The sequence below is a fragment of the Carassius carassius genome, chromosome 31, assembly GCF_963082965.1.
Source record: "Carassius carassius chromosome 31, fCarCar2.1, whole genome shotgun sequence".
NCBI classification, from domain to species: Eukaryota; Metazoa; Chordata; class Actinopteri; order Cypriniformes; family Cyprinidae; genus Carassius; species Carassius carassius.
In genome coordinates this window covers 20,726,878-20,798,966 of record NC_081785.1, presented here as the reverse complement: position 1 = coordinate 20,798,966, position 72,089 = coordinate 20,726,878, and the positions used below count along the sequence as shown (strand labels likewise).

The following is a 72,089-nucleotide window of genomic DNA, read 5'->3' as shown; positions in this document are numbered from 1 at the left end:
CCATATTCAAAAAAAAAAAAAAAAAAACCCCATTAAATATTAGAACAATTTGACTCCAAAGATTACACTTGACACATTCTAAACTATATATATATTAAAAATGTTTTTGCTTTTCTTTATTGCTTTTATCATTTCTTCAAAGCACTTTCTGTAAGCAGTGTTCCCATTACAGTGCATAATCCATACCAGGACAGTTCTGTGTAATAAAAATGCATCTTTATTTAAGCCATTATAATATCTGTCACCCACTGAAGGACTGCCCTTATTGTTTGTTATCCCCAATAAACACATCTGATGGTCACATCTGGTAGTTTCTGGTGTGACCCTTCGTCCTTTTTGAAAACAAATCTGTGTTTTCCACACAATCACACACTCAAAAAATCTTTACAGTTCAGACTATGTGAGTTTAAACCTTCAATCAGATTAGCAGAATTTTACAGTTTATCTAAACCGGCTCTTCCTGTAATGTTCATTTTATTGTATTCTTTGTCAGCTTTCTAGTCCTTTATGACTGCTAGCCAGAGTTTAAGAGGGTGTCTAAAAATTAACATAGTGAGAGACAGAATGGTTAGAAATGCTTTATTATATTAATCACACTAGATTAATTGTGACTTTGTTTTAAAGTCTATCATAAATGTTTGCCTTCATCTGCATTCAAAGTAATTAAACAAAAAGATTTAATTCACAGAAAAATGAAATTTAAATTCTGGTTGTGGTCCTGGTCTCAAAATGAGCATTCTGCCACTAGAGTCATGTTTATGTAGTCGTCATTGAGGCGCTGGAGTTCCACGTCTTTTCTGTTTGCCGTACAAGCCCAAACATGTCCCCCCTTTCAAAAACAATGACAGGTTCTACTGACCTGGGAGCAGCTTTCAGTCTCGCTTTGAATTGTAAGAGCCTGATGGAAAACACTTTTCTTTAAATATACAGTGACACAGGGAAACATTTCCTGGCGGGATTTCTGGGTGTTCAAAAATTGCTTGGATCGGTGGCTCAAAATGAATAGGGGAACAAGAGAAAATAATTAATTAATGATTAAATGGGGACAAGAGAAAAGAAAGGTGTGTTTTCTAAACCAGCCTTACCTGATTCAAGTTTCATGTCTAGCAGATACTCTGACTATTGAAGAGAAACAGAACAAACTGGAAGGGTGACTGCCACCAGATTTGTCAGAGGTCGGTTGGGTAGGGCCAAACTCAGGTCGGAAGTATCTGAAATAGATAAGTGAACAACTACACCCAGATACTACGTAAAACTGCTGCATTATTTCTTATTAGTACAAATTATGTACCACTCCTCTTAGGTATACTACTAAGATTAATAGGACTCCTAAGAAGGTTTAATTAGTGGTCCTTGTTAATACATTTTCAAATTTACTAAGTGATTAGACTTTCAGCCGGTGGACAATAAAACGAAATCCCATAGACTTACATTGAAAGAGGGACCCAAACCATTTTACACATTTGACATGCATATTATTTTTAAAATGTAAAAACCTAGTTGTATTGTATTAAATTCGCTATAATGCTCTAATAAACAAGGCCCATAATAATTTACAAGCCATGCTTTAATATTCTCTTAAATGCCGTACCCTTATCCTATGGCTGGTATTAAAATGATGCTTAAATGCAATTAAATTGAGTTAACAATGATTTCTCAGGGGTCCTTGCTTGTCTCTGCATGTCTAGACTTCTGCTGACGGTGTGCTATGGTTAGTGATTTATTAAACCTGAGCAGTGACCTGCTTTAGCAATGATTATTAGATTTCTAGCATTTTAGTATATTAAAAAAGCTAAATAAATACATAAAGATGATTGTCATTTATCCCTGTGTTAATTATGATGACCAAATCATCAGACATTAACCAGTCAAAAGTATAATTGCACCCCTCATTGCATGCATATTTCTGTATTTATTTGTTGGATGAGGGGAATTTAAAAAAATGGCAGAGGATGTTAACTTTTTTTGATTTTGCTGTTTTCTCTGTCTTTAAATAAAACACTTAAAGTGAGCCACTGTTGACTGCTCCACCTGTTGTTCTTTACATACTAGCATGTGAAATACATTCTCAGCTATATCACTGGTAATCCAGATTAGTTAATCTAAAAATGTTTGTATCTGCAGTGACACCATGTCATACAAATCTGAAATGTCTCAAATGTGTCTACAAGTCATTAATACTCAACACAGAAAATAAATTAAAAGAAACAATTAGTTTGGACTTGACACCGGAGTGCTGCTGTGCAGAACACATACTGGCTTGACTGAGTGCAGAAATTATTGTGGAATATTCTTTTTAGTACATAACAGAAAATATGATGCATATTTTTAAAAGACATCCCAATAAACATAAAAGTTGTTCAAGATAGATAGATAGATCTGTTTTTTCTTTTCTTCCAGTGTGGATCAGGGTGATTCAATCCAGTCTTGATTTTAAAAACCTGATCATGGATAGCAAAACAAGGGATTTTTGAATAACTGGGCCCTGGAAACTAAAGAGAGAGCCAGATTCTCCAAATTCACCCAGTGCCATGATAGCAACTGTTGCATGATCAAGCACCACTCACATTCTCTGAATAATGTAAGAATGTAGTTAGTTTTACACAGATTCAATGGTAGAGGACCACAGGTGACTCGTAAGACTTCATATAATTTATCTGTCTTTCTGTATGTCACTTTTCGATGTCTGTAGGTGTAAGAATGTTGTGGAGGTGCTGAGGAAGTCTGGAGCTCACCTCTCCTGTGATGAGCTGCGGGATACTGGAATGGAGCTGCGTTGATCTCTCTTTCTCTATCACACACAAAAACACACACATTTAATCTTGCCCTCTTCTGTAGTGTTTACTCAGGTTTGACCAGTCATTCAGGGAATTTCATGAACTTTTAAAATGCTCCCATACAACATTACATTGAAACAGCAAAACTATTCCTGGAATTTGGACCTAATCATAGCAAACTAACTAACTAAAGTGTCTTTTAGTTAGTCAGCCGTAATGTGTCACCAATGATCAAATGACAATATGATAAAAAGCAAGAATGCTTGAAGGGTATTATTAATAATAATCATAATCAGTTCTTCCACCAAATAGTATAGTAGCATTCTTTGACGGGATGACTTCAACTGATTTAATTGTTATTTCATTCATGAAGTGTCTGAGTGGAGTTACCGACATCAGATAAATATGTTTGTGCTATGCTCATCTGTAAGTCACTTAAAAGTCAAATAAAAGTGTTCACTAAGCGATTCATTGTAAATGTAAATGTGTATTCTGTGTGTGCAAAGCAAATGTCAAATGTGTATGTTAAGATACAGTATTTTAAAAATGCTGTCATGCTCCCTTTCATAGTCTTTTTATTTGTATTTTGCTTTTTTTTCAGGCAAAATACTAAAGGTAAATGACAAAATGAGTCTGTGGACTTCCTGAAAGAAGCTTAGTGACAAACTGAGATTTGAATTTACCATCACACGAGCATGAATCAGACCATTTAGATAAACATTCAGAATTCAGACTTCTTGTTTGCATATAAAGCAAATTATAATTAGGGTTGGAAATTTAAAGTAAATGCATTGCATTTTTAAGAAAGAAAAAAGTTCAATTATTTTAGTGTTTTTTCTTAGTATTACAAAAGAAAAAAAGAAAAAGAAAAATATTTATTGAACACACATTTGTTACCTTTTTTATTATTAATGTTTTTTTTGTGACATATGCTAGTTTCTATTAAAAAGAACAGTAACCAGTAAATGAACAAATAATTAACCCTTAAACTGCAGTCATGCTGACCTTAAAAGTTCAGAAGTGTGATTATAATGTTCTTTTTCTGTCTTTTCTCTAGAATGGCAAGTTAATCAAGTTCACTTCTTGTCCAACAAGATCTTGAGGAGGCTGTCATGCTTACTGTCTCTTCCTGTCATTATTGTCTGACCAGTTTCAAATTTTTAGCAGAACTAGCTTACTTTTTTTTTTTATTATTAAAAAGTAAAAAACCACAATCTATATTGTTTTTCCCATCTCTCTGCAACAATAGCTGGATTTTAACGCACTGTGATGTTCACTGTAAAGAAATAATAAAAACATAGATTTTTTTTAATAAAAAGCATATCTTTCAGGGAATTTTATATAGTATTGTAACTGCAGATTTAAAAAACCTGATCACTTTAAAAATAATATGAAAAATGTATTGTTTTTTCTAAGGTAGTGTGATTAGTACTTTCTGCTTTATGCTTACAGCATGTACAGTAATAATTACAGTTAATAAATATATAATAATCAGTTTTAATTAGTATCAAAAACATTGTGTTTGTTAACCAAAATTAATATTAATCTAGTGAGATGTCAGTTGTTTTAAATATGCTTTGCTCTTTGCGGTTCGTGAAGTACAAAATTATTTACTAGAGAAAATTCAGTTTCTAATTTCAACATTATTTGCATCTACTAAAGTCAGAGCACACATACCACATACATATTTTTTAAAAATATATGTATATAGCACAGAGACAAAAGTACATTTTCAGAGTTGTTTACTTAAATTATATTTTGGAATTTAAATCGAATTATATTTTAAAATTTTCTCAGTACAATCAGCACAGCAAAGTTAAATTTTGTTTCCTCAAATCTCAGTTATGGAGAAAAACTATGATGTCTCAGATCCCTAAATGACTCAATTTGATTTAAATATTCCATCCTTTGATCACAGCATCATGAGCATCATGGAATATATATTTCGAGTGTATATCATAATTTGGGCTTTACATGATATAACCCATAGCACACTTGTCAAGATGAATATTTTACAAAAATATATAGGCCCACTGCTTTTAGGATTAAAATTATATAACAATAGAAACATATTTGAACAAATCCTGGTTGTCAAGGGGTAGTGTGATATGTTTGCTGCTACTTGGTTTGATATTTAGTTTTCTGACTCTTGGTTTTGGATTTTGTTATTTAATAATACTCTAACATTCAAATGATGCTTACGTTTCCCAAATACCTTATGGGGCCACTAAAGAGTGAGGATTTATGTATCGACTAAAATTAAGTTTTAAAAGAACATTCATGCATGAGGTAAAACGGACGTGGAAGATGCGGCGCTGATTGCTCTTTTTGCCCAAGAACCCAGAAAAGCCGGTCGGACCTGAAGAGTCGTCATTCCAGTCTGAATGAAAAGTGTGAATTGTACACGCACCTTAGGTATAAAAAGCTTACAGCACACCCAAGTTGTCTATCGACGAGCTGAGACCGTTCCAGAAGAACTGTTTGCTCTTTTGAATCCGTCTTGTATCGTCTTGGAACGCCTATTTCGGATTGGTGACGTGAACCAGGTGCTCCACTTGATATTTTGAATTAAGAAATTGCTTTTTAAAGAGGAAATACATTTTCGAAGTTATGACGCAAGTTAAGTTAAGATGTTAAGAAGTTTATTTTTATTTTTTACGTTAAACACAATTTAGCTCCTAGAATCACTTGTTAAAAGTTTCCGTTCCACCCCGTGGTGATGTTTTTACACGCAAGGAACTCGTCCTGTGTGGACAGCCTCGCTGTAGCTGAAGAGGAGGTCCTTGACAGCTTCAGATGTGGATGCCGTCGGGTCTCTTCTGGTCTCTCTGGTGAAGTGGTTCTTAACAGTTCAACAGTTCTATCTCAAAATTGTGAAATGTTTAGGACCACTTGATCAGGGAGATACTAGAACAAAGATGACAAGACACCATGCTTTGTGAAGATTCCTTAAATCTATAAATGTTTAACATATTTTCAAATGTTTTAACAGGTGCAATTCAAACGCTTGATATATAATTATGTGACATTGTGACGTCATTTACATCACTAAAACAGTTTGAACTGTTATAAAGAGTAAAATATTTTTATTTAAGCATTGGTTTTCGCTGACATTGTGTGTTTTTAAGTTCGATGAAGTATATGCTTTTGACCCACTCACTCTCTTTAGCATAAATGTTGGACTTTATTTATTTAATTGTTTATTTATTTATTGTCGTAGTTTTGAGGTGCATGTTCTAACCTACAGTTAAACGTGTGACAAATTACTTGACAATGTGACTGACCACCAATGCATTACTTGCTGTTTGTTTGAAACTGTTTGTGAAATTTACTAGCAATGGGTTTGGGATAGTTACAGTTTATTACAGTTTGTTTCCTTTTAAGATTTATTTCTGCATTTTTACTCATTTATCTGTTTTGTCACAATTATTATATTTTTACATCACGTGTATTAGCCCGTCTGACACATTAAATATATTTAAAAACCTAAAAAAAAAAACTCTCTTTTAAAGTCTTTATCTCTTGTGCCCTCTTGTGTTTCCCTGCATTACTTGTAATACTTCTAACACTGACTTATCAGCTGCTTAACACGTATTTTAATTTTGCCTATTCATTCTTACACATCAGCACCATGCCCCCTCAAACCCTCTTCCCATCTAAAGGGTGACAGGACAATAACACCAAACTGACCGGTAGCTGCAGTGTGTGGCGTCACTGGTGTGCTGTCCGTGGTGCTGAAGCTCTTAAGTCTCTTCGACCATTTTCAGTCTTTGCAAAACTATTAAATTATATTTGATAATGCTGCAGATGATACACCTGCGTTTATTATGTCATTAAAACTTAAATACAAGGATTATTTATTTTATTATAATTTCCCAGCTAAAAAAAAAACCTGCATCCAGCATAAGCTCGTTGACTAGTTTTGGATGGTCTTCTTGCAGCCTGGTCTTACCTGGTTTTAGAGGAGATTTGATGACTTTAGCTGGTCATGGGTCAGGAGAAGAGACCAGCTGACTAACCAGCGGAACTCCAGAAGAACGTCGTCCTTTGGCGCCCCTAGCGTACAGCTAAACATCAAATTGATTTTTTTTAACAAATTGCTACATATAAAAATGTTTATATATATATATATTTTTTTTTTTCTTTTTCTTTCCAGAATCTAATATTTAATTTATGTGTTACTTGCCATTTCAGTTATTCTGTTTATCCGACTCTTCTCCGGCGTTAGTCGCTTTCTTTCCTTTTTATCTCAGACGCGTCTTAAATAGCCAACCTCTTACAACTGCGTATCTATACCACGAGATTTCTACTGATGGAAAAAGCGTATGCATTGCACGCAGAAATGTATTATAGTGAAACGTCATCGTCCCGCCCCTTAATGCTCGTTAGTTAATAGTTAATTGTTTTAACAATCCATTACCAGGAAACAAAATGTTTGCAGAATTTTCAATAACTCAATGTGAATAGTTTATGCTAGTTATAGTAGTCATCTGTAGTAGTAGTCATACAATCATCTTTGTGATTGCATTTGGAATAGTATAATAATAAATAATATAATAATAAAATAAAATAAAATGAAATAATAATAATAAAACGAATAAATTAAAAGTCCTTCACTGCTCCAGAAAACACCCACTTTCGCTCGGAAACCAATCAAGTTTTAAACATTTTCAGCGCCCTCATCACTTTTTCCGTCCCTCAATAGTGCTCATTGCTCAAGTTCGCCTCGTCCATTGATTCAATCTTCAGAATTAACAAGTACGTATTTAGCAAAATAATAAAACACTTAAGTTCTTGTTAACCCAAATTATTGTAAAGGCAAGTGCTAATAGCTTCGAAATGCACAGTACCGCCGTTCCCTATACACAGAGTACGCAGTCTGCGTAGGGCACCAACTCGCATGGTGGCACCATACCAGTTAATCAAAACTTTCGCAAATTTAGGGACCGTCTGTAAAGTTACATGCGATATTGGTTTACACTTTTCTAACTTCAGTAGCATATGAGGAGAATGACAAAAACAACTATAATTGTTAATCTAGGTTTCAACTATAACGCACAATTTTACATCTTTGATATTTCTTAAAATAAACTGTAAAACAAATCTAAATTATGCTACTTTTTCACATGGTCTCAAACGCTTTTTAGGGACTCAAATTTAGGGACCACCTCTAAAGTTACATGCGATATACATTTTTCTAACATCAATAGCATTTGAGGAGAAAGACTTACAGTCATAAAAACAACTGTATTGTGTTCATTTAGGTGTCAACTACAATGCACACCTTATACATTTTTAACATACATTAGAATAAATTGTAAATAATTTAGGTAAAAACGATGCCCATGTATCAATTTCAGGCACATTGCTGTGAAATGTTTTATTTTTTATTTATTTGGCTGTTGACGTTAATAAATTCCCAGTTTCCCTTATAAAAATGACCAATAACTCAAATTAACAATAACACCAAAAAAATAATTGTTCTTGTCGCCATATTAACTGCAAATTAATCATGGTTTTGTTACTTCAAATACTAATTTACAAAGAAGTATTAATATACTGTAATATTTTTGCCATCATAGCCTTTAAAATGACTTAAAATGCATTATATAAAAAAACAATGAGGCAATAATGATTAGTTAATACATAATGTAGGCTAATATAAAATAAACAATTTATGTAGATAACATGTTATTACAAATGCCTGCAAATGGATCTAAAGCCCTGGTAATTGCTGCTTGTTTAGGATCTGGCCAAATATTGAATTCAAATAATCACTTAATCTTTCATTTTTGGACGGCTTTTGTAATTGACGACAACACAGCCTTTATAATTTCCTCAACAAAAACATGTGGAGATCACAACACTTACAAAAATATACCATGGTTTTATCATAGTAAAACTACTTAATTTTCTTTTGCATCATTTCTGAATGCTTGAGAAAATGTTTAGGACCACTTGATCAGGGAGATACTAGAACAAAGATGACAAGACACCATGCTTTGTGAAGATTCCTTAAATCTATAAATGTTTAACATATTTTCAAATGTTTAAACAGGTGCAATTCAAACGCTTGATATATAATTATGTGACATTGTGACGTCATTTACATCACTAAAACAGTTTGAACTGTTATAAAGAGTAAAATATTTTTTATTTAAGCATTATATATGCTTTTGACCCACTCACTCTCTTTAGCATAAATGTTGGACTTTATTTATTTAATTGTTTATTTATTTATTGTCGTAGTTTTGAGGTGCATGTTCTAACCTACAGTTAAACGTGTGACAAATTACTTGACAATGTGACTGACCACCAATGCATTACTTGCTGTTTGTTTGAAACTGTTTGTGAAATTTACTAGCAATGGGTTTGGGATAGTTACAGTTTATTACAGTTTGTTTCCTTTTAAGATTTATTTCTGCATTTTTACTCATTTATCTGTTTTGTCACAATTATTATATTTTTACATCACGTGTATTAGCCCGTCTGACACATTAAATATATTTAAAAACCTAAAAAAAAACTCTCTTTTAAAGTCTTTATCTCTTGTGCCCTCTTGTGTTTCCCTGCATTACTTGTAATACTTCTAACACTGACTTATCAGCTGCTTAACACGTATTTTAATTTTGCCTATTCATTCTTACACATCAGCACCATGCCCCCTCAAACCCTCTTCCCATCTAAAGGGTGACAGGAAAATAACACCAAACTGACCGGTAGCTGCAGTGTGTGGCGTCACTGGTGTGCTGTCCGTGGTGCTGAAGCTCTTAAGTCTCTTCGACCATTTTCAGTCTTTGCAAAACTATTAAATTATATTTGATAATGCTGCAGATGATACACCTGCTTTTATTATGTCATTAAAACTTAAATACAAGGATTATTTATTTTATTATAATTTCCCAGCTAAAAAAAAAAAAAAAAAACCTGCATCCAGCATAAGCTCGTTGACTAGTTTTGGATGGTCTTCTTGCAGCCTGGTCTTACCTGGTTTTAGAGGAGTTTTGATGACTTTAGCTGGTCATGGGTCAGGAGAAGAGACCAGCTGACTAACCAGCGGAACTCCAGAAGAACGTCGTCCTTTGGCGCCCCTAGCGTACAGCTAAACATCAAATTGATTTTTTTTAACAAATTGCTACATATAAAAATGTTTATATATATATATATATATATATATATATATTTTTTTTTTTCTTTTTCTTTTTCTTTCCAGAATCTAATATTTAATTTATGTGTTACTTGCCATTTCAGTTATTCTGTTTATCCGACTCTTCTCCGGCGTTAGTCGCTTTCTTTTTTTTTTTTATCTCAGACGCGTCTTAAATAGCCAACCTCTTACAACTGCGTATCTATACCACGAGATTTCTACTGATGGAAAAAGCGTATGCATTACACGCAGAAATGTATTATAGTGAAACGTCATCGTCCTGCCCCTTAATGCTCGTTAGTTTATAGTTAATTGTTTTAACAATCCATTACCAGGAAACAAAATGTTTGCAGAATTTTCAATAACTCAATGTGAATAGTTTATGCTAGTTATAGTAGTCATCTGTAGTAGTAGTCATACAATCATCTTTGTGATTGTATTTGGAATAGTATAATAATAAATAATATAATAATAAAATAAAATAAAATGAAATAATAATAATAAAACGAATAAATTAAAAGTCCTTCACTGCTCCAGAAAACACCCACTTTCGCTCGGAAACCAATCAAGTTTTAAACATTTTCAGCGCCCTCATCACTTTTTCCGTCCCTCAATAGTGCTCATTGCTCAAGTTCGCCTCGTCCATTGATTCAATCTTCAGAATTAACAAGTACGTATTTAGCAAAATAATAAAACACTTAAGTTCTTGTTAACCCAAATTATTGTAAAGGCAAGTGCTAATAGCTTCGAAATGCACAGTACCGCCGTTCCCTATACACAGAGTACGCAGTCTGCGTAGGGCACCAACTCGCATGGTGGCACCATACCAGTTAATCAAAACTTTCGCAAATTTAGGGACCGTCTGTAAAGTTACATGCGATATTGGTTTACACTTTTCTAACTTCAGTAGCATATGAGGAGAATGACAAAAACAACTATAATTGTTAATCTAGGTTTCAACTATAACGCACAATTTTACATCTTTGATATTTCTTAAAATAAACTGTAAAACAAATCTAAATTATGCTACTTTTTCACATGGTCTCAAACGCTTTTTAGGGACTCAAATTTAGGGACCACCTCTAAAGTTACATGCGATATACATTTTTCTAACATCAATAGCATTTGAGGAGAAAGACTTACAGTCATAAAAACAACTGTATTGTGTTCATTTAGGTGTCAACTACAATGCACACCTTATACATTTTTAACATACATTAGAATAAATTGTAAATAATTTAGGTAAAAACGATGCCCATGTATCAATTTCAGGCACATTGCTGTGAAATGTTTTATTTTTTATTTATTTGGCTGTTGACGTTAATAAATTCCCAGTTTCCCTTATAAAAATGACCAATAACTCAAATTAACAATAACACCAAAAAAATAATTGTTCTTGTCGCCATATTAACTGCAAATTAATCATGGTTTTGTTACTTCAAATACTAATTTACAAAGAAGTATTAATATACTGTAATATTTTTGCCATCATAGCCTTTAAAATGACTTAAAATGCATTATATAAAAAAACAATGAGGCAATAATGATTAGTTAATACATAATGTAGGCTAATATAAAATAAACAATTTATGTAGATAACATGTTATTGCAAATGCCTGCAAATGGATCTAAAGCCCTGGTAATTGCTGCTTGTTTAGGATCTGGCCAAATATTGAATTCAAATAATCACTTAATCTTTCATTTTTGGACGGCTTTTGTAATTGACGACAACACAGCCTTTATAATTTCCTCAACAAAAACATGTGGAGATCACAACACTTACAAAAATATACCATGGTTTTATCATAGTAAAACTACTTAATTTTCTTTTGCATCATTTCTGAATGCTTGAGACTATAAAATAAGTCATAATGAAGTTATAGCCATAGGTAAATGTCAAGAGCTACAACTGTAATTTGTAGATAATACACTTTATTCATTTACTTTTTTATTTTATTAAAGTTCTATTTTTACCCCTATAGTGGGTGTTTTTTTTTTCATCATCATATTTGAGTAAGGTGGGCACAACAATACAATCCTGCTTAGAGCACCCATTTGGCCAGTCTGGCTTTGCAGTCTGTACAGAAAATAGAAAAGATTAGTTTATTGAGTCTTCAGCTCTGATCTATTTATTCTTTTGCCATGTCGCAACCATCACTACTAAGAAACAGATTTACTGAAGAACAAACTAAGGGAAAACACGGACATATTTCTCTATTTTAATACGCATTTTGGTTTACTAAGAGTCATTTTATAGTTACATGCAGCCAGGATAATTGGCTATTTTACATTTTTGTTTTGCATCTCTGTGAATATGGTACATAAAACCAACCTTATGCTTTAAAAAAAAAATCATTTAAAGGCAACAGCACAGGTGATACAGCAGATTCAGTATGTGTACACATGAAGAACACTGGATTGAAGGAACAACAGCTAGTAGTCCTGAAACAAATACATCATATTGTAATTATAACATATTATCTGACATTAGCAGATATAACATCCTCTACTTTAATATAGTCTGAATAACATGCTTGTACATAAATAGTATGCGTCAACATCACAGTACATTCATATCTTATTGTTGACTGCTTAGAGGGACAACCTTAAAAAGTATACAGTAGCTTGAATTATTTATGTTTCAAGAGGATCATTGTCCAAAGAAAATAATAGCATGAAGTAACGAAGTAGTACTTGATATATTTGCCATTCTAGAGAAGAGACAGAAAGACAATAATGTCAGCACACTTCTGTACTTTTTTAATGCAAATAAAAGCAGTAATGAAATGGTCAGTTTGCAAAATGCAGAATGCAGTGTTAATATTTATTATTCTATGGAATTATTTGTATACACATGCTAATGTTTAACAATTGTAACATCTCTTTTTGGAAATGTTTGTGCAATTTTCAACACTATTCTCTGTTTTGTCCAGACCAATGTCTCCATCTGCATCATGAATGCAGCTTATTGACAACCCAGTTGATTTATTTATTTTACAATTTATGAACAAAGAATTGGTCAAACAGTGTAAGATCACAGCACAACTCAATGTAAACTACAACTGCACCTGAACAGTTAAACATGAAGTGTTCTGATACAGCTAATCACACAATTTACCTCTTCATTAATTTCAAATACTGGCTGCAATGAAAAGATTAGGTATTTTTTGTTAAGTTAAAGCTACTGATTTTGGTAACTTCAGCTATACATCAATCATACCACAAAGACTGAATATTTCATGTCACATTACCTGATGTGTCTTTATCACAGCGGCCTATGACATTTTGCAGCATATGTCATTTCTAATACGTGTTTGCTGTGTTGGTATATATATATATATATATATATATATATAGAGAGAGAGAGAGAGAGAGAGAGAGAGAGAGAGAGAGATTTCACATGAAATATGAAATATGTTTTCATTTTACTTAATTTGAGTAAAATAAATTAAAAATTTTACATCATTACACTCCATTTGTTGCTGAAAAATATATATATAAAAAATAACAAAAATAATAATACTTAGTAACTCTAAAATGTCTCTAAAATTTAGTATTTTAAATAAATAAATAGATATGGGGATATGTCAGTGTCCCATATATTAGTTAACTTTCCCTACCCGAGTTTGGAACGGAGCATCCTGCTTTAAGAACTCAACAACCTCTTCATGTCTTGCGGCTCTTGCCTAAAGGTGAGAGAAACCCATTCATGAAAGATTACAGGAATGTATGACATTTATTAACATTAGCAGTGGCGGAGCTAGAGTTTTATACATGGGGTGGCCAAGGCTAATTCAGGAGGTCCATGACCGAAAATCAGTCTATAACTCCAACCTTGTATAAAAAATGTGAATTATATAAATTAATACTTTTATTTAACAAATATGTTTTAAATTGATGATGATAAAGACATTTATAATGTTACAGATTTTATAAATTACAATTTCTATTTCATGAAAAATGCTGCTATTCTGAACTTTCTATTCATCAAAGAAACCAGAAACAATTCTACTAGCTGTTTTCAACATGATAATAATAATAACTTTTTTAAAGGAGAAAATCTGAATATTAGCATGATTTCTGAAGGATCATGTGATTTGAGTAATGATGCTAAAATTTCACTCTTAAAATCGCAGGAAAAAATTAAATTTTAAAATATATTCAAATAGAAAGCAGTTATTTTAAAAAGTAAAATTATTTCACAATATTACTGCTTTTGCTGTATTTTGGATCAAATAAATGCAGCCTTGGTGAGCAGAAGAGAATTCTTATAACGTACACTTTCTTTTTTCAAAATTTTTCTAAACTAACCTATACAAGAAACCCATAAAAATTATAGGGGTGGCACCCAGAGGGGCCGATCAGATGTCAGGGATCTGGCTCTGCCACTGAACATTAGGTAATTCCTTTGACAACACAGGTTATGTTTTTTTTTTGTTTATTTTTTTTTATACCTAATTCAGGAGTGTCTAGTAACTCATTTCATTCAGCAATATGAATGAAATGTCACTAACGGCATCAGTTGTTTGTTTACAGTTCTGTATTGCACACACACATAACTGCATTAACTAACCACGTAAAGGGGCGTTTTTCCATCATAACTGGCCTTGTTTAGATTAACCCCAGCTAATTGCCAAATCTTCAATCCTTCCAAGTCACCACTCGCTGCAAGACTGTAAAACACACATTAGAACCTCTCAATGTGCAATCATCAATCATAACTAGGAAGTTCATAAACTGCAGATTCATTTCTTTTGTGTTCAATACATCAGATTTGTTGTTCACATATCTGCTGAACTTTATATTAATGTGTTAAAGTAATAAGCTATACTACTTTGTGGGAGAAAAAATAAAATGTTATTATAAATAAATTATTACTACTACTACTACTACTAATGAATAATAAGAATATAAACATTTGTGATATTAATCAAAATGCAGTGTCCTCAGGTTTATAAAAGCAATAAGAGAAGGAGGGATTGTGAAGAAATGAGTATAGGTAACTGAGACCTGCACAACTCTATTCCAGCACCCTCCATTTCATCCAGGGAAAAGTGAGCCCCACAATTCATCAGTAGTTTCACAACATCGTTTTTCCTTCAGACATAGAAAAGTGTCACATAGAGAAACATGAGACTATTTAAATAGGGGCTATTAAAATACTAATTTCACCTTTCAATTAACCTTTGTGTATCAATATTACTTACACAGAAATCTTAAGTCATATTGTTTTGGTGACTTAATGCTTTCCAAACTATAATCAACTATGGCGAGCTGCATTTAGCATTGCTTTTTCCCTGCTGTCTACAACACTATCAGAATAAACTTATGACAAATTTTTACATCAGATCAGTTATATATTTTGTCTTGAATATCTGAATAAATTATGCAACAAATAATTCAGTCAAAACATAGAAATTATGGCAATTACTTTAAAAAAATATGTGAACACTTAAAGGGATAATTCATCCAAAAATAAAAATTCTACCATCGTTTACTCTCCAAATTTCCCATTATGCACAAAAAAATACAATAAATCAATGGGACCAGAAACTGGTTACCAACATTTTTCAAAATATCTTCTTTTGTGATCAGCAGAAGAAAGAAATGAATGAAATGAGGGTGAGTAAAAATAATGACAAAATTTTCATTTTGGGAGGTCTATGTATTTAAATCAGTCTTACCTCAAACGAACAGCATTGCAAAGAGGTGTATCACCAAAGCGATCCTTGGCATGGATGGCAGCCCCTTTATCCAGCAGATACTTCATCACATTCAGATGCCCTTCACATGCGGCGATGTGAAGGGGAGTACGGTCATCATAATCTGCAATGCTCAAGTCAGTGCCCTATATAGAACGACATAAATCGTGTTTTACTAGACTAATTTGATACTGTAAACCAGCACAGCTTATTTTAGGGTGAACAAATGTCCTGTTTTTACCAGGACTGTCCATTATTTCAGCTCTATTTTTAGTGTCCTGACTTACTAAGATGACTTACTAAGAAAAAAAAATAAAACATTTTTGGACAGCCTAATCAAAGTTAGCCAAGCTCGTTGTAGAACAAAATTACCATCCAATCACAATTCATTATCAATAAACTTGCAGTTAGCGAAGGGGGGTGTGCAGAATCATGCTGAATGACACACCAGCTCATGTGACTCCAGTTCTCACAGACAGCGCATGATCAGTTCCTTTTGCACCTGGATTATACACAAAGTCGTCAAAAAGTCCAACGTGTGGAGTATCTCACGTAAATACAGTTGGTTGTGGCTTAAGTGTACATAAACGGGAGGTTGAAAATGGATGTGTCAATATATAACATGTCACAGTGTCTGGTTTGTGTTCCCTGGGTAACCACTAGATGTCCTCCTTCCCCACGGTGTCTGTCACTTTCTGAACCACATTCCCCATGATCTCTGTCTTCGCATTGCACTCAGCTGTCACTAATCATTGATCATTGCACTCAGTCTATTCCCAATTAGCGTTTGTCATCTCCCTGTGTATTTATACCCTGTGTGTCTTAGTATTGTCACGGAGTCCTTGTAGAGTTATCCCGTCAAAGTCTAGTCTTGTTCTTGCCCGTGTGTTTGTGTCTGTCTAGTATTGTTTGGATTGCTTCTTTGGTTTTGACCCCTGCATGGACTGTTTACGAATTGGATTACCCCTAATAAAAGACATACCCACATTTGGATCTCTCACCGTGTTTCCTGTATCCAGGTCATGACAGAAGGACTCCGTCAACACGAGAGCCAGTGGTAAGTCGGTTGATGTTTCTTCCCCAGCCACCGAGCGGGAGAGAAGCAAGCAGTTTGAGGGAACCAGCCTGGTCGTGTTTCGCGGGACCAGGGGAGGTCGCCGAGGAGGGAGTGGTCGAGAGGAGGCTCAGCATCACTCTCCACCATGGCCCCCCTTCGACCCGGGGCTCGTGTGGGACGGATCAGAGCCGCCGTCTCACCATGGCGGACGGAGAAGGGAGAGGAAGCGCACGTCCGCCGAGCCTGCGCCACTGCCCATGATGGCCGCCAGCCCAGCGCCACAACACAAGATGACAGCCACAGCTGACCTTCCAGAGTTGAGTCAGATTCCCGTGGACCCTCCAGAGTCGAGTCAGGTTCCAGTTGACCCTCCAGAGTCGAGTCAGGTTCCAGTTGACCCTCTAGAGTCAGGGCTAGTCACCGCTGACCTTCCAGAGTCAGGGCTAGTCACCGCTGACCTTCCAGAGTCAGGGCTAGTCACCGCTGACCTTCCAGAGTCAGGGCTAGTCACCAATGACCTTCCAGAGTCAAGTCAAGTCACTGGTGATCTTCAAGGACAGAGCCAAGTCACTGGGGATCTTCAAGGACAAAGTCAAGTCACCGGTGTTCTTCATGGGCAAAGGCAAGTCACCATTGATCTTCATGAACAAATGCAAGTCACCAATGATCTCCATGAACAAATGCAAGTCACCAATGATCTTAATGAGCAGAGTCAGGCCACCAATGATCTTCAGGAGCAGAGTCAAGTCAGCATTGATCTTCCGGAATCCAGTCTAAACACCATGGGATTACCAGAGCCTCTCCATGTCTCTGCTGTACTACTGGAGCCTCCCCACGTCTCGGCTGATCTACCAGAGTCTTTCCTCGCCTCTACGGAACTTCCAGAGCCTCGTCACGTCTCAGTCGAACTCTCTGAGCGCCCGACTGATCCTGTCGTGGCCACGGAGGCTACCCTTAACTTGATCATGTTCTATGTTTCAGACTTCAGAGTTCTATGTTACCCAACCAGACTTGCCCTCCTGCCAATCCGATCCCACTGTGGTGGTCTTCGGCGCCACCCTGGTGGGCTTCGGTTTCGACCACACGGAAGTGGTGGTCTTCTGATCCACCCTGGGGGGCTTCCGTCCTGACCACACGGTTGTGGTGGTCTTCTGCTCCACCCTGGGGGGTTTCCGTCCCGACCACACAGTTGTGGGTGCCTTCTGCTCCGCCCTGGGGGGCTCCGGTCTCGACCACACGGACGTGGTGGTCTTCTGGTCCGCCTTGGAGTCCTGCCCGGTCTGCACTGTCCTGGGTCCCTGAACGCCTTGACCCACCCAGATCGTCTGTTGTGTTGTTGTTGTTGTTTTTTTTGGTTATTTGTTCACTTCCTGTCCCTGTTCCCCTCTGTGAGCCTGGCCCTCTGTCCCTCCCCCTGATCCTCCGCCGATCCACCTCTCTCCTGGTCTCCTTGAATTGTGTTGCAATTCTGGTCTCTGTTCCCCGCTTTACATGTTCCTCTGGTCTCTGGTTTCCCCATTTTATTTTATTTTTATCTGGCCCTCCGTCCCTCCCCCTGAGCCTCCACCTGTCCACCTCCCTCCTGGCCTTGTTTTGTTAGTCTTGTCTTGGAGCGTCTGGTAGCCGCTCCGTAGTGAGGGGGTATTGTCACAGTGTCTGGTTTGTGTTCCCTGGGTAACCACTAGATGTCCTCCTTCCCCACGGTGTCTGTCACTTCCTGAACCACATTCCCCACGATTTCTGTCTTCGCATTGCACTCAGCTGTCACTAATCATTGATCATTGCACTCAGTCTATTCCCATTAGCGTTTATCATCTCCAGGTGTATTTATACCCTGTCTGTCTTAGTATTGTCACGGAGTCCTTGTAGAGTTATCCCGTCAAAGTCTAGTCTTGTTCTTGCCCATGTGTTTGTGTCTGTCTAGTATTGTTTGGATTGCTTCTTTGGTTTTGACCCCTGCATGGACTGTTTACGATTTGGATTACCCCTAATAAAAGACATACCCGCATTTGGATCTCTCACCGTGTTTCCTGTATCCCGGTCGTGACATAACATCCACGCATTTTGTCTTAAAGGGACAGCAGCCAAATTAAATATAGCAGTCTTTGCCATTAATGTAAATCAAACAAAAAAATATGTTAAATGTATACATGTTAAATAAACCAACTGTTTTTAAAAATTTGTTTATTTAATATGTATCTAATATTAATATTAATATCTATTGTATTTGTCTTATGTAATAGGTATCTCTATTCTATTTGCCTTATGGCAGGGATCCTCAAATCTGGCCCACAAGATCCACTTTCCTGCAGCGTTTAGCTCTAAAACTAATCAAACACACCTGAGCATGCTAATCAATGTCTTCAGGATCAATAGAAAATCACAGGTAGGTGAGTTTGATCAAGGATGGAGCTAAACTCTGAGGAACCCTGCCTCATGGGTTGTAATTTGTTCATTGTTCTTCTTTATATATAACACACACACACACACACACACACACACACAGACACACATATATATATATATATATATATATATATATATATATATACACACACAGTCCAGACAAAAAGTTTGGACACACCTTCTCATTCAAAGAGTTTTCTTTATTTTCATGACTATGAAAATTATAGATTCACACTGAAGGCATCAAGGGTTATTTGACCAAGAAGGAGAGTGATGGGGTGCTGCGCCAGATGACCTGGCCTCCACAGTCACCGGACCTGAACCCAATCGAGATGGTTTAGGGGTGAGCTGGACCGCAGACAGAAGGCAAAAGGGCCAACAAGTGCTAAGCATCTCTCGGGGAACTCCTTCAAGACTGTTGGAAGACCATTTCAGGTGATTACCTCTTGAAGCTCATCAAGAGAATGCCAAGTGTGTGCAAAGCAGTAATCAAAGCAAAAGGTGGCTACTTTGAAGAACCTAGAATATGACATATTTTCAGTTGTTTCATACATTTTTGTTATGTATATAATTCCATATATAATTCCACATGTGTTAATTCATAGTTTTGATGCTTTCAGTGTGAATCTACAATTTTCATAGTCATGAAAATAAAGAAAACTCTTTGAATGCGAAGGTGTGTCCAAACTTTTGGTCTGTATTGTATATAAATCAGTCAGTATTGTAACTTGCCAGTATTGAAAAGTTGATTTTTAATTTTACACGAAATGTGATATCCGGAGAGTCACTAGGTCATGTTTTCTCCTTTTTTTCCCAAACCACAACAAACGCCGGTCTCCCTTTCCGCTCATTCAATCACAACGCACCATTCCACACACTGTAGACAGTAATGGCGGTGCTTTGAATACACCCAGCATCCTAGGCATCCTCATTTACTTTGTACTTTTTGATCAACAAACAAGGGCTGCACGATAATAGCATGTGATTGCCATGTGCATCTCATCAGAAGAACCGGTTCTGTGATTAATAAATCTCCATCACGTGCTTTCTGATGGAAATTATTCAGATGCATTTAATACACAGAGGTGTAGATAACTGATCTAGTCCAGTGCTTATACGATTAGTATTTACCAAGTTCAGAGGGTGTCATATGTGGTTCAACTTACTATGTTGTGTATTTTCATCAGTTCACAGGGGCAAAGCCTCCACTCAACTTGGAGCGTGACCTGCCATGAGAGGGAGTACCCTACACATTTGATTTCGCCTGGAATGAGACCTGAGTCTCTGCTGGCTCCACAGTAAGAGATGATGGACGAGGTGTGTGACTCAGTGCCAAATTTCATGAATCAATTTGATTCTCATTCACAAGCTTGTGATTCGATTCGATTACCAATTCGATTAATATCGGTTATTCACAGTCCTACTCTGCACAGGGAAGAGTTTGCTCTTTTCTTAGTTGACCCGGAGTCCCAATCGGACAAGGTGGTCGAGGACCAACATATGGAGGCTGCTGCTTCAGGGTTAGGACCTGAGCCACACTGAGGCAGGATCTGTATAATGGCCTCCGTTTGTTTTTATTTTTATCTGTGGAGAATTGCTGCGCAAATTCTACCACAATGTCACCAACGACACCAACCTGAGAAATGGAGGAGTCGAGAAAGCACACTCTCTCAACATCCTGCATCTATGCCAGGTTGAACCACAGGCAGTGCTTCTGGTCCACTAATGTGGTCATCGTCTTCACCAAAGCCTGTGCCATAACCTTGGTAGCCCAGAGGGCATAGTCAGTCACCTAACACAGTTCCTGCATGCTCCAGGTTGGGACCAACCTTGTACAGACCCTTGCCTGACACTTGGTGTGCAGAGCAGATGCAGATTGTCCAGTAGCAGTATAGGCTCTCACAACAAAGCATAAGGTAATTTTTATGCTCTGGACGGCCCCTCCAGGTGGCGTTGTTCTGCACACAAAAGCACCACAATTGCTCTCCCCACCCGAGGGGACCCCCATATATTCCCTTGCTGGAATGCTGTCAAGTGTAATGAGAACAGGAGAACCGGTGTATAATGTTATGTCACAAAGGTGCCTTTCATGATTTCATCAGCTCCTCTAGCACTTCCAGGAAGAAAGGAATTGGAGTAGACTGTGGCCGAGCGTTGCGCTTGGTCCCCAAGAACCATTAATTCAAGCGAGAATGCTCAGAACAGGGTGGAAAAAAGTCCACTTACCCTGCCCAGGTAAGCTTGGTTGTTATCTCAGCATCAGGCTCAGACTGACACACCCGGAAGTTCCGGTTCAGTTGAGTCATCTGCTTCTGATCGATCAGACCCACCCTCCGATGCTGCGATAAAGACTCTTTCTTAAAAAAATTAATAAAAAATACCCCAGAGTCATGAGCACAACATGCTGAGCCTTATCCTCACAAGAAGGACATACACCATCCACAAGCTGCTTCAGCATAGGTGTGGCCCAAACACCGAGAAGAGCAATTGTGCCTGTCAGAAGGTGAGATGTACAAACCGCAACCAGAACGATACGGATGGAAAGGCATGTTGTAAACACACGCAAACCCATCTGTGAAGCTCTTTTAAAGAAAGTCCCCAGATCTCAATCCAATTGAGCACTCGCAACTTACATGACTTAAAGGATCTGCTGCTAATATCTTGGTGCCAGATACCACAGCACACATTCAGGGGTCAAGTGGAGTCCATGCATCAGTGTGTCAGGGCTGTTTTGGCAGCAAAAGGGGGACCAACACAATATTAGGAATGTGTTCATAATGTTATGCCTGGTATATGCTATTTGTGCTGCAGCATTATGTCTTAGACACCCACAGCACTGTATCGGTATATGTATTGTCAGTAGCAAGTCCTATACTTGCAGTTGCAGCTGGAGCAGCAGCAGCAGCAATAATCAACAACAACGGTAATAACCAACAGCAGAAGCAATTCAGCAGCAGCAGTGTAGCAGATCTATTCTGTCAAGACCAAATACATTAACATTGCCATATCCACTACCATGTTAAAATCTTCAGAGAGTTGTCATGATAGGAACTTATTTAATTAAATCAAAACTGTGCAGCCCCATTTACAGGGCCGTAGCTGGGGTTCGCGGGGCCCCGGTGCCGGTTGTACCAGTAGGCCCTGTTTGAAATTGTTTAATTAGCACATTCATTCTATGTATTTATTTGTACTATTTACACAATGTTTAATCTTGTTTAAGTTTGTAGGTGTAAGTGTAAGTACAGAAACCGAATAATCAAATGTAAAATAGCACTGCATAGTCTTCAGTGTAAAATAAATTATACAGGTAGACCAAAATGTATTAAGATACCTTTAACATTTCTCACATTATCATAGTTTATTTGCTATAGTTTAGAACATGGTAATACAATAGAACAAGAAATCCTAGTCAGAACATAGTTAAACTGTCAGAACAAATTAATCTTGATAATGCCAGAAAACTTTGATAAAAAGGTGTGTAATGGATTAGAATCAAACAAAACTTTAGTATGCCAATATTTACACAACTATCAATACTTTGTTGACCAATTACCAAGCAATGGTTAATTTTGTTCACTCTGTGGTTAATTAGCAATTAAAGAAGAAACACTTAAGCAAAACATGGTCAGGTCAAAGTGTCTAAATAATTTTTGGTCCCAAATAGTTTATCAATTTCACTGGTAGTCTACAGTATGAAGAATTTTTGGGTACACTATTTCACAGTTCGTTTTATTTTGCTGTAGGTTTCATAAATGAATAGTGCCCTGCACCTACAAATAAAAAATGTTAAAAAAATTAAATCTTGTGTCTGAATAATTTTCGGTTTGGCTGTGGATTAATTCTTGTTTAAGCTACAAAGTTCATTAATTCATTCAAGAGCAGTAAGTGATTTTCTGCCTTTCATTTTCTTGGATTAACGTGAAAATTAAAATTAGACGTGGTCACTTTAAGAGACAATGCATCCATTCGAATAATACACATCCAAATTTTTCTGCACTGTTTACTTTCACTTAAGACATAACCGACAGTTTTTTCGAACATACTTTCCAAGACAGGTATTTTGACATCATTTTGTAGGTATTAGTCATTACAAAGCAAGAAGAGGCAAATTCCGGTTCAATGGCTTTGAAAAGCATCTCTCTGCATGTGCCCTGTGCGCAAAGAACACTGCATATTTGTCCTATGCGGTCAGATTTTCCTACCTCCCACTAAAACAGTTGGTAGTACAATTCGACAACAAAAAAATGCTACTGTAAAGTTATGGTTTATTAACGTCTACACCTACCACAACCCTAATCCTACCCTTACAGTACTGCAAATAGAGTAATTATGTGTTATATTCGCGGTTGTAGCTAGAAGGGATACAACTACAGGAAACCAGTAATAAATATTATTTTCTACCAATTAGATGGCGTTTTTATTAAAGTCTACACCTACCCCAACCCTAAACCTACCCTTACAGTAATGCAGATACATAAAATATTTTTGTTTAGCATGAGAAAAAGGACGCAACATTGATGTGCGCATGCGCAGTAAACCCGGGTAGGAAAATCTGACGGGTAGGATAAAATGTCATGACACCGGTGCTGAATTGGGCTCCTTCACATCTTTTTCTGTTTGCATGTTTAAACTGCGATTTGTATTAGTTTGTTCAGGTGCAGAAGGATGCGAAGGAGAGCTCGGGTTCGGTGTTGCTGTTCATGAGACGTGGCTCTCTGATTGACGACGCACAACAGTGGCCCATCAACTGTCTTAAACGTCTTTTTAGGCTGGCCTCAGCCAGTCGGTTGAGATCGTTGGGGGCCCCTCTTCAGCCGTGGGCCCCTATTATCATCACCACCTTTCACCCCACTAGCGACGGCCCTGCCCATTTATGTAGTTTATTTCACATTTTATTTAATTATCAGCTTTTCAATAACTCACAAACCTTCTGCAGTTCTCTTCTAAAACCCCATTTATCAAATGCTGGTCTATGGACTGTGTGCATGTATCCTTTCAAAGGTGTCCAAACAGGTATCAGTATCTTACCATTTCCCTTAAGGCCTCTAAAGCCTCAATGTCTCCGATCTTAGCAGCAGCACAGGCCAAAATGGGCGTTATTGCATCTTCAAGCTCCTGTGGACATCAATAACAATATAGTTTATCACAACTGTTCATCATTCTCTTCTCCTTCTTACAGTTTTTCTGAATGGGTAAAAACAAAATTATTGGAACCATAATTGTCTTAAAACCTTAAACACAAATCCAAATACTCAAACTAAATTCAAGAAACTTCAGACTCTTCCATTAAAATAAAAATAAAATTCACTGTAAAACCATTTCAATTTCACCAAAAAATCAAACGTTGCTCTCAGATCACACACATGAGTCAATATAATTTGAAACAGAGCATCCAGAACATTACAGAAAAAACGTTTAATGTACTGAGTAAACAATTTTGCAATGCTGTAAAAAAGTATAGTATTTTGCAGCTGAGCAAGGTGAATATATGGTATAGAAATACTGTATGTACTACAAGAATAGCATTGTAATGAATATCGAATAGTACTGAATGTTTGTATAGATTCAGCACTTGGATACTGCAAAAATACTGCAGTCCAACTTGAGTACACTTAAATACTGTAAGTTGTGCAATTGTAAAATCAGAGTCAATAAAAGAGATTAATTCTGTCCTACTGTATGCCTTTATCAAGTCTAACCTGAGGACTTCACAAGTAATGTTGTCTTTTTTGCTATACAAAGAGAAAAAAAAACCTCTGGTCTGACAGATCGCGCGATAACGTGCGTCATCACTATGACATTGCATTAGTTCTGGCTTTTGTTCACACATCGCTCATTCTGGGACTGAACCCGGCAATGTTACTAGGTCCCTGACCCGGGATCAGTCCCGGAATCAATCCCTGGACGTGTTTGCTTTCACACAGAAGGCGACCCGGCAATGTTCCGGGCTTTGGTAAATTCTATCCCCAAGGTGACATAATGCAATGCATTGTGGGGGAAAGGAGCATCGTTTCAAACCGCTGTAAGATAGTACCTACTTTTTCATATTATATTCTGTTTTGTGACACCCAACAACATAAAATACAATGGATAACAGTTTAAATGTTTATAACCAACAAGCAAATTGCACAAATTCGTTGAAAAATTAACCCTGCAACACGGCCTTTAAGTCTGTGTGCATTGCATTTATTCAATACATGAGTTTCACAATTTTTGTTGAATTACTGAAATAAATGAATAAACTATTAATTAATAAACAACTGAATAAACTATTCCACGACATTCTAATTTATTGAAATGTATCTTTATGTTGTAGGTTGTGTGTTTCTGAGGGCTTGGTGTGTCATGTCTGAGGGCAAAGGTTTTTTTTTTTCTCAACAAGATTGAATAGCTTTGAGTGGAGAGCTTCATTTTGACCTGAAAACAGAAAGTATGGACAATTGGGTGAGAAGTTGTGGATTTGTGTTTAAGGCAAGAGAAAAGGAGTCACAATTTCAAGAAATGTGTTTAAGTAATGAGAAAAACTGTAAAAACTTGAACAGTTGGACCACTTGTTATAATGACATTAGACTTCTGAAAGTAATGTTATTTTTAAAAGTTGTAATGTTTTTGTCCCCTTTCCTTTCCTTTCCTTTGCTTTGCTTTGCTTTGCTTTGCTTTCCTTAAATAAAAAATTCTATCTTTTTGTCATTGATTGTGTTATAATAAACTGTAAAATAAATGGACTCATCTACTGGAAAGGTTTATGTCTCTAAAGGTTTTCACCAAACTTTTAAATGGCCGGAAATATTAATGTTGTTTCAACATTAACTTGGAACATCAGATGGCAACATTATTTTATGTCAGTCATAGTGTAACATTGATTCAACGATATTACCACTGATTATTTTTGTTAACTTCAATGTTAATTCAACAGCAGTGATGTAGATTCAGTCATGCTGATTAAATGATATTCCCACTGATAATTTTTTGATAATTTCAGTGTTGATTCAACAGCAGTGATGTATAATCATTCATTGTGTAATGCTGATTCAATTGATTTTTTTTAATCTCACCATTGTCAACATCAATTATGGGTGCAAAAGTGATATTGAACCAGTACCACTTCATAATGTTGATTTAGTTACCTTTTAATTGATTTTCTGTTGAAATCTCAATCTTGGTTCTACATTAATTGCAGGTGCAAAAGTGATATTGAACCAACACCACTCTGAAACATTAATCCAATGCAATTATCATTGACACATCAACATTGAGTTTTTTTTCCAATTGCTAAAAAGCATTTAACAATACTTTTTCTAAACTCTTTAACACAACAACACACCTACATCAAACAATTTAGCCAAATAGTAAATTCTTTGGCCAAAACCACTTTTTGTTAAATAAATACAAACTCTACATTTCAAAAAGCTGAATACCTTTTTCTACATATACTCTCTATCAAAACACAGAAAACCTGATTCAAAATTAAGTCATTCAGTGAAAGCATTAGCGCTAGTTTCTATCCAAAATAAACAAATAGTAAATCATGGAACAGTGACTGTCAAAATACTAAAAGTTGATGGGTTTATTGGGGTTGCCCTAATCATTAGTCGACCAGAAGAGGCATAAAAAAATAACCATTAAATGCTAGTCTATGGTAATACAGTAGATCGTCAGGACATCCAAACACTTAACATGGATGCTCAATCTAATGTTAACCAAGTTACACATCTTTCAAATCTGTGAAGGCTCTATGTTTATAAGTGTGCACTCACAATAACAACAAAATGTACTTTTGTAAAATAATGAAGGCAAACAGGATGCGCTTTCTACCATCTCTGTCTGTGAACTTGAGCGTGAATACCTTTGTATACCTTTGCCTTACAGAAATTAAAACATATCTATAGAGAGTGAAATGTCTACTTTCAAATGAATCAATTTAAATGGAAAAAAAGTGTCCCCTAGGCAGAAATTAAATTGGATTTTTGATTGCTTTCCAGTGGGTGAGGGTTGGATGTGGATGGTGCCAGTGATTCAGTGAAATTTTCCAACATTTGTAATTTGTAATAAACATTTGTAAATAGGACTAAACAGATCCAGGAATTTGGTTTTGGGTAAGCTTGTGTGAAAAGAAAATGAAAGCATTTTAAAAACTGGACTGCATATTATGTGAAAAGAAGACACATTGTATGATTACAAAAGACAAATGTTGTGTCAAATCGGACATGAGCATTGTTGCATCGCCAATCCTTTTCTTTATCATGTCAGAAGCAGTGAAAGCACTTGGAGTATGCCAGAAATAGAACAGAACATCAGTTTACTGTTGGGGATTTGTTGTGTTGAAACACATTGCACCACTGTAGACAGAATCACAGATTAAAATGGGTTCTGCTGTCTTCAGTTGCAATGTGCCGCTCACATCCGGTGTAAACACAGTGTAATATGAGTTTTAGTGAAACACTGTTTGTTTGTTTGGTTTATTTTACTTTAGATTTCTGTTTAAACAAGAAAGTTCGACACCGGCTTTTCAGAGAGGTTGAAAGTAAATTATGCAGTGCTGAGTATGACTATATTGGATCCAACAGTAAGAAATCAGGAACAAATTCCAGGAAACTGGATCCTGTTTTACTCCCAATTTCAGAGTTTCTTCTACTAAAGCCAGTCATGTTGCAGGGTGTTTTGCCACTCAGTCCGGCTGAGGGGGCGTGTCCCAGCGGGCAAGTGACATCAGGGCATACTCTCTATATCGCACACCCCTACTCCTGAGTGTTTGAAGTGCAAAACAATGTTAGAAACAGACACACTGCAGATTACATTACCTTTTTAAAGCAAATGTTGAAGGGCTTGGCTATGGTCTGAATAAAGTGACTGTCGCTGAGAGACAGCTTTGCTTCTTCTGGTTTTACCATTATTTCACCACGCAGATTGCGACTCAGCATCTTATGAACAAAGAATAGCTTTAATTCATAATTCATTTAAAACATTTGTCTTTCAGTTTGTCAACTGGAAAGTTAGTTCAGGTTGTAAACTAAACAGTTAATATACATATATATATAAAAAAAATTGTATACCTTTATCTTCTCTTCTGTACTAAGGTCTTGTTTTGCCAGCACATAGGAGAGTTTTGAAAGAGCAGCTTCCGGGGTCATATCAAATCCTGCAACCACTCCAGCCTTACTCAGAGCCTGAGAGGGAGCAGTAGAAGCTTGCACACAACTGTAAACTCTCACATGAGGCCTTTCACAAACAAAAACACATACCTGGCCAGTCGCATATGAGGTTGTGACAGAGCCCCTGAGGCACTGAGTGCAGTTGATTATGATGAGTCCTCTCTCAGTCGCTTTATGGATCTCTTCCAGCAGGTCAGCGCGGTTGTCAGGGGCATTACCACTGCCGTATGTCTCCAATACAATCCCGTCCATAGGAGGCTGCAAGAAGGCCCTAACCTGATGAGAGGATAGATAGTGTGAAGTTGTTTGCTTAATATTCATTGTCTTCTGTTTCTGCATGTTTTTGACAAGAACTTTTATTTTGGTCTTACGTCCTCCAAGAAGGAGGATCTTTAATTTGTGAAAGGGAGTGCGAAAAAAATTGGAGAGTAGAGTGTGGCGGGCACGGAGACGAGTGTTGCTCTCCTCCAGTTCAAGGACTTTGCTCAATAAAAAGTTACTAGCTGTCGATATTTTCAAGTCCATCGTCTTTATTCATATCAACCCACGGTGTTAAGTAGGTGAGTGAGGACCCAAATGCGGTTCAACAGAAAATAGAGACTTTAATGAAAACTCAAAAAAATCTTCTGGGACAAAAGGCAAATGAACAACTCGCTGAGCGGGCGATAAAAAACAAAAACAAAAAACAGCCGGACTTGAAAAAGGTCTCTTTGGCAGCAGTCTGGGGCTGCGGATAAAGCGGCCACTGGCCGCGGGTCTCTCAGAGGGGACGCGGAGTATGGGCTGACCGTGAGGGATGGAACTCTCTCTGCATCAGGCAACTGGACAGATATAATTGAGAAAGTGATAAACAGAGCAGGATGGGTTAACAGGCAGGTCACAACCAAGACAGGACTGGACAGGACTGGACAGTACTGGACTCGCACTGACAGGGTGGTAGTATGCTTCCTACAAAAAAGCTTATAAAGAATCTGACAAGGAGGCAAACAAAAGCAGAGGAAGAAATAGAGGAATAATCAGAGGGAAAGAGGGAACAGGTGGGCAGAGTGCAAACGAGGTAGTCAGAGAAGATGATTAACAGCTGGGAAACGAGAAAGGGAAAGTGAAAGTAACCCAAAAGAGGGAGACAGAGTAAAGAAAACAGGAACCTGACAAGACAAGACATAACACACGGACAGCTAAACCCCACGCCTTACATTTTGGTGGCAGCGGTGGTTGTCTCTCTTGCTGTTGGACTGGTACAGTGACAAAGACTAAAATATATGTTAATCACTGCCCTTTCATCATATATGCTACATCATTTGTACTAGTGGATCCATTTTAGACTGAAACGCGTTTTGCTTTAAGTAACATTTCAATTACCTGGACTGTATTCTGACTGTCTATTTTGAACTTTTGAGCAGTTTTGTTGTTTTCACCGTCGTGTGAGTTTTCAATTCATGTTCAGTTATTGTCACGGTTCATGAATGCACCGTCTCCAGCTGTATTCATGTTACGTCATGTTGATTGTTTCATGTGGGTGTCGCCGCTGATCAGGTGCATCTCATTCCAACTGCCTATTTAACACCCTGTCTTTCGTCTCTTGTTTGTCAGATCGTTGTTTGAGGTCCTCCGTGTTAGATGTCTGTCCTGATTCTCATGTTCCTGCTCTTGCTTGTCTCTTGTTCGGTCGTCGAGAATTCTGTAGACTACCGGGAGCGACTGTAAGTCTGTCCTCAGGGTTTCACCCCCAGAGCAATGGTCAAACCGAGAGAGCCAACCAAGATTTGGAAAGGGTGTTGCGATGTTTGGTCTCCAAGAATCCTTCCTCCTGGAGCCAACAATTGTCTATGGTGGAGTACGCCCACAATACCTTACCAGTATCAGCTACGGGCCTATCTCCTTTTGAGTGTAGTGTAGGTTACCAGCCACCTATTTTTCCCAGTATGGAATCCGAGGTTGCGGTCCCCTCCGTCCTCGCCTTCGTCCAGAGGTGTCACTGTACTTGGACTAGAGCCTGCGAGACTCTACTCCAAGTGGGGGCGCGCACCAAGGCCAAAGCCGATCGCCACCGGTCAAGGCCTCCCGTATACGTCGTGGGTCAAAAAGTGTGGCTTTTTACCAAAAATATTCCTCTCCGTTCCGTATCTAATAAGTTGGCTCCCAAATTTATTGGCCCATTTACTGTCACCAAGATCATTAGTCCGGTGGCAGTCCGCCTTAAACTGTCTGAAGCCCTTATACCATCTCGCCAATTTATTGGCCGAATGGCACTTAGCACCGCCCCCACGCGCACTTGAGTGAGCTAAATCAGAGTGCTGCATGCTATTTCATCAGATTTACTTATTACGAAGGAAGCACTATCAAGGTACAGAACGGCCCACATTGCAGAATCTCGTTCCCTACTCAGGGAACCAAGGTTACCTACGTAACCGAGATGTTTCCTTTCATAGGTCACTTCGATGCTGCAATGATGTCATCGCCTTGGGAACGCTATACCATAACGCCTGACGTACCTTAGATAGCTGGAGACCAAGGAAAGCGTCTGCTCAAGCGGATAAGACCCGGGAGCCAGGAGCTGACCTCACGTCCAAACTGTAGAAGTTGATGAAGGTGCTAGGAGAGGACCAACCCGCCGCAGCACAAACATCTTCCAACGACGACCCTTTGAAGAAGGCCTGAGAAGAAGCCACTGCCCTAGTAGAATGAGCACGCACCCCTAGAGGCGAAGCCAGACCACGCGCCTCATAGGCCAAAGATATAGCCTCTAATATCCAGTGTGACAAACGTTGTTTGGTGACTGCAGAACCTCTGCTTTTACCACCAAAAATAAACAAATAACTGATCGGACCTACGCCACTGAGCTGTGCGGTCGACATAGAGCCCTTACAGGGCAGAGATACAGGCTACTCGAACCTGCATTAGCAGGGGAGAAGGCCTCTAACACCACCTGCTGGAAACGAAATGGGTTCGAAGCCACTTTCAGAACGTAATCAGGCCTAGGTCGCAAAAAGACTTTAACCAATCCTGGAGCAAAGTCCATACATTAAGGACTGACCGATAGAGCCTGCATATCCCCCACTCTCTTAAGAGAGGATAAAGCCACTAAAAGAACAGTCTTGAGAGTCAAAATTTTCTCTGAAACAGACTCCAAAGATTCAAAGGGATGGGCCGCCAAGCCCTCCAAAACAATCGACAAGTCCCAAGAAGGAACACACGCTGGGCGGAAAGGTCTAAGCCGTCTCGAACCCTGCATAAAACGGGAGACTAAGGGGTGGCGGACGACCGAAACATCTCCCACGAGAGCATGTTCTGCTGATATAGCCGCAACATATACCGGCAGTATATGTGGCAGGGGTAACTCCCTCAGAAAGAGGGAGTTGTGGGTGTGGCTCAGGGGCCACACCCACAACCTTCATTAGTCCGGTCGAGGATGCCAAATCACACCCCGAGCTTGTGTCAACAGATCGTGCCTGAGGGGAACCTCCCATGGAGGGCCGGCCAGCAGACTGATCAGGTCCGAAAACTACAACTGAGTGGGCCACCACGGGGCTACCAGCAGTAAGCATAAAGATTGGCCTTGGGCCATTCGTGGGCCAGAGCATCTATACCCAGGGGCGACGGGGGAGACAGGGAAATCCAGAGCGGGCAGCACGTAGTTATGCTCGAAGCAAACAAATCCACTTCCGCTCAGCCGAACTTCTGCCAAATAAGATCCACTACCTGAGGGTGCAATCTCCATTCTCCCTCCTCCAGACTCTGGCTCGATAGCAAGTCTGCTACTGAGTTCAGGTGACCTGGGACATAGACTGCTCTGATCGACAGAAATTTTGTCTGAGCCCAAAGGAGAAATAGCCTCGCCAGCCTGCACAGGGGGCGGGAACGTAATCCTCTTTGGCGATTGAGATACGAAACAACTGTCATGTTGTCCGTCCTGACCAAAACGTGACAACCCCTCAGCTGAGGTAAAAACCGTTTGAGAGCCAGAAAGACTGCTAGCATCTCCAAACGATTTATGTGCCAGCCGCGGTGCACTTCCGTCCAGAGGCCACTGACTGGACGACCTTGATGCACTGCCCCCCAACCCGTGAGGGACGCATCTGTAGTGATCGTCTTGCGACGACTCGATGTCCCCAGCTGTTCTCCTTTTTGAAGGAACTGGGGTCTCATCCACTGGCTTAGAGCACGAAAGGCCTTGTGTGTCACCGTAATTCTGCGAAGCGGATGACAATGAGGCGATATGTTCTGATTCCTTGCCCACCACTGAAATGGATGCATATGTAGCAGGCCCAACTGAACCACAGGGGACGCTGCCGCCATCAGACCCAACAGTCTGAGACATAAGCTGACATGCACTGGGTGCCCTGTCTTGAACTGACTGAGACAAGCCTGTATTGACTTCACACGTGCGGGAGACAGACGTGCCCGCCTCGTGCACAAATTCAAGTTCACCCCCAAAAAGGTTGTTTGCTGACACGGCACCAGGACACTCTTTTGGAGGTTCGTTCGCAACCCAAGGCTCTTCAGATGATCGAGCACTAAATCCCGATGTGACAGTGCCTGATCCTGAGATTAAGCTAATATTAGCCAATCGTCCAGGTAATTCAAAATTCTGACGCCTTGGAGCCGCAGCGGGGCCAAGGCTGCGTCCATACACTTTGTGAACGTTCGAGGAGCCAGGGCTAGACCGAACGGAAGAACACAAAATTGGTATGCTTTGCCCTCGAAAGCAAACCTGAGGAACTTCCTGTGTCTCTTGACGATCCGGATGTGAAAGTACGCATCCTTTAGATCGACAGTTACGAACCAATCCTCGGATTGGATCTGAGACAGAATGGACTTCATCGTTAGCATCTTGAACTTGCTCACTCTGAGAGCAAGATTTAAACGACTCAGGTCCAAGATCGGACGTAAGCCACCATCTTTTTGGGCACATCAAAGTATCAGCTGTAAAAGCCTGACTCCATCTGAGTGGGGGGTGCCTCTTCTATAGCCCCTTTCTCTAGGAGTAACACAATCTCTTGAATTAAAATCGAGGCCTCCCCAGGGCGTACCATCGTAGGAAGAACCTCTGTCAAAGGAGGTGGTCCTTTCCAAAATTGGATAGTGTAACCATGTCGAACGGTTCGTAACACCCACAGTGAGATGTTGGGCAAGCGTCTCCACGCGGCCCAAAAATCTACAAGGGTCATCAGTTGCTCCACTTGTGACATATTCGTTTGATTTTCCTGTGTAGGGCCCGGAGACACCTGAGTGACGGGGAGATCCATCACAGGAAGACGTCCAGATGTCCTGTCGGGCGGGCCCACCACCCCAAGAGTGGGGGCCATGAAGGCCGTCATAAACGGGCCATGCTCGCATGACCCTTGGACATTTCCCAGAACTCTGAAGGCTGGAATGTGCAGAGTATCTGAGGTTGTGCTCGTCATAAGGACTCGACCTAAATCTGCCCGAAGCGCAGAATGCGGCGGGACTGCGAAGATCGGAGTCGGGAGGCCACAATGAGAGAGGCGAATATGCTTGTGCGGTTCGTCCCCACTCTCCAGAGAAGGGGCTGGCCTCCGAAGACGAGCGAATGAATCAGGAGCTGCTATTGGGAGCCTGAGAACGAGAGGCCCTGGATGTCGAACTCAGGTCTAAACGTTTGCGTTGTTGTTGGCGAACAGGTGGGCAAGACCTAGGACCCCAGTCTTTGCGAGGGGGCAATCTAGGTGAAGGCTCATGCTGTTGAACCTCTTGAGGGCGCTGCAGAGAAGACGAGCGTGAGCGAACCGCAGGTGGCTGATGCTCTACTTCTTTAGTTCTGCGTGGAATAAGCTGGCGAAACACTGTTGTTTAGCAGCTCTAAACTTCTCCACAACAGTATTAACCCCTTTACGTGCAAACATCGCCGACGGCCCCAGTTTATTATTGTTTCACTTTCACAGCACGTTAAACATCACTCTCTTACTTGATCTGGACAAACTGTGCATCAATGGAAAGTTTAAAGACTCTAGCTTCGATATTTGACCAATATTTTGATAAAACATTGTTGCAGTGACAGTTATTTAGTAATTTATGTCAGGAGTGCAAAATAATAAATCCTTATTATGCCACATTTTGAATAGAAATTCACCACTCATTCATATTCAATCACGTCTGCAGCGGTTTATTTGTGTTCACATAGACTCACTGAACAGCGTCAATAAGAATTTATAGACCAAAGATGTATATCAGCGGAGATATATGGATATATTTACTTATGTTTACTTAATATTTCTTCAGACAGAATCGTCATTTCTATTTATTTTCCACTGATTTACGCGATCTGACGATAAACAGCCTCTCCCAGCGATCTCTGTGTGTGTGTGTGTGCAGAGCTGGGAGCTCGTGTGTGTGTCAGTAAGATTCCGATTGGTCCTTCTCCTTGTCAATCTTAGAGTGTCATAACCAGACACCGCCACATCGTGTCACATGCTTCCTGTACACTTCCTGGTAGTTATCTGGCCAAAACAACACTGAAACACCTCTGTACACACGAAATATCCGAATAATAAACCCGCGATTACGATAGTAAAGCTTGGTATGAGATTTTCTTGAGATCTGGGGCGTTTTTATAAAAAAAATTGAAAATGTACATCTGAAATGCTAACTTGTGCAGCGATGTAAAAGGCTATAAATAGCATATTTTTACAACAGTAAACGACCAAATTCCACCCACTTAATAAAGGAAGTTATTATAAACACTCGATCGGGGTTTAAAGTGAGTTTTGAGTAAAAGTGTACTAATAATTTAATAAATTGTCTGATGTAGCTTGATGCTAACGTTAGCTAATGCTACTAATAGCAGGTGCATTTCTTCATAATGCATTTTTGTCACAATAATTCACGTAAGGTCGTAAGAAAATGTTTTGTTGTATTTTTATAGTAAGACTTTTGATAAATAAGGGCTAAATGCAAACAGAGACAGAAGTGAGATCGCTGCTTTGTGTCTTTGTAAAGCCTGAAAACCCACAACAAAGGCTGATAAAGGTGGAATAAAAACAATAGAACAGGGATAGCCAACTCCGGTCCTGGAGGGCCACTATCCTGCAGAGTTTAGCTTCAGCCCTCATAAAAACTCACCTGCCTGTATCTATCTAGTAATCCCGAAAACGCTGATTGCCTTGTTTAGGTGTGTTTAATTAGGGTTGGAGCTAAACTCTGCAGGGCAGTGGCCCTCCAGGACTGGAGTTGCCTATCCCTGCAATAGAATAATGATAAAAGAATAATGCGGATAATGTGTCATACCTGGCGGAGGTGTGAAAGACTTGTTTGGTGAGAACAATAGAAACATGAAAACGAGGAGTTTTCAAAGCCAACATGCATACAGAGAACACAGGAGAGTTTACATGCGAGATCTTACAGAGATGACAAGTGCCATAAATCAATCTGATTAGCCTTCTCTAAAAACACACATGACATGGCCTTAGAAAATATTTCATAAAATTCACAGTTTTACAGATTCGATTATGAATTTTTTTATGAAGTTCTGGAAGACTTGTGGCTTTAGCTACACTGTGTTTACAAACTCATATCCTACACCAACAATTTTTTAAATACATTTAAAAAATATGTTTTTAATATTTTTATTATAGTTTTTATGTTTGAGCTTATATATCTCTATTATCGTAACAGTCTGAGTGATTCTGATTACTGAACAGTAAACTTTGAAGTGTCAGCTTTGTGAACAAATGTTGATTATGTATCTAGTCAGAAAGAATCATGAGCAGAAACCTTTTTATTTTGGGTATGTCATTTCTGTCTCCATGCCAAAAAAGGGGGGTGCCTAATAAGGGGTTAACTGAATCTCTAAACAAACCACTGTGTGAAATTGGGGCATCCAACAGAAATGTTTTGTACTTTTCTTTAATGTCAGTGAGTGTAAGCCATAGGTGGCACTCAACTGACACTAAACCTGCCATGGATCTGCCTATTGCCCGAGCAGTGTGCTTGGTGGCCCTTAGCGCCAAGTCAGTAGCTCGTCTAAGCTCTTTAACAGCTTCTGGAGTCAGGCCTTCTCCTTCATCCAACTCCTTCAGTACATCCGCTTGATAAGCCTGAAGCACACCCATAGAATGGAGCGCAGCCGCGGCTTGCCCAGCGGCCATATAAGATTTCCCAACCAAAGCAGATGTAAATCTGCATGGTTTGGACGGCAATTGGGGGCGTGACTTCCAAGATGGAGCCGAGTTAGTCGCGAGATGTGCCGCGAGAGTCTCTTCAATGGCCAGCATTGCCGCATATCCATGATCCGGCATTTTGGAAACCGTGGCGAAATCAGGCGGGATTGGTAATTTGTGCCGAAAAAGGCTGTTTCCTAGACCTCGAAACCTTGTGGTGGAGGTCTTGGAAAAAAGGAAGAGGCCTACGAGGTTGAGATGGAGTGCGGCTAGACAAAAATAGATCGTCCAGTTTCGACTGGGCCTGATTTTTCGTCGGCTCGCTATCCCACTCTAACCCCAATTTATCTGTGGCATGTGTCACAACGTCTAAAAGCTCACTGTAAGATGGGGAAGTGCGTTTCTCCTGTCCGCTCGGAGAGAGAGAACTGCACTCTTCACCCAAAAAACCCTCTGAATCGGAGGCTGCTGTAGAGAGCACGTCTTCATCACATGGCGTACAACCGAAAGACATCGCATCGCGAGCTTCCAGGGTAGGCCTAATATCAATATTACAGTCTGAGTAATTCTGATTCCTGAACAGTAAACTTTGAAGTGTCAGCTTTGTGAACAAATGTTGATAGTGTATCTAGTCAAAAAGAATCTTTTGTTTTTTTTTGGTTTTGGTTACGTCATTTCTGTCTCCATGCCAAAAATGTGGGGTGACTGGTAAGCGCTCACTTTTCTGACACGTGTGCATGTTACTCCCTCCTGTGGCGCCCTTTGGTCACTGCACAAAGCATCAGAACCAAAGCAGACAGTATTGCAAATAAGAAAAAATAAAAAAAAAATTATATTTTTTTTATTTGTTTTCATCGACCTACACTACATTAAGTCTAACCTGCAAACCATCTTTATCTATAAAATACTTTTGCTGGATTGAATACAACACTGCATTGACTTCACTCTTTTCAAACATGGCAGAGGACAATGTAACAAACCTGCAAGTGCACTTCAGAGATGTTTTACCTCCAGACTTCTCTGGAGATGGCAATGAAATGTTTTCTCAATGGGCTCGTCATTTTTAAGTATGCTGTGAGACCTCAGGTATGGACAAACATCAGCTTGGCGAAGTACTTCCTTCAAGATTGGCAGGTGCCGCATTCAGTTACTGGGATAGTTTGTCTGATGATATAAAAGCTAATTACGACACCACTTGTAGCAAATTAGCTGCAGTTTTCAATCAAAAACAGCTATTAAAAACCTTTCAAACTCACTTGAATGCCAGACCGTGTCTGAGTACCGAACCATTGGAAGTCTATGCTGCAGAATTGACCCGCCTTGTTCACCAAGCTTTTCCAGACTATGGAGAATCAGCCATCAAACGTGAAATTTTGCGACGTTTTATGGCTGAACTTGAACCTGCATTGCAAACTAAGCTGTATGAGTTTGGTGTTACTACACTTGAAGATGCAGTTAAAGTAGCTGGTTGGTGTGAGAGAGAGCACGTTCTGCAGCTACTGAGTCTTTTCCTCTGCTGGGGCCTGCTGCACCTCAACCTCAATCGTCGACGATCACCCTCACTAGACAGAGCTAAAGACAATCATTATTTGTCATATTCTCGCAATCAAAATTCATTTAACATTGCTTCTGTATACCCATATGTGTATGTGTTTTATTAGAAATTCTGTGTGGTTCAGAAAGATGTCACCTGGGGGGGGGGGCATATAGTTGGGGGACAAGGCCTGAGGATGACCTGAGGGGGTCACCTACGTCCTAAATGTGTGAGAAACAAACTACAGAGAGTGTGCTTTATGTTATCCATGGAATGTTACAGCTGCTAAGACTTTGTAACCTTGAAGCAGCAAAGGGATATAAGGTGGAGGACTGCCCTCTTCCTGGGTCGGTTTCACTCTGCAGGAACCCAGTGTTACTGTATGACTGTCCACTGTCTATACCTGAGAATGAGTCTTTCTCTTATGCTGATGAGAGTTGATTTAAATTTTACCACGACAATTTGGTGTCAGAACGTGGGATTCCTTGGATGTTTCTTCTGGACCTGTGAGCAGACGGTGACTGATCATCCTGAACAGTAGAATTTCAGCCCTAACCCCGATTAGATTTGAGGGAGAAAGGGACCGACCGCCGAGGCCCGGAGGAGACACCACTGGAATCAGAAAAGAACCTGAGTGGCAACAGAACTCTCGGGTAAGAGACAGTTAATGGTATTCAATTTTTTTTTTTTTTAGAAATAACGATTGGAATTTAAATTAGAAAAGGGACGAACCAACGAACCAAGCTCGTTGAATATGATACACCGGTGTTTAGGCAAATTAAAAAAGTGTATGGCCAAAAATGCATTCAAGATATGGGGAAATTAATTAAATACCATGGATTTCCAAAAGAGGGAACGTTGAGTGTTAAGAAATTAAAAGCTGTGAAGGAATCAGTAGAAGAGGGAAGCGAGAGACAGAAAGGTTGTTGTGCGAGACATGTGTGAGAAATGTGGATGAACTGTGAATTGTTGGATAGCGGAAGCAGATAGGAGAGAAAGGAGAACGATGCAGAAAGAATTACCAAGTAGAAAGGAGGGAAAGAAAGTTAAAGAATGTGAAGAAAGTGTAAATGCCTCACATAGACCTACTAACCGCTCTGATGTTTTTGTTTCTAAACATGTACCTCCACCCTATACACACTTTCCCGTGGTCGAGCTGCAAGCCGTGAAACTGGACCCTGACCTCGACTACTCTCCGCCGAGAAGACCAACAGCACCATGGTCAGATCCAGAATGGAGACAAGAAACAGTGGAAGACCCAGAAATCATGATGAAGCAGGTAATAAATTTTCCATCGAATTAGTCACTGTGACGAGTGGGGCGGGGCCGAGGGACATGGGAGCGAGGCCTGTGGAGTGATTGGAGATGAGCTACACCTGTTCGACCCGCCGGTCTCGGGGCCCACGGAGGAGATGGAAGGATATTAAACTGGAGCGACGACAGTGAAGGACGAGAGAGGACCAGGCCTGGGCTTTTAGTTGTGTTCAGGTTTTTATTTTGCGCACACCAGTCGTCTGTGAGGGGCTGGTGCGCTGTTTTGTGTTTATTTTGCTTTATTAAAATGTTGTTTGATTGTCCGCCGGTTCCCGCCTCCTTCTTCCCGATGATTAGCAAGGTTTAATTCATTACAGTGGTGCCGAAACCCGGGAGAAGGAGGGACGTGCTGCTGAAGATCCCTCGCCGCTGTGGTGAATCCGCGGTGCCAACGAGCAGGCGAGGAGTGTGCCGCCATGGACGCTCGAGGCGGTAGGCTGGAGCGAGTTGCCGGGGACGGGCGAGCTCGCTACCGGCCGCCCACGATAGGGAGGAGCGGCTGCCGTCCGTGACGGAGCGGAGGAGTCTGTGCCGTTCGCCCGGTGGCCGGAGCCTGCTGCCATCCGCCGGAACGGGGAGGAGCAGGGAACGGGGGACTCCTGCCGGCTGCCCAAAACCGGAGGAGCCGTCACCGTCCACTGGGCGGCGGAGGAGTGTCGTGCCGTCCGTCGAGGGCCGTCCAGTGCCACCGCCAGGCACCGCGGAGGAGATCACCCAGCTGGTGGAGGGCCGAGCAGCGGTGCGTCTGGGAACCAGATTTTTTTTTTTTTTTTTCTCCTCTCTCCCCTCTCTCGTCTCTGTCGCTCCTCCTTCCATCTCCTTTTCTCTCGCCTCGCCTGTCCTACCCCCAGGTTCCCGCAGGTCCCCGTGAGCGGTCCCCCCCGGAGGGAGGGGGGGGGAGTAGAGCGCAGTCTCGGGAGTACCCCCCGGCCTGCGAGGGGCGATGGGGGTATGTGACGAGTGGGGCGGGGCCGAGGGACATGGGAGCGAGGCCGGTGGAGTGATTGGAGATGAGCTACACCTGTTCGACCCGCCGGTCTCGAGGCCCACGGAGGAGATGGAAGGATATAAAACTGGAGCGACGACAGTGAAGGACGAGAGAGGACCAGGCCTGGGCTTTTAGTTGTGTTTTGGTTTTTATTTTGCGCACACCAGTCGTCCTTGAGGGGCTGGTGCGCTGTTTTGTGTTTATTTTGCTTTATTAAAATGTTGTTTTATTGTCCGCCGGTTCCCGCCTCCTTCTTCCCGATGATTAGCAAGGTTTAATTCATTACAGTCACCTTCTGACTAATCTGCTGGGGATACCAGCAATCGAAAGGGGGAAGGTGGAAAAGAGGAGGAGGAAGATATCCGGATGAAACTGAAAGGAAATCTGAAAGATGGGGTTGTTGGATCTGCAAGACTGATGAACACACGACATTCAAGTAAACCAGATGCAGACTGTGCAAAAAGGACGGTCATTGGGCAGGGGATTGCCCGGAGAACCGGGAAAAATCAAGAAGCAGACTGAAGCGAGGGAGACGGAGAGCAGAGAGGAGGGGTCCAGGGCGAGCAACCAACGGTCACAAGTCAGGGAAGTGAAAATTTTCTAACCACAAACACACACACATACACTGATGTACTTTCTGCTCTCTGCAATGAAGAAATCATAAATTCTGATTGGGCTGGAATGATGTGTGAACTGGCTAAAAATCGAACAAAACTATTTGACAGAGAGATCATGTTGCCTGACAAATTGCATTGCACGTCACATGTTGTAGTACAATGAGATGACCAGTATGAAAAAGACTGGTTTGAGGGGGAAACAGGAGAAACTTCACATTTTGATAAAATGTTTTGGACAGAAAATGTGTGTGCAGTTTCAGTTTGTCTGACAGAAAAACAGCTTCAGTTTTACTTAATGGCAGAAGATTCTGTGCCTCGCTCTCCAAGGCAAGCAGACAGGGCCCAGATTAGAACGGTTTGTGAAAAGCTGTGTTTGTGTTACAGACAGAAGAAGATAGGGGAGGGGGTGAAACACAGTGAGAGTCTGGGAATGTTTATGTCAGAGTGCAAGCATGACATTGAAGCATAGAGAGTTGTGGTACCCATTGACAAAAGAGAAAGGGAAAATCATTGCATGACAATTATTTGTGCCTCAGATATTCATTCAGCATTAGCAGAAGTGCCATCAGAGTTATGGGCAAAACACAAAAATGATGTGGGTATAATTAAAGGATGTGAACCAGTTGTGGTCACCCCGAAATCTGATTACAGACCGTGAAAACTAGAGGCAATTCTTGGTATAAAACCAGTGTTTGAGTCACTATTAAGAGAGGGAATAATGGTGCAATGCAGTGATTCTCCAGTTTGCACTCCAATTTTTCCTGTAAAAAAAAGATAAGGGATGAGGGTCAGCCCACAGAGTGGCGATTTTTTTTACAAGATTTACAGGCTGTGAATGCTGCTGTCAGACAAAGAGCACCATCAGTGCCAAATCTATACACAATTTTGTCACAAATAACACAAGATGCAACAATCTTCTCAGAGGTAGATTTGGCAATTGCATTTTTTAGCGTGCCAGTTGATCAGGACAGCCAATTCTGGTTTCCATTTGAATTTGAGGGCAAAGGTTACACTTGCGCCCGAATGCCACAAGGGTATTGCAATGCCCCTAGCGATTACAACGACGCCCTAAGAAGGAGTTTGGAACCTTTGACCCTGACAGCAGGTACAGCTCTGTTACAGTATGTGGATGATCTTTGCTTTGTTTGCTCGTGATGAGCTTACATGTGTAACTGACACTGTGACTCTCCTTAAGCATCTGGCTCAGGTGGGCCATAAAGTCAGCCTGACAAAACTGTTGTTTGTAAAAAACAGATTACATTCCTGGTGCATGTAATAACACCGAACAGCAAATCACTGAAAAAGTCTGAAAAAGGGGTTAAAGCGACAAGAGAAGTCCCAAAACCAGTAACAAAGAAACAAATGCTTAAATTTTTGGGGATGTGTTCCTATTGTAGAACATTTATTCCAAATTTTGCAATTCTTGAGCTGCCCCTGAGAGTCCTGAGAGGGAAGGGGTTGAAGTTATGTAACAGGATTGAGTGGACAGAGAAAGCGGAAGAGGCATTTCTGAACATTAAAGTTCAGCTGTCTGCTGCGCCAACTCTGGGCTTGCAGGCCCCAAATAAACCCTTTATTCAGATGGTTGATGAGAAAAATGGATTTATGACTTCTGTTGCAACATCATGGAGACAAATTGAGACCTGTGGCATATTTTTCCAGCAAATTAGACCCAGTTGCAGCAGGGCTGCCACACTGTCTGAGGACGGTGGCAGCTGCTGAGCAGGCCGTGATGGCTTCTAGAGAATTCATAGGTTACTCTGATCTGACATTGATGGTGCCTCATGTAATATCCATGATTTTGCAGGAACAGAAAACATCACACTTATCAACAGCTCGGTGGTTAAGATATCATACTATTTTGCTTGATGTGCCTAATATCACTGTGAAGCGATGCACAACCTTGAATGCTGCTACTCTCCTTTCAACAGAAAAGGGTGGGGAAGAGCATCATTGGTGTTTAACAGCACTTGAACAAGTGTGTACGCCACGTCCAGACCTGTCTGACGTGCCACTTGAAAACTGTGAAAATGTCCTCTTTGTGGATGGCTCAGCTTTTAAAGATCCAAAAACAGGCCTGAATAAGGTTGGTTATGAGATAACAACTGAATTTGACATTATGGCCTCTGGTTCATTGCCATTATATTATTCAGCACAAGCAGCTGAGCTTGTGGCATTAACAGAAGCATGCAAACTAATGACAGACAAATGTTTAACGATTTACACAGATTCACGCTATGCATTTGGGGTTACTCATGATTTTGGTGCGCTGTGGAAACACAGAAAGTTTTTGAAGTCAGATGCGCGACCAATATTAAATGCACCCCTCGTGGCAGATTTGCTAGATGCTATTTTGCTGCCAGAAAAGATAGCTATTTGTAAATGTGCAGCGCATACTAATAACAAAGATTCTGTATCTACAGGAAACGCCAGAGCAGACGCAGCGGCGAAGGCTGCGGCATCTCAGCAGACAAAATCACCAGAGTGTACTTTGTTATCTGAAAATAACCCTGACATTTCTTCATCTTTACAGGGCATGCAGACATTTGCGACAGGGCAGGAGAGAGATAAATGGAAACAGAGTGGTTGTACGATGGTGAATGGAGTATGGATAAGTGGAGATGGCAAGCCTTGTTTACTTAAACACTTCTTTCCTCACTATGCTAAGTTCATTTACTTAATCCTACACACCAGGATGTTTAGCTGCCCAAACAGACCCATTTAGGTCAATTCTACACTGTGTGTAATGTGCCTTCTGATTTTTATAGGCCTATGGATAGTCTTTTGGCTCAGGTTAGCCTGCAGAGCCTTTCATGCCAAATACCTGATGTTCACATTGGTACTAACACTCTTACTCCAAGTGAGGTAGAAGTAGTTTACTCCCTCCTATAAGAGAACTGTGATGTCTATGCAGATCTAGGTAGAACTGATTTGATTAAGCATAGCATACAGACATCCTCTACATCCCCTGTACATCAGAGAGAATACCGTACATCTCCTGTCCTAAGAAAGGAAATCGACAACCAAGTAAAGAATTTCTTGATGCTGACTTAATTGAGCCCAGTCATAGTCCATGGGCTTCCCAGGTGATACTTGTCCGTAAGAAGGATGGCTCTTATAGATTTTGTATTGATTATAGATGATTGAACTCAATTCCTATCAAAGATGCACACCCACTTCCACGTGTTTATGACAGTTTAGACGTCCTTTCTGGAGCCACCTTGTTTTGCTCTCTAGATTTGTCCTGTGGCTTCTGGCAAATTCAAATGGATGATGCTAGTAAGGAGAAAATTGCCTTTACCACAGGTGATTCCCTCTATCAATTTAAGGTCATGCCAATGGGTCTTACTAATGCCCCCCAACATTTCAGTGATTGATGGATCTTGTTCTCCGTGGCCTCCACTGTTCCAAGACTTTAGTATATATTGACGGCATAATAGTCGGCCTAATCAGTAAGACCTTTAAATACCACATTTATGATCTCTCTGAAGTGTTTGGTAGACTACGGCAATCTGGCCTCAAATTCCATCCTCAAAAGTGTCAGTTTTTCAAGCAGTCTGTACTCTTTCTCGGACATGTTGTTTTGAAGGATGGCATTCAACCAGACCCTAAAGTGAGAAAGTGTTGAACTGGCCTCATCCAACTAAACCTACAGAGGTTAGATCTTTCATAGGCCTCTGTTCCTACTATCTGCGTTTTATCAAAGACTGCAGAAAAGGCAGCCCCGTTACACAGCCTTAAGAAGAAACATGCCAAATTTGCATAGAGTGAACAATTTGAGGACACTTGTCATTTTCGATGATGTCACACTGAGGACAGTGACAGAGTCGATGTATGGGAAAGACCACGCATCGAAAGGGGGAATGATCATGCGAAAAAAAGAATTGTGGTTTACAAAGGGGTTCAAAATTCATGCAAAAAATTTTTTTCAAAAGATGTGTCATTTGTAATACACTAAATGTGGTGGGAGGCATTAAATAATTTGTCTCAGGTATCCCAGCCAGCCCCAATGGATTTCATTGAACTGTTCCCATGTGAAGGGAAGAAAATTTTTTGGTATTTGTGGACATGTAGTCCAAATGGGTAGAGGTCTTCCCAATGTCCAAACAGGATACAGCAGCAGTGGCAAAAGCTCTGCTGACTGAAATAGTCCCGAGATGGGAAATTCCACGAAAAATCAGTTCAGACAATGAAACACATTTTATGTAGGGGCAATAAAAAACTAATTGGCTAAGTGTTGTGAGAAAACTGGAATCACATGGGTTAATGTGCTCCCAACCGTTGTCATGTACATGAAAATGAAAAAGCAAGCCAGAGTAAACCTGAGCCCTTTTGAAATTCTCTTTGGCAAACCACCATTTATGGGTAAAGAGGGGTGTGTGTGACAGGTGTGTGAGCATGACATGTTGAGTTATTGCAAGGAAATGTCTTTTCTGTTGTCTAATGTCTGTGTGCAGGTGAAAGCTGCCCAGGAGAAGGTTGCTGAAACACCTTTGCATAACCTGAAACCAGTAGATTTCTTGGTGGTACGAGATCTGAGGAGAAAGAGCTGGAAGGTGAAAAGGTGGCTGGGACCGTTCCAGTTGCTTCTGACCACTCACACGGCTGTGAAAGTAGCAGAGAAAGCAACATGGATCCACACCAGCCACCGCAGAATGTCCCACAGAAAGGAGTGGAGACACATCAACAAGGCCAGAATCCAGCCTAAACATCAAGTGTCCTTATCAGCGGGAAGAGCAAGGTTAAGACTGAAAAACAGCATCAAAGTAGTCTGTGCACAAGTGAAAAGATAAATATGAGCATTATAGTTGGGTACATCAAGTTGTTTTCATATTCCAGACTACAGTGACAACGTTACCAATATCATTACCCACATAAGAATGGCCGTAAAAGAGCCTGAGCGTACATATAATGCTGCTAAATGATTTTTGCTGCTATTATGTCTACCAGGTATTTTTCAGTTGATATCCAGCTCAGTACAGAGACTGGTGAAGTCTAATGTTTCACATCAAATGGTTCAAATGATTGTGTACAATGAAGACATTATCATGGATTTGAGTGGGGAGAAAACTATTGATGAAGGGACAAACAGTAGCGGAAGCTACAGTGAAATGTGTTAAATATCTGAAATTAATGATTTTTTTTCTTTGAAATAAGTAATGTTTGGGCCTATCTGTCTCTTATGTTGATGAGAGTTGATTTAAATTTTGCCACGACAACTGCATCTGATGAGCCCTACTTCAGAGGTAGATCTCCTGTACGTTACAGTAACAGCCATCGCAGACCACAAGGAAAGTTATCATCAGCAGCAAGACTATGAAAGACCCTTACACTATGACAGTCGAGATATTCACTTTAGCCCTCATCGGGAATTTGCTGCATACGATGACTCAGTGACTGCTCAACCCAACTATAGGCATCAATCAAACGGTGACAGTAGTCCAGGCAGGAACCAAGATTGACAGAGGGGTGAGCAGTATTACAGGCATCGCTCTCCAAGTCCACAACAACCACATTCACGCCATGTACGCTTCACCGAACAGCAGCATTCGGGAGACGATTGGTAGCTGGAGATGAGGGCCAATCTTCAGTTCAACTGTCAGCGGCCCATAGCGACAACATCCATAGTGACCAGTGTTTGGAATAACGGCGTTTAAAAGAACGGCGTTAGGTAACAACGTTATTTTTTCAGTAAAGGGGTAATCTAACTAATTACTTTTCCCGTCGTTACAACGCCGTTAACATTACTGAACGTTAAATGCGGTGCGTTACTATGCATTAATTTAATAAACTATGCAATCCGAAAATGCACCCCTGGCTCACACAGCGAGTGAGCAGGTGGTTTAATAACGAGATAAGCGATTATGATTGGCTAAGGCAGAGTCATGTGTTTCATGGTAGCCAATCAGAGCCAGTGTTTTTACACACATGCCGGCACACGCGCCAGCAGCACCAAACACACACGCACACATACACACACAACAGCTAGCCTACTGTACACAGAGATTCGCAGCAGCAGCAGAAATTGCGAGTCAGGAGCAATCCCATGAAAAGTTGGCATTTTCAAGGTGCAGATATAAGCACTACTTTAAATTCATTGTGGTCAAAGGCAAGAACGTGCATGTAATGTGTAGCTTACATGTAATGTGTGACACACGCATTTATATAAAGCTATTGCCAAAAACACTTTTCTTACAAAGATAATACTTGAAGTGCAGGATAAAACTCTTGCTGTCTGTTGACGTGCATTAAATATCGAAAGTTAAGTACGAACACCTGTCTGTTCTACTCATTTCAACTGACTTGTGAAAACTGCTAAAAAAAAACAAATTCTTTGACATATACTGTAGCAACCTTTTTTTTTTTTTTTTTTTTTTTTACAGTAACGCAATTAGTTACTTTCCCTGGTAACGAGTTACTTTTATTATAGAGTAATTCAGTTACTAACTCAGTTACTTTTTGGAACAAGTAGTGAGTAACTATAACTAATTACTTTTTTAAAGTAACGTTCCCAACAGTGATAGTGACATCTTCGGACTCTGCAATCTGGACACCGTATATAAATGGACTCGTTAAGGACCAAGAAGTCAGTGTTTTCCTTGACACTGGTGCTGGTTTGGCGCTCATTAGTGAGGCCTTACGTCGATGCATCCCTGCACTGAAACATCGCCCCTCACTGAAAAGTTTCCAGGTGGCACACACACTGACAGGACAACAATTAGACATTTTAGGCTCATTACCAGTCACATTACGTCTTGGGTCACCACATTCAGTATGAACATGTCAGTGAGTGAGTGGTTGAAAGATGGAAGGAGACCTCCAGCTTGGGCTCTAAAGAAAGGTTTGGCAGAGCTTAAAGTATACTGGCGACAGTTTCATAGACTGCATTTTCAGGATGGGAAAATCTACCGTTTTGCCTGTAACAAACCAAAAGAGTCACCTACTCTTCATGTAGTCATTCCCAGCAAAGCTGTCCCCCAGGTGTTACAGTTTTTACATGGACATTCCACTGTAGGTCACCTTGGTCATAAAAAGACACTTGCAAGAGCTAGAGAGCATTTCTACTGGCCATACACGACTAGAGATATAGAGAACTACTGCCAACAGTGTGTCCCATGTCAGTCAAGATTTATGCCAATCCCACATTGTGTAGCTCCCCTGCAGACTATTCATGCCAGTTGTCCTTTTGAAAAGGTGGCAGCTGACATTGCTGAGCTTCCTGTGTCACCATCAGGCCATAAATATGTCCTTGTTCTCCAAGACTATTTCACCAAGTATGTGAATTTGTAGCCTATGAAAGACCAAAAAGCTGTAACAGCTGCACAATGTATATTCGAACAGTATGTCACAGAGCATGGTGTTCCTGAATGCCTTCATACAGATCAAGGTCGTCAGTTTGAGGCAGACTTAATCAAGGAGTTCTGGTCCAACTTAGGCATCACAAAAACCAGAACTTCTCCTTATCATCCTAAGGGAGATGGTTTAATCGAAAGATTCAATCGCACCCTGAAAGATCAGTTGAGTAAATGTCTGTATCAGCAAACAGAGTCATGGGATACCATGTTGAGGGCAATCCAGCTGTCTTATAATACTAGTGTGCACAGCAGTAATGGATACACCCCTTTCTTCCTTGTGCATGGACGTGAAGCCAGATTCCCAGTTCATGTGCTTTTTCCTTGTCCTACTGAACCTTCCAGTGTCTCTGCCAGCACCCCAGCAGAGTATGCTACGTCTGTCTACAGGAAATTGCTGTTTTCTTTCAAGTTCCATCAGGAGAATCAGGAACATGCTCATGAGCAGCAAAAAGCTCAATATGACAGAAAGGTCAAATACACCTCATACAATGTGGGAGACTTGGTTTGGTTAAATGATCCTGCTCATTCTCATTGTAAACTGGCCCCACGTTGGAAAGGACCCTACACTGTAACACAAAAAGATGTACAAGTACATCATAACCGTCTTAAACCTTACCTGTCTTCCACCTATTAGCTTGGACAAACAGTCTCAGATGCATCATCTTCCATTACACCGCCTGTTGAAAGGGAAGTACCCACTAGTACTTCTAATTACTCTACACCTGCTGTCCAGGAGAATTTGCCTTCTGTTGTCTTTACTGGTGAGGTCCCCAGTCAGAATACAGCTAAGTCTTTGCTTTCGGGACAGTCCCCCGTGAACTTTACTCAAAAAACTGGACAGTTTACTGTCACACAGCCTGATGACGTAGACACTGTATCCTCAAAAATGAGCCATCCTACAATGGCTGGTGTGTTAGGTTGCAGGTCCGTCAAATTGCCCACAAGGTTTAAAGATGTTGTAAAATAAGAGAAGAAAAAAAAACTTATCAGTTCTTTGTTTTAGAACGTTTGCTGCAGTCCAAATAAACACCCTGTATTTTTTTAATTGAACATTTAGCATCAATAATCTGCACATTGTTTTGTCTGGTTTAAGGACATTGTTACTGAACATGTACATTGTTCTGTATGTTGAAAACGTGGATGATTCTTTTTCCACAGGGTAACTAATGTGATGTTGTTTGCTTAATATTCATTGTCTTCTGTTTCTGCCTGTTTTTGCCAAGGACTTTTATTTTGGTCTTGCGTCCTCTGAGAAGGAGGATCTTGTATTTGTGAAAGGGAGTGCGAAAAAAAAAGAGGAGAGTAGAGTGTGGCAGGCACGGAGACGAGTGTTGCTCTCCTCCAGTTCAAGGACTTTGCTCAATAAAAAGTTACTAGCCGTTGATATTTTCAAGTCCATCGTCTTTATTCATATCAACCCACGGGCAGCTAAACCCCACGCCTTACAATAGCATTTACACATCTGAGACCTCTTAAAGGAATAGTTAATCCAAACCTTCTGTCATTATTTACTTAAAATCATGAAATAATAAACATTCTTATGCTGAATGAAGAGATTTGTCAGTGTAGTAAATAAAGGCAGACACAACAATTACAACACAACCTTACCGTATTAGTAGTGATTCCTGGGAAGAGTCGCAGGAGACCTACATTAGGGTTCATCTGTGTGCTGACAGTAAATTTAGCAGTAGTATTGGCTTGCCACACAGCGTCCCAGTTAACTGAAGAGAAAGAAATAAAGCATAATACTCAAATTAACATTTGAATAAAAACTAATAACACAAGACCATCACTAATTAGGGAGTTTACATGAAATTTCAAGCAGTGTCCTGAAATGTAACATTTACACATTTCTTTCTTAATTTTATTACTTTTTTAACAAGTTTTACGTGCAGTTTTTATGAACTAATATTAGTTGCAAGGCAACATGGAATATTTGTAATTTATTCTTCAAACCACAGGATTATTAACATGAACAGAAAAAAAAAAAAAAAAAAAAAAAAACACCATACATTTTTACCAGCTATTTTTATTTTATTTTATGCCTAATTATAACTACTCAGTATTTGTTAAATGTTTGTGATTATTTTACATGAGATGAGATGATTAACAACACAGGTGATATAAATGAATAATGCTTTACTAAATGAGAACAGAAATAGATCCAAATAAGGTCAGACAGGACCTAAACAAAAACATGACAGATATTGCCCCCTGAGCCGTATCAGTAACATTATGGAGGGGGGTGGGGTGCCCTGGAGGCTGGTGCGGGAAAGGAACAGGGCAGAGCAGGCAGTTCAGGTTGCCATGGCTGATCCTCCATGGCCTTAACTGGCTCGACCACAGGTATATGCCACCCCCCCCCCCCCCCCCCCCCCAAAAAGGAAAAACAGGCGCTGGAGGGCGCTCTGGAGGAGTTGGCACTTGAGGGTGTTCTGGAAGACACTTTTGAGGAATGGGCTCTGGGGCCAGAGCCAACACTGGAGAGGGCTCTGGGGCTGGAGATGAAACACTGGAGATGGCTCTGGGGCTGGAGATGAAACACTGGAGATTGCTCTGGGGATGGGGCCGACACTGGAGGGGGTTCCAGGGCTGGTGCTGACACTGGAGCGGTCTCCAGGGAAAGGATAAGGGTGGAGAATGGACTTTTTCTTCTCATTCTCCTCTTTTGGTTAGGTGTGAATGGAGCGGCCGAAGGGCTTTGGAGTGATGAGGCTGCAGGTTCATGGCTGGGGATTGGATTGCTTTGGGGAGCTAGAAACAGAGGATGGATGGCAGATTTCAGCACCGTTAGAAACCCACTTCAAGTTTTGGGGAAACACAGGAGGACAGTGTGGTCAGGACCAGTGGCCAGGTGTGTGGAGGATCTCAACATGGGGTTAGCTGGCGAGAACTGAGGACTTATAAGCAAAACCCAAACAAAGGGGACTAATGAGATGATTAATACACAGGAGATCTGAATGAATGATGATTAACTAAATGATAACAGGAACTGAACCAAATAAGGACAGACAGGAACTAAACAGAAACAAACACATGACACCTATATACCTCCATCAAGTGGCCTGCTTGGCCCACTTTGAGTCAAAAATTCTATTTAATTTGGCATGCTCTGGCTCTGCGCAGTGGTTAAAAATGCTTGTCAATGTCAAAATGTTTGAAATAGCTAAATCATAGAGACAATTCAGCAATATTTGGCAACTGTTTGCAATATAAAAAGTTTAACAACAGATATTAATTTTCTGTGATACAAACTTCTGCTGGCCTTACTGGCCCAAAATGCTCATATTTTAATGCTATTTGCGTTATTCTTCACAGTGTACACGGAAACATTAATGTAGCAGTTTTCAGCAGACATAAGATTAGAATGAATATAATGTATATCTCTATTCAGACTTTCTTCTGTAATTTCACGAGTATAAGGAAATGAAAAAAAAAACTCTGAACTCATTCTCAAACTTACACTTACAGAACACTACAAATTTGAATACTTTAGCTTTCAAGTAGCATGGGTATGAAAATTATTAAAATAAATTATGATGTAAATTATTAAAATTAAACATATATTATAAGCCTAATAAAAACAAAATTTGCTAGTTAGTTCATATGCATTACTTGTCATGATCCGGGTCCTCCTTTCTCTGTCCCCCTCTTGTGGTCATCCTACACACTCTTTTCTACACCATCACTTTAACTTCATTAGTCCCAGCTGTTCCAATTTACACAATCCTTTCACCTACCTACCTCCGCTTTCTCTGAAAGCAAGGTATTCCCCTCTTAGACTTAAAAGACTCCACCCCTCTCTTTCCCCTAGATGGTAGCGGCCTTCCTAGGATTAAGCAAAGGACTGTGCCCCTGACGCTTACCGTCTCGGGAAATCATAAAGAGACAATTTCTTTTTTTATTTTTCATTCCCCCTTCACTCCTGTGGTTCTGGGTCACCCTTGGCTAGTACAACACAACCCCCAGATTAACTGGTCAGATGGTACCATTTTGTCGTGGAAATTGTCCTGTCATGTTGAGTGTTTAACCTCTGCTGTTCCACCTGTCTCTGCTGTTTCTGTTTTTCAGGAGGAACCCGGTGATTTGTCTGGAGTCCCGGAGGTCTATCACGATCTGCGGGTGGTCTTTAGTCGAGCCCGGATCACCCCCCCCCACCCCCATAGTCCGTACGATTGCAGTATCGACCTCCTCCCAGGCTCCCGAACGGGAGGCACTGGCGAATAACCTGTCTGATTCCCTCAATGCCGATACGATTGCGCCTTTCTCGTCACCCGCCGGAGCAGGGGGTTTTTTTTGTCAAAAAGAAGGAGGATTCGTTGTGTCCCTGTATCGATTACCGAGGGCTGAACGAGATCACTGTCAAGAATCGTTATCCCTTGCCTTTAATGTCGTCAGCCTTCGAGATCCTATAGGGGGCTAGGATTTTCACCAAACTCGATCTTCGTAATGCTTATCATTTATCTATTTTTTACGCATTTCGACTTCTCCATTTCCTATCATCTGGGTTCTAAGAATGTCAAGGCTGATGCCCTTTCTTGCCTCTATGGCCCCAGCCTCTGCAGCCCGGGGCTCTCTTGCGTGTATTCGTCAACGTTTTTGGTGGCCTAATATGGAGCGCGATACGCGCCGTTTCATCGCCTCCTGTGTAACCTGCGCTCAGACTAAGACAAGTAACTCTCCTCCCACGGGTTTACTTCGTCCTCACCCCGTACCGTTTCGACCCTCGTCTCATATTGCATTGGATTTTATCACGGGGCTCCCTTCGTCGGGTGGCAATACGGTAATCCTTACAGTTGTCGATCGCTTCTCTAAATCTGCTCATTTCATCCCGCTCACTAAACTTCCTTCTGCCAGAGAGACAGCCCAGATTATGGTAGATCATGTCTTAAAGATACATGGTCTGCCCACTGACGTGGTTTCAGATAGGGACCCGCAATTCTCCACCTTTTTCTGGAAAGAGTTTTGTCGTCTCATTGGGGCAACGGCCAGCCTCTCGTCAGGGTTTCACCTGCAAACCAACGGGCAGGCTGAGCATGCCAATCAAATCGTTGCTCGCCCGCATGCGCATCACTGCCAATAGGCGCCGAATTAAGAGTCCACGTTACGTTCGTGGCCAGCGAGTGTGGCTTTCCACCGCTAACTTACCATGCCAAGTCCCGTAAGCTGGCGCCCCGTTTTATCGGGCCTTTTCGTATTTTGAAGATCATTAATCCTGTTGCGGTACGGCTTCGCCTTCCATCCCACCTCCGTCGCATTCATCCAGTTTTCCATGTTTCTCATATTAAGCCCGTCGTTCGTGCACCCTCTCGTCTGGTCTGTCCTCCTGTTCAAATTAATGATTCCCCTGTCTACAGGGTTCGTCGCATCCTTGACACGCGTCGCCAGGGTCGTGGTCACTAGTACTTAGTCGATTGGGAGGGGTGTGGGACGGAGGAGAGAAGCTGGGCCCCCTCCCGGGACATCTTGGACCCGTCGCTCATTGATGATTTCCTTCGTTCCCACCAATCCTCCTCCTCGGGAGCGCCAGGAGGTGCTCGTTGAGGGAGGGGGTACTGTCATGATCCGGGTCCTCCTTTCTCTGTCCCCCTCTTGTGGTCATCCTACACACTCTTTCTCTACACCATCACTTTAACTTCATTAGTCCCAGCTGTTCCCACTTACACAATCCTTTCACCTGTTTCCCCTTTTACCTGATTCTTCCTGCTATTTCTGCCTCCGCTTTCTCTGCCCCTTTTGTCAGTTTATTCCTAGCTATCAATGCTGAAGACACATCTCTTACCTGCTGTGTCAAGTGTTGTCCTGTCTTGTCCTGTGTGGTTTGTCTGGAAGCTTTTCTCCTTCACGCTCCTTACTGTGCTCTACCAACTGTGGTCCTGAACGGATGCGGTATCCAGCCTACAGTACCCACTCTCTCTGCGTGCTTTGCCTCTCGCCGTACCCTCTATTGGGATCTTCCACTGCACCTGGCGTGGCTGCCACTCATCCTGAATCTCAGTAACTGGTTTCTCTGCCACCTTTTGTTAATGCTCAGGGTTTACGAGTGAAGATTTCTGTTTTGACTGATACCTCTGTCCCCGGAGTGGATTTATGTTTCCCACTGATTCTTTGACTGTTTCTAATTTTTCATTAAAAGACTGTGATTGAGAATCTCGCCTTTTGGTCCTCTATCTCCCACCTAATATTACTTTATATATAAACTGGCGGTCAAAAGGCTTTTTATTTTACTTTTTTAAAAAGAAAGCTGAATTTATTTGATAAAAAATACAGTAAAAACAATAATATTATGAAATATTTAAAATGTAATTTATTTCAGAAATCAAAACTCAGCATCATTACTACAGTCTTCCTTCAGAAATCATTCTATTATGCTGATTTGCTGCTTAATTATTAGCAGCGATAATTAATAATGTTTCTTATTATTATTAAAACTGAAAACGTCTCAGGTTACGAATGTAACCATGGTTCCCTGAGTAGGGAACAAGACACTGCGTACTCTAGGGGTTGCTATGGGGAACACCTCGTCATATCCCTTGTCTGAAGCATACATCGTAAAACAACAAGGAGTTGACAGCCCCTGACGTCACTACTGGCGCGTCTACAAATAAGCACCGGGAGAACACGTCATTCACTTCTTCATCTGAAGCTTGCGTCCAAAGCATGGCAGGGAACTAGAGAACACAGTGTCTCATTCCCTACTCAGGGAACCATGGTTACATTCATAACCTGAGATGTTCCCTTTAAAGGGAACTTTGAACTGCGTCCTCTAGTGGTCGTTATGGGGAACAGTATACCCATGCTGCCATGCTGAGGGGAGTGCAGGCCAGAATCATGGCGAACATTAAGTACCAACTCTACAATTTCCATGGGAGTTGCCCCAGGGACGTTTAGACGGCTGTCTGTGACAGTACCCCTTACGGCCGAAGGCCTAAGCTACATACCCAACTTAATTGTCAGGGCCTTGGCCCAGGGTAGAGCTGAAGGCTTGGAATCAAGAAATATTCCTTTAAAGGGATACGGCTAAGAACCTAGCATTTTATACTAAGTCTTGCCTGTCACACAGGTGCTACCGCTTGCTTTTGCATAAGCTTGCTGAAGGAGCTGTCTCAACAGATCTTTTAGTAGCAACACCCTGTTTAGATAGACATCCAAGGATACATAGGTGGAGTGGTGTCCAAGATGAACGGGGAAAAAAACTCAAGAAAGGGCACGAAACAACCATGCGAAGCCCTCACCATTTAGGATTTTAGAAAGAATGCAGAATACTACCGTGCAAACTTACCACAGTGTGGATTTCAGAAAGTGTGCAAAGACTTTTTGGATTTAAAAATACTGTTCTAAGGAGGGGCTCTCATGGCACCCTGATAGAGCAGCTATTAGATGGAATGATGCATCTCAAAAACAACATGTTTGAGACTCATCAACTCTATCTGTGGAAATAATACTAGAGTGCTCTGGGGAAAAAGAATCACCCAAATAGCTCCTCATGTTGAGGTAGGTGATGTTTGAAGTGTAAAAACAAATACACACTGGCTGAATGGAGCCCAAGGAACCAAGGTCTAACCATCTTAAGAAAGGGAACGAGGCAGAGTGCGTAAAACACTTACCTTACAGGATTTCAGAAAGTGCGCAGAGTCTTTCGTGTAAACTTACCACTTACGTGGATTTTTAGAAAGTGTGCAAAGTGTTCACGTGCCACCATTTGGTTTTCAGAAAGTACACAGAGCTTAGTGCGTGTACCTAAAGGTTCCTAAGCATCGCAGAGGCGCTAAACCGCATGGGAGAGGCAAGCTCAAATTTTACAAACCTCTGGTGAGGGGAGGATCATCTGAGGCAGCATATACAAGAAGCCTGCCACCTCCACTTCCCGCTGGATGTGACAGCACAACTAAGCGGCCAGGAGACCCCTCAGGGTGACCTAGCCGGACATCCATGAAATTCCCTGCAGTGCTGTGCCAGGCCTGATGCTCAAGGAGGCTCCCTCAGAAACCTGTGATCTCAACCGCCTAATACTGTAACATGAAGCTGGATCGCTGGGGCTGGCGAGTGTTTAGTAAACACTGTAACTGAGCACTGCAAAGGAAACTCACATAGTTTATTAGTAGACACATAACCACCAGCAATTTAATACACATAAGTATATACAGAAAGGGTTACATACTCACCCACCCTCCTGCGCTGGGCCCAGTTCAAGGGGCACCTCCTTTTAGTCTGGACCATCAGTAAGGTGGTTGCCATGAACATAGAACCAGCAAAAACATTATAGGCCGCATAAGGGACTGTTATGCAAGAGGTTTCCACCTAACCTCGATCAGGTGGAGAGCTGGTGGTTACAGGGGAATTAGGAAGTGGAGGCATCTAAAAAAATCCCTTAAGAGAACGGTTAGATACCTCGGTAGTGCTCTGATTTGGATGAGAACACTGCCTTGTCTTGATCACATCCTCTAGGTTCTGCTTATCTCCTCGTGACCCACAATTCCTCTTACCCCTGCCCGCAGGTGGGGGAGGAGCGTGAGTCGTGACATTAGCCTTCTGTGCCCCTCTTAGATCTTCAGATCAAGACAGGCCAGGACCCCTATGTTGTTCGGGCTCAGACCTGGACCTTCGTGAAACGAAGGATCTGAAAGCAATGGAGTGCGCCTTCATCTCCGGCTTTTTCACCATCCTCAAATATCTCCTGTTTTTCCTGGGTAAAATCCCAGTAGAGCACGAACCTCAGTATCAGAAAAGCCCCTTTCACTCTGCATGTCGGACCTGGCAAATTGCCGGAACATGGTCGCCTTCTGTGTAAAAATCAAACACGTCCCGGGATTGATTCCAGGACTGATCCCGGGTCGGGGACCTAGTAACAATGCCGGGTTCAGTCCCGGGACGAGCGCTGTGTGAACAAAAGCCAGATCTCATGCCATGTCGTAGTGATGACGCACGTTATCACGCACGTTATCACGCAACTCTTTTACCAGGTGTTTTGAAGGAAAGAGATCAGTTAGTCCCTCAATATCCACGCTGAAGCTGAGATCATTCGCTTGCTTCAGTAAAAGTATAACATGCCTCACATTTTCGACCCGTATATTACACGTCACGCCCTGATGTCACGTTTTGTTATGGGACCTTTATGGGTTGTGTGTGATAGCACGCACATATTCCGGGTAATCACTGGCAGTGTGCTAATGCAAATGCAAGATCTAGCGACCCAGGAACAATTGCCGGGACACATTATGTATTTGCCAGAATCACAGTGTGAAAGGGGCTAAAGTGTTAAAGATATAACATCATCTTCCCGAGGCTCTCTCTCATATATACAGTATATCTCGTATAAAGGTATATAAAATATCTTTAATTTACGTAATTTTTTATCAAGTAAATGCAACCTTGTTGAATAGAAGTATTTATATATTATATTATTATTATTATTATTATTATTAAATCTTACCCCAGACAAGAGATGTCAAGGTCTTGCAAAAGGACAAATATAAGGCCAGTAGGAAAGCACAATAAAACAGTCTACATTCTACTCTACATTCCAAGTCTTCTAGGCAATACCAAATCATTGTATACTGATATCATGGTAGGTATTTAATTTTTGTGATATTAAACTGTCCCTGTATTATAAAAGAGATGTGTAAAAGTTCTTCACAATTATTGTCTATTTGCCATATACACCAGTAAAGATAAATTATAATGTATAGAATTATCCCAGTCATTTATTAATGTTAATTATATATACAGTATATATATATATATATATATATATATATACACATATATTTGTATACTGTATTTATATACTGTATATACTGTGGCTCTGTGCCACACCAGGGCCAGTTTTAACCCAGTCCGTCCCTGTTCTTAAACATACAATTAGACTTTCGCGCTTCAAAATGAGTACTCAAAATTTACTGAATCGTTTCCTGAATTTTGCATTTCTAAACCAGAAAAAGGTAATACATGAAGGACAAGAGTAAATATAAGTACAGTGAAAAGAAAAGAAAAGAAAAGAAAAGAAAAGAAAAGAAAAGAAACATCAACTGCATTTTCATTTATGGGTAAACTAATCTTTTAAAAGACTCAAAGACTGTGCATAAATGTAAGAATAAATGGAATAACTTTTGATGTCAACTTCAGCGTTGGCTAATGGTGGCAGATTTGGTGAGGAAAATGCATTAAAACTTTCAGCGTCCACTTTGGTGACACGATTTCCTCGGTACAGCTTGTGATGAAAATAGAGGCAAACCTGTGAAGAAAGACAGACACAAAGGGCTTTGTTTTCTTGCTCCTCACACTTCACTTTTTTATAACAATTTTAATTATTACACAGTTAATACTTTATTATTTATTATTATTTTATTATTATTATTATTATTATTATTATTATTATTACAATAAATGTGTAAGTATCATTATTGTGCTATGTTTGGAATGAGAAAAACACAGTGTACTGCAAGACATACTATATACTGGTAATTATCTCAAAATACACATTTAATTTAAAAAAATCCATATTAAATACAAATCGAATTATTTAAATTCTAAATAATTTTTAATCATAAAACTAATTCATAATTAAATTCTGTCAACTATTTTATACATGCAGAACATGCTTCAAAATATGAGTCTAGAAAGCATGCATCACAAATATTGGATCTTATCTTGCATGTTGCATTTGTATTGGCTACAAAATCTTCGCTCACAGAGAGAAAAAAATAAATAAAAAAATAAATAAATAACTCACCTCAGGGATGACAAACTGTCCTGCTATCAACAGTGCTCCCAAGAGGTTTTCCCTCCCATCACTTCTCAGCTCAAAGATGGGCAACTGCAATGATGGTTGTCAAGTTAATAGTCTAAGGGTAAATAAATGATTTTGGGGTAAACTATGATTTTAAAATGTGTTACCTGTGAGCCGGTGAGGATGACGGGCTTTCCCAGGTTCTCACACATGAAGGATAGGGCAGAGGCGGAGTAAGCCATTGTGTCTGTGCCGTGCAGGATGACAAATCCATCATATTGCTCATAGTGTTTCTAAATGATTAAATATTTTTTCAAAATTTCAGAAATTCAAAGATTATCTGCATGAGGATGATAATAACAATAATATTATTCATAGCTGAATCAAATGATTTCTCATGATCTGTTCTATTCACAAGTCATTACATGCAGTTGTGTCAAACCCTGGGCACAGCAGTCCCACTATTTTAATCACATGTGACTGAAAATATTTAGGTACACTGGTGCAAGTGACTAGACGAAATTGCATCTACACTGTTATGTTTCGCACAGCAAAAGATATAAAATCTAAGCAAAGAACTCTGCAAGTCACAGCCAAACATAGAGATGGTAAAAAAAGAAAGCACCTCAATGTCTTTTCCAATAGTGGCCCAGTCATCTATAGTCATATTGCAGGAGTCGAGAAGGGGAGAGTACTCTAAAACTGTATATACAATCCTCTTATTCTGTTTGGACACTCTGGGTTGAAAAAAAAGAAAAGAAAAGAAAAGAAAAGAAAAAAAAACATAGTTAAATTGTCATGTTTAATGAATACCCAAACACTGACAGCAAGCTTTAAAAGTAAAACAAAATATAATATTTAAACCAGCTACCAATTATAGGCAAACATGCAGTTTAGCAAGATCGACTATGACAAACAGAAGAGGTGGATTATTTATAAATAGTGAGAGTTTGGCATATTTCAGGGGCATCTCCTGTAATTAAAGCAAAACTTTTGTGCATCAATGGATGAGTACATGTTTGGATGCAGCAGACTTCAGACCTTTGGATATCGTAAGTAATGGATTCCATGTTTGCATATAAATTTTGCATTGGTGCAAAATCTCTAGCATGGTCTAATAATTAAATGTGATACTGGATTATCATCATTGATTTTCTATTTTTTTTTTCTATTTGTTTTATTTTATTGTGACGAGTGGGACGGGGCCGAGAGCCATGGGAACGGAGCGAGGCCGGTGGAGTGATTGGGAAATGAGCGACACCTGCTCCACCTGCCGAATTATTATGCCCCTTTGTTTTGGTAGGTTTAGGAGTAGGTGTGGGGGAGGGGTTAGGATTAGGGGTGGGGTTAGGATTAGGATTAGGCAATCAGGTAGCGACTTGAACAAGGGGGGTAATAATTCGGCAGGGGGTCGAAATTGGGTACAACACTGGTCTCGCGTCCCACGGAGGAGATTGGAAGGATATAAAAGAGGAACGACGACAGTGAAGGACGAGAGAGGACCAGAGTTCACCCAGTTTGTGGAGGGCCGATCACCAGTGCGTCTGGGAACCGGAACATTTTTTTTTCTCTCCTCTCTACCCTCTCTTTTCTCTGTCACTCCTCATCCTTCCATCTCCTTTTCTCTTGCATTGTCTGTCCTAACCCTAGGTTCCGGCAGGTCACCGTGAGCATTCCCCCCGAGGGTGGGGGGTAGGGCGTAGTCTCGTGGGTACCCCCTGGCCTGCGAGGGGCGATGGGGGTATGTGATGAGTGGGGCAGGGCCGAGAGCTGTGGGAATGGAGCGAGGCCGGTGGAGTGATTGGGAAATGAGTGACACCTGCTCCACTCGCCGGTCTCGCGTCCCATGGAGGAGATCGGAAGGATGTAAAATAGGAGCGACGACAGTGAAGGACAAGAGAGGACCAGGCCTGGATTTTATTTTGTGTTTGACTTATATTTGTGCACGACAGTCGTCCGCGAGGGGTGTTTGTTTATTTTGTGTGTTTATTTTGTAATTAAAGTTCAGTTTGATTGTCCGCCGGTTCCCACCTCCTTCTTCCCGTAATTATGGAGTTTTAATGTATTTCATTGATATTGTGTGAATTATTTTCTTTTGTGATATATGTTACTACTTACTTAGAATTTCCTTCAGGATTAATAAATATCAATCATGGACATGGCCATTCATATTTCTGATTATTAGACATACACGAAATTATGAAATAAGATTACTTTTTTCAAGTAACTAGTAAAGTAACATTTTACAATTTATTGTCCAATTTACAAGAAAATATGAAAGATACTGTGACGAGTGGGGCGGGGCCGAGGGACATGGGAGCGAGGCCGGGGGAGTGATTGGAGATGAACTACACCTGTTCGTCCCACCGGTCTCGAGGCCCATGGAGGAGATGGAAGGATATAAAACTGGAGCGACGACAGTGAAGGACGAGAGAGGACCAGGCCTGGGCTTTTAGTTGTGTTTTGGTTTTTATTTTGACAATCAAAAACATTTTAATAACGAAATAAACACAAAAACAGCGCACCAGCCCCTCACGGACGACTGGTGCGCGCAAATAAAAACCAAAACACAACTAAAAGCCCAGGCCTGGTCCTCTCTCGTCCTTCACTGTCGTCGCTCCAGTTTTATATCCTTCCATCTCCTCCATGGGCCTCGAGACCGGTGGGACGAACAGGTGTAGTTCATCTCCAATCACTCCCCCGGCCTCGCTCCCATGTCCCTCGGCCCCGCCCCACTCGTCACATACCCCCATCGCCCCTCGCAGGCCGGGGGGTACTCCCGAGACTGCGCTCTACTCCCCCCCCCCCCCCCCTCCCTCCGGGGGGGCCGCTCCCGGGGACCTGCGGGAACCTGGGGGTAGGACAGGCGAGGCGAGAGAAAAGGAGATGGAAGGAGGAGCGACAGAGACGAGAGAGGGGAGAGAGGAAAAAAAAAAAAAATAAAATAAAAAAAAAAAAAAAAAAAATCCGGTTCCCAGACGCACCGCTGCTCGGCCCTCCACCAGCTGGGCGATCTCCTCCGCGGTGCCTGGCGGTGGCACTGGACGGCCCTCGGCGGACGGCACGACACTCCTCCGCCGCCCGGTGGACGGCGACGGCTCCTCCGGTTTTGGGCAGCCGGCAGGAGTCCCCCGTTCCCTGCTCCTCCCCGTTCCGGCGGACGGCAGCAGGCTCCGGCCACCTGGCGAACGGCGCCGACTCCTCCGCTCCCTCACGGACGGCAGCCGTCCCTCCACATCGTGGGCGGCCGGTAGCGAGCTCGCCCGTCCCCGGCAACTCGCTCCAGCCCACCGCCTCGAGCGTCCATGGCGGCACACTCCTCGCCAGCTCGTTGGCACCGCGGATTCACCACAGCGGCGAGGGATCTTCAGCAGCGCGTCCCTCCTTCTCCCGGGTTACGGCACCACTGTAACGATATCAACCTTCATATTCATCCGGAAGAAGGAGGCGGGAACCGGCGGACAATCGAAACCATTTTAATAACAAAATAAACACAAAACAGCGCACCAGCCCCTCACGGACGACTGGTGCGCATAAAATAAAAACCAAAACACAACTAAAAGCCCAGGCCTGGTCCTCTCTCGTCCTTCACTGTCGTCGCTCCAGTTTTATATCCTTCCATCTCCTCCATGGGCCTCGAGACCGGTGGGACGAACAGGTGTAGTTCATCTCCAATCACTCCCCCGGCCTCGCTCCCATGTCCCTCGGCCCCGCCCCACTCGTCACAGATACTTTTTCAAATAAGTCATTTTTAATACTTTAAATGAAAAAAAAAAAAGTAACTAATTAGTTACATTTTTAGGGATTAACACAGTGTTGTAGGCATTAGTTTTAAAAGTATCTTTACCTAAGATAATATTAAAAACAGTTCCTTTAGGATTCAAGAAAGAAACCAACTATTCAAACATTATTTTATACACTAATAGTGTGCATATTTGTGTGCATCTGCCTAGGAACTTACGGCAGCACCAGTGTTTTCTCCGGAGTCTTGTCATACAGTCTGGTCTGTTTTGCATATTGCTCATCGTGCAGAATAGGGAGTTCGCGTAGTTTTTTAACAATAGCATTTTCTTTTGGAGACAGACCTGCAAAGTTATGAACAAAGACACATTTAAAAAACAAACGTACCAAAGTCATATACACACTAAACAAACTGATGAACTGTGAGTTTATGTTTGAAACATAAATCTGATAATGAGGCCAAAAAAATCCCATCTAAAATACATGATACATTGTATGGTGTATAAACAATTTAATAATTGAATGTTATTGTATTTGACCTTTTTTTTTTAAAGGTGCTCTCATTTTTAGCAGTGTTTTAAAGACAAAGATCCAAGTTTGTGAGCCTATTCAAACAGTATTGTACAGGAAATGGTACTGAAGCACAGTTTTGGTAAAGATGAATGTCTGTATACAGAATGCAAATATTTGAACATTCTAAAATTTCTCATAAAAAAAGTCATAAAACATGATCAAGTGTTAGGTGTCGGTCTGTTTTCTGTTCCATTGTTTCTTTCATTTGACCAAGTTTTCAGTTTGTTTAGTTAACTTATTAAAGTTTTTCTCGATTACTAAAACACTATAAACAGGCTTTTGAACTACAATTTCAAAACCATAACGCCATTTTTCTAAAAGCACACCCAATTTGCTGAACTATAAATACTATTTCCCTGCTTTAAAACATGAGTCAGAACACTACACATAAATCCCTACATTCCTCAGTGCTTACACCATGTAGTCATTTAGAAAACACTAACATTCAATATTGTTCACTCATGTCACAGTTTGAGCACAGTTAGCACACTATTACCCAAGTGGAAACACTAGGAGTCAAAATTTATCACACACCAATCAGAATTTTCAATGGATAAAGGGCCAGAGTCAGCTTACAGTTTTTCTCAATGGCTTTGGTGCATTTCTCGAATCAGAAATATATTTCTCAAAATTACTTTTTTAACCTCCACTTTATTTAGTCACTTTATACAAAATGTTGATCTTCTGATCAAGTTGCGATTGCTTATTCATGCAACTGATTATGTACATTTGTCTGTGATTACCTATACTTTCATTTGGTATTGTCACATTGCTCAAAATCTATTATATAGTTCTCTGAAATAGCTTAAAGGTAGACGTGTACGTATCTCATTAACCTTCAATTGGAAAGCATATAGACAGAGGACAACACGAGTTACAAATTCTGATTCTAATTTTAATTGAATTAAATTTTTTGCCCTTGTGCACATATTTATTTTTCTTTTCTATTTCACAATGACATTGCAATATGTGTTTTTTTTTATTATTGTAGGGGTGGTCAGACCACTATTAAAAGTGTAACTGTGAATCATATCCAGTCTTTTTCAATCAATATCCCACATACAATAAGTACTTTTGAATGGATATATGGCATACATAAAGAAGTGCAGCCTTCTGCATTTCAATACAGTAACCAAAGTGATTACTGTATTCTTACTACAGTCATCCAAAGTGTTGTCACAGTTTACATCAGGTAATACTAACAGCGTGCAGTGTTATACTGACAACATGACAAAGCATTTTGACTCTCTTGATTGTGAACAATGACACAAGGACATCAGGCATGTGAGAGGATTTTAGCGCCACTGCCCGTCCAAGGCCAGGATAGCCTGTGATGTTGAAGAGGTTCTTTGGCCTGTTCCAGACCAAAAACGGGATACTGGGGCAGAATAAATATTTCTGTTGTTGGTTGCTGTATCGTGCTGTTCTCTACAGTATATTAAATTAAGTAATAAAACATTTTGGGAGTACCACACTTATTACCTGTTTTTGTACTATTGTTTTGAATTTTGTGTCATCAGTGTGTAAAACTGTGAAATGTGTGTGTGTTTTTAACCGTTTGTGTGTCATATCTGAGAGCAAAGTTTTTTTTCAGCAATATTAAGTTGTTTTGAGTAGAGAGCATAATTTTTAACAGAATATAGGAAGTTTGGTGAATTCAGATAGAAGTTATGGATTTGTGTTTACTGTTTTGAGAATATGAGGCATGGTTTCAAGAAATATGTTTAAGCAATCAAGAAAAACTGTAATACACACCTGATTCTTTTCCTCTTGATTATGTTCCCCTTGTATTTAAACCCTCATTTTCCCTCAGTTCATTGCTGGGTATTGTTTTTATGTTTGCATTGTTGTAGGTTTTTCCCCTGTTTTCTTCATGGATTAATTAAAAATACTTTTGGGTTCTACTCCTTTATTATGCGCTTCATATTACTCCAGCAATATGTAACAGAATACCCGACCTAAAGTGAATATTGCAGCATTTTCTTTCTTTTTGTTTTTCTTTCTTTTTTTCTTCCCTCCCAGATGGACCTGCCCGCTAGCTCCTGACTCAAGGACCACACAAGAGAATTTAATGACCTGGCTAATCTAACTAACTTCCCGGACCACTCACTTTGTATTTTTTGCTAAGTCAGTCTCAGAAGGTGGTCCTGAGCAACCCTGTCCATATCAGATCCTCAAGGGAGTTTTTTGAGTGGGTGCTGGAGAATAATGGTATAGTCTGCCCAGTTGAGGAGGATTTCCCCAGCCCCACTCCCAATCCAGCGCCCAGCCACCTGGCTTCACTGTGCTGCACGGAGCTAATGCCTGAGCCAACCGCAGACACAGATCCTATGCCTGCCATGATGACAAAGCCAGAAATAATCACTGAGCCAATCATTGTACCAGAGCCTGAGCCCAATCTGAGGTCTGACCAGGTGCGCAAGCAAGCAACAACAAGCATCGCAGAAAGTAGTATTAGTAGAGATTGATGGCTTGGAGGGCCATCCCCGCCCACACTCTGTGAGTGAGTTGAATCTGGCCTTTGGAGCTTATTATGAGGAACTTTAGGAAATTTTTTTAATGTGGATTTAATAGATTGGTTTAGAGCAGTAATACCTAATGTTACTGAAACTCCTGAATCTCTATTGGTTCCATCCAGCTCATGTTCTCTTGTGTTAACTCCCAGCCTCCCTCTCCCACCTCCTCTCCTAGATCCAGCCAGTTCCTCAATGATGCTTCCACTTGTGCCTGTCAGTCCCTTAGTTCATCCTCAGCCTGCTCCATCCTGTTGTGCAGAACCACCTCAGGCTTTCCAGTCTCCAGCTTCGCCTAGGCATGAGGATTCCCTTTCTCCGCCTCTAGCATTTGTGTCCCGAACTCCACCTCAGCCCTCTGACCCATCGGCTTTGCCTTGGCTCCTTTCTGCTTTGTCTTGAACATGGCCCATCATCCCACTGGCTCATCCGGTCTCCCTTGTCACTCCGGCTCTGCCTTGGTCAGTCGCCAACCCTCCTCCGCCATGGGATTCCACTCCTCCAAATTCTACTCACCCCTTTCATTTCTTAGGATCCATCTGGCTCCTCCTTCCCTCCGGATCCACCTTTGACCTTTATTGCTCTGTCTCCACCACAGTCTTCTGACTCCCTCAGTAGCATGAGCCATCAGCTCGGCCTTGGCCCTCCGGACCTCTGGTGTCTGACCATGACCTCTCCGTGACCTCTGCTCTGCTCCACCTAAGTCTTCACATTCAGTGGCTCTGTCTTCATCACTCGTCCTTATGGTGTTGTCAAGGCCTTGTCCACCATGGCTTCTCCCTCCCTCGACTCCACCCTGAGGCCCCATCCTTGCTGGTCTATGGATTAACAACTGGCTCGTCCCACCATCAGCTCCACCATGGTTCCTCCTGCAATTACCTTCTCCCAGGGCTGGGAGTGTGGCACATCACCAGCTGCTAAATTGTTTTTTTATATATATATAAATCGCGTTTCCAGGAGGTTCCCTGATAATAATTGCGTCCCGGGGTTAAAATACACGTTTTTTGGCAGGGTTGCCTTTGTAAAATTCCCATTTTAGGGGCTAAACATCACATTATTGGTATTGGGGTTGCTTCAACCCGCGGACATGAAAAACAACCGCAGACTTGGCATCACTGGTTCAGGTTGGAACCGCATTGACTACACAGAGCCATGGGCAAATTGATCTTAAGTAGTAAAGATGAGACACAAATCTCCGCTTTTGTGATTTTCTTAGTGCAATCTAATGAATAACTTACTCCTGGTACTTCATTCAAATCCATTATCATTCTTTTCAGTAACTGTGTGTGTATGTATGTATGTGTGTGTGTGTGTGTGTGTGTGTGTGTGTGTGTCCATTAGGTTTTAGATCCATGTAATGGAGTAGCTCAATAAATTCTTGTTTCATTTATAAAGAAGTATTGTCTTGTGTGGTGTATTTTAAGATTAAACTTTGCCCAGATCTGAGCTACCTAGCTCGTAACATAAATTATCATTCTGTTTGTATCCTAATTATCCATGTAGTAATATAAATAGAATTGTAAAGATATACTGATTTTAACGTTTGCTGGATGAGCCGTTGATGAAGTATAAACTAATTAAATTTGGAATCAGTTCAATGAAAGCAATTCAAATCTTTAGATTTGATTCTTCAAATTAATGAGCTAATATTTCCTTACACACCTGTAACCCATCACACATTCACTATATAACCCTCACTTAGATCACTTTCAAGCTTCCGATTATTCTTCAGCACTTATCCCTCTCCAAGCGATAGCTGCAATTCAAAGCCATCCTTGTTAGTTTTCCTAGTCTTGTTTCAGTTTATAGTTTTGTCTCTGTTTCTAGTATTTATAGTCTTGTTTCATTTTCTAGTTTTCATAGTTTAGTCTTTTTCTTTCCTTGCCCTGTTACTCGTGTTTTGAACCTTTTGTTTTGGATACAGGATTACCCCTTTTGCTTAGCTCTCTGGATATTGCTCGCTCATTGAAGACCCACGCTTGCCCTAGGAATATTCTTGTGTCTAGCCCTCTATATAACTGTTTGCCAGTATCTGACCCATGCCTGTTAAGATCACGTCACTGTACGTACAATAAAAGGTAGTATATGAATCCGCACATCTCACATCTCACATCTCATTGGCTCCCGCTTTACATCCAGCAGCTTTCCAGAGGAACATTTCTCAGGTATGGACACAACAAGTAGATTGTTTGCCCTTAAAGGGATGGTTCTCTTTAAAATTAAATTTTGATAAGTTTTAGCTTACCTCAAGGGCATCCAAGATGTAGGTTTCTTTGTTTCTGCAGTATTTCCCATTTAGATATTTTTAGGTCATACCGTTCTTGTCTGTGACTCATATAATGGAGGTCTACGAGCTGTTTGTGTAAGAAAACGAACAGTATTTATATCGTTTTTACCTCTTGTACACAACCACATCCAACTGATCTGAGTGCGCAAGTGCTTCCTGATGTGACGTGCACGCACGCTCTGGCTTAGTTTGCGCGTGCGCGGAAAGTGCCGGAAGTGATCTCTCGCACGTGTACATCACTCATTGTTTACACTTACTGTCTACAGTTTACAAAGAGATTCCGGAAGTTTTACCTTTCACTGTGAAGTTCTAAACATATTTAGACATACAGGAAATTGCAATGGAAGACGATTTCAATATATCCATAGACAACATTTAATTTTTTTCACAACCATATTTATTTGAACCAGAATACACCGATCAAGTACTCAGGAGCGATCCGCTGCAGCAGCACATCTTCAAGCCTCAGAGAGACAGATCTCTTCAAAATTGGTGGTGTTTTAGTAGCAAGTGTTGTAAGATGCCAACAGAAGTGGAGAGCATATGTTGTCACGAATGGAACGTAGCAATGCCACAACTACAAGACGACGACGAGGACATTGACAGTATCGCATCACAAACCTGCCTGACTGAAGATCCTGAGTTTTCTCCGCTGTTGAGACACAGCATTTTCCACGTTGTGTTTAGTTTGCCAGGTATAAACTGGAGGCGACGTCCAATGCCAAAAGGGACCCAATGGCATGCTATCTATCAATAGAGTGAGTAATGTGTTGTATTTATATTATAATTGCTACGATTATAGGGTGCATTATAAACAAATTAATTAATTAATTACAATTACTGCATTATATTTCAGACAGTGCAGATTGGTGGTGTATTGTGTGGTAAACAGTAAACAATGAGTGACGTTCATGCATGAGAAATCACTTCCGGCGCTTTCTGTGCTTGCGCAGACTAAGCCAGAGTGCGCGCGCACGTCACATCAGGAAGCACTCGCGCACTCAGATCAGCTGGATGTGGTTGTGTACAAGAGGTAAAAACAATATAAATATTGTTCGTTTTCTTACCCAAACCGCTCGTTTCGTGTCTTAGGTCATCAATGTGTACTTACGATGGGGAATTGTTTAATTTGGACTTCTCTGTGCATGCTCTTTAAGGTGGTGACCATAGACCTCCATTATATGAGTCACAGACAAGAACGGTTTGACCTAAAAATATCAAAATGGGAAATACTGCGGAAACAAAAAAACCTACGAGGTAAGCTAAAACATACCAAAATTTAATTTGAAAGTGAACTATACCTTTAAGCAAGGCCAACGATCAATGGAAAACCATATTATAGAGTTTTTAGCCATCACTGACTATTCTGATTTACCGGACATGATTTTGACTGAGATTTTCTGTGATGTCTATCTTGAATATTGATGTAAAATTCCTATCTCGCGTTGTTCTTGTAGGGTTGAAGCAGATTAACCCAGGATTTGAGATTTCCTCAGAAAAAAGAATTAAGGGTTTTATTCAGTAAAGATCATAAACATGAGTAAGTCTCTTTTTATTTATTTATATACTTGTATTAGGTTTCACATAATGTGTAAACCCTGTCCTTGAACTGTCACCTTATCGTGGTGGAGAGGTTTGAGTACCCGAATGATCCTGGGAGCTATGTTGTCTGGGGCTATATGCTCCTGGAAGGGTCTCCCAAGGCAAACAGGTCCTTGGTGACGGGCCAGACTAAGAACAGTTCACAAACCCCTTTGTTGACAAATACAGCAAGGACAGAGACGTCGCCTGGCTCGTATGCGAGTGCCTGGTGGCTGGGCCTCCCCCCATGGGGTCCGGCCGGGCTCAGCCCGAAGGAGTGACGTGGGGCCGCCCTCCTGTGGGCTCACCACCTGCAGGAGGGAGAGTAAGGGGCCAGTGCATAGTGGATCGGGCGACAGTCGAGGGCGAGACCCCTGATGATTCTGGCAAACCGTTCGACGCCTCAGGAGGGGGAAGCAGTGCCCTACCAACACTGTTTAAGTGGAGATGGGCACCTGTTGACCTCAACTGGGGATATCGTCGGGCGGTGGAAGGAATACTTCGAGGATCTCCTCAATCCCACCGACTTGTCTTCCGTTGAGGAAGCAGTGGCTGGGGACTCGGAGGAGGACTCGTCCATCACCCGGGCTGAAGTCATCAAGGTAGTTAAAAAGCTCCTCGATGGCAAGGCACCAGGGGTGGATGAGATCCGCCCTGAGTACCTCAAGTCTCTGGATGTTGTAGGGCTGTCTTAGCTGACACACCTCTGCAACATCGCATGGCAGTTGGGGACAGTACCTCTGGACTGGCAGACCGGGGTGGTGTTCCCTCTTTTCAAGAAGGGGGACCGGAGAGTGTGTTCCAACTATAGGGGGATCACACTTCTCAGCTCTCTGGGAAAGTCTATGTCAGGGTACTGGAGAGGAGTACCAATAGTGGAACCTCGGATTCATGAGGAACAGTGTGGTTTTAGTCCCGGTCGTGGAACACTGGACCAGCTCTATACCCTTTCCAGGGTGCTGGAGGGTTCATGGGAGTTTGCCCAACCAGTCCACATGTGTTTTGTGTGGTTTGGAGAAGGCATTTGACCGTGTTCCTCGTGGCATCCTGTGGAGGGTGCTCTGGGAGTATGGGGTCGGCAGCCCCCTGCTTAGGGCTGTTCGGTCCCTGTACGACCGGAGCAAGAGCTTGGTTCGCATTGCCGGCAGTAAGTCAGACCTGTTCCCGGTGCATGTTGGACTCTGGCAGGGCTGCCCTTTGTCACCGGTTCTGTTCATAATTTTTATGGACAGAATTTCTAGGCGCAGCCAAGGGCCGTAGAGTGTCCGGTTTGGGGACCATACAATTTGGGTGCTGCTTTTTGCGGATGATGTTGTCGTGTTGGCCTCCTCAGACCAGGACCCCAGCGTGCACTGGGACAGTTTGCAGCCGAGTGTGAAGCGGCTGGGATGAGAATCAGCACCTCCAAGTCTGAGGCCATGGTTATCAGTCGGAAAAGGGTGGATTGCCTACTTCAGGTTGGTGGAGAGTTCCTGCCTCAAGTGGAGGAGTTCAGGTATCTTGGGGTCTTGTTCACGAGTGAGGGAAGGATGGAACGGGAGATTGACAGACGTATCAGTGCAGCTTCTGCAGTAATACGGTCGCTGTACTGGTCTGTCGTGGTGAAGAAGGAGCTGAGCTGTAAGGCAAAGCTCTCGATTTACCGGTCAATCTACGTTCCTACTCTAACCTATGGTCATGAGCTGTGGGTCAAGGACAAGATCCCGGATACAGGCGGCCGAAATGAGCTTTCTCCGTAGGGTGGCTGGGCGCTCCCTTAGAGATAGGGTGAGAAGCTCGGTCACTCGGGAGGAGCTCAGAGTAGAGCCGTTGCTCCTCCACATCGAGAGGGGCCAACTGAGGTGGCTCGGGCATCTATTTCGGATGCCTCCTGGACGCCTTCCCAGGGAGGAAGCCCCAGGGAAGACCTAGTACACGCTGGAGGGACTATGTCTTCCCCCGGAAGAGCTGGAGGAAGTGGCTAGGGAGAGTGAAGTCTGGGCATCTCTGCTTAGACTGTTGCCCCCACGGAAGATGATGGATGGATGGATGGATAATGTGTAAAAATTTTACCAATTAGACATTTTCCAAACTATAATTCCTGACTAAATGTATAATCAAGTGAAACATTATGAAGTTTTAATAACAATAAACACTATACCCTACAAAACCTTGATGTAAATTATATAAATGTAACTGTAACAAATGTAACAAATAGTGTTGTCAAAAGACCCGGTACTTCGGTACCAAGTCGGTACAAAAAAAATTTAAATGTGACGGTACCAGGTTTCTTTAAGTACCGGTAGTACCGAGGACCCGTTCAAACCCGGTTCTGGATGCATGCAGCGCTATGATTCCCGCGAAGCAGAACACGCGGACGGAATCTCAAAATCCAGTTATGAAAATGAAACTTACATTTTAATATGGACAGTCACGGAATTTGTCAAGGTTAGCATAAATTAATCAAATCAAATCTCCATATGGACCAGTATCTGTAAATGTTAAGCCGCAAAAGTT

At 41.2% G+C, this 72,089-nt stretch overlaps 1 protein-coding gene across 1 annotated transcript; it reads right to left on the bottom strand.

The window, feature by feature from the left end:
- Positions 1-12,302: 12,302 nt before the first annotated feature.
- Positions 12,303-66,533, bottom strand: LOC132111939 (60 kDa lysophospholipase-like). The gene is made up of 15 exons (XM_059519547.1): positions 66,292-66,533; positions 59,524-59,635; positions 59,066-59,191; positions 58,902-58,985; positions 58,277-58,403; positions 49,778-49,890; positions 28,332-28,517; positions 28,143-28,256; positions 27,891-28,010; positions 24,118-24,204; positions 15,609-15,772; positions 14,935-15,021; positions 14,498-14,597; positions 13,545-13,610; positions 12,303-12,635 (listed from the first exon to the last, which is right to left on the bottom strand). The coding sequence occupies exons 1-15, from the start codon at positions 66,531-66,533 to the stop codon at positions 12,555-12,557; spliced, it is 1,809 nt and encodes a 602-aa protein (XP_059375530.1). The 3' UTR covers positions 12,303-12,554.
- Positions 66,534-72,089: the final 5,556 nt, after the last annotated feature.

Bases quoted from the DNA above. Each gene is read 5' to 3' on its own strand.
- LOC132111939 (XM_059519547.1), bottom strand. From the start codon at position 66,533: ATGGGGCCTCAGGGTGGAGTCGAGGGAGGGAGAAGCCATGGTGGACAA. The intron at 28,518-49,777 runs GTAAGGTTGTGT...TCCTCTCATCAG, and splicing joins CAGGAATCACTACTAATACG to GTTAGGGCCTTCTTGCAGCC. The intron at 15,022-15,608 runs GTAAGACTGATT...CTATGTCTGAAG, and splicing joins TGCAATGCTGTTCGTTTGAG to GAAAAACGATGTTGTGAAAC.